Here is a 51,806-nt window from a genome sequence, read left to right as displayed (position 1 = left end):
TCTCTGGGCTCTGGGATAAAAACTTGCAAGGCCAATATTGGAGCAGGACTACAGTTAATGACTTGTCTCAAAGCCTTTGTGTCTGCGTAACTGCCACCGAGAGCTTTGATATGTGTCACTGGCCCTGAGATTCCCAGGCATACAAAAACTTCACATAATCAAGTTGGTAATTACCAAAAAGTTATTACATTTTACTGTGGATGACTTGCATCCACACTTGTAGTTTTGCATGTACTCAAACTATTCACCAACATGCACAGTCATTGTACCCAAACACAATTCCAAGTGCAACAGTGTTTAGCTATCACTAGTAACTTCAATGTCATTAATATGCAGCTTGCATTGATTGCTTAATTGTCAGTACACTCTGTGCCCTTTAGCTGCACTGCTCTCCAATGCCGCAATAACTGCTCTTTAAGACCTTAACCTCCACAAATGAGAAGTTGCGGTACTGAATACTGAGTCAATTCCCTGCTGAAATGTGACACATCAACAAGCTCTCTCTCAACTCAGTAAGAGAGACTTACAAAGCCGAGTCCCAATGGAGCTCTGTTGCACATAGAGGCGGTCTTCCTTGAATCCATGATTAAACAAGTTGCCTGTGTCTTGGAAATATCGCAGTAGGCTATTTTACAACAGGTTGACGTTGAACGTTCTGGCGAGAGTGATTGCGTTTGACATAGGTGTTACTAAAAGCACCTTGTGTTGTTTTTGTTATTCTTCAGAAGTCCCTACAGATGTTTCGTTATTGACTTGTGCTCTAGGCACCAGGCAGTAGCAGAGGTCCATTCGCTGTGACTGTGAGTCGGTTTGTTTTTCACAATCCAGTCATTCAAGCATCGAATCTGAACTGTATGCGATTAAGGTTAAATGCAGAGTAAATACCAAATCAACACTACCGTTTTTTTTACTTTTGATTTGTAACACACACAGTTGTAAGAGAAATGGTTCCCTAGCAGCAAGTCTTCAGCTTGTCTGCTGAAAGCATATGCACCAGGAACAGATGTTGATGTTGATTCAGTTGTTTGAGGAGCAGCACATGCCAGCCAGGTCAAACCTCATTTCACAGATTGATCATTAATGTAATCTTTTCATCTTATATATCCCACTAGTAGATAACTTGGAATTAGGGTCAACACATGGAATTATCATGGTAAGAATGTAGATCATTACCTCTTTAAGGAATACCTAGGATAGGATAAAGTAATCCTTCTCACCCCCCCCTTAAAAGACCTAGATGCACTATTGTAAAGTGGCTGTTCCACTGGATGTCATAAAGTGAAAGCACCAATTTGTAAGTCGCTCTGGATAAGAGCGTCTGCTAAATGACTTAAATGTAAATGTAATTATGCAGTTCTAGAAAACGACAACCTAAAACAATTGGAAATTAATATTTGGCTGATAAGTATCTAATAAACATTTCACTGCCTTGTTTGGAATTCAAAGGTTGATTGAAAATTAATGGAAGATAAAGGTTGATTAATGTATTATGCCGCAATAATAGTTGGTAAAGACAAAGTGGGATAATTGATCATATATTCATGGTGTAGGTGGCTGCTTGGTTGGACCCATCATTGGTAGGTAGTCCGAGATAGATGAATGAATCATTATTGAGATTGGGCACATTCTCCCCTTCCCAAGACGAGCACCAAAAGTCTAAGCATTTAATTAAGAGACGAGCAACCTTCTGCATCGCCTTTTGGGGAACAAGTCCAAGGCTTACCCCCAGTTGTTCTCTTGCCTCTCAGTAATTCAGTACCTGCAGGCACTATTCCAAACGTAGATCCTGTTTTAAAACCGTCCAACCATTTCATCTTACTCTTCAGTGGATGCTCCTTAGAGGAGGAACGGGAGGACCATCCTCCTCAATGAATTTCATAAAAATCGAAATAGTGAAAAGAAAAAAAAACACTTTTAGATAAAACTATACTAAATACAGATTCACTTAACCAAATAATTGATTAAAACACAATGTTCTGCCTCAGCAGCACTCTGTAGGGTAGCACCATGTTTAGCCGGAGGACAGCAAGCTTCTGTCCTCCTCTGGGTACATTGACTTCAATACAAAACCTAGGAGGCTCATGGTTCTCACCCCCCATAGCCTTACACTGTAGTTATGACAGCTTCCTGTGTATGTCCTCCAACCTATCAGAGCTCTTGCAGCATGAACTGACATGTTCTCCACCCAATCAAAGGATTAGAGAATGAATCTAGTACTGAAAGCATTAGTTACAGCTAGTTAGCACTGCAGTGCATAACATGTGGTGAGTAGTTGACTCAAAGAGAGAGAAAGACAATAGTTGAACAGTTTTGAACATTCATTTCCAAAATTAAGGAAACACAACAGAGAGAGATTTGGTTGTGTTTTTTTACTTTCACATTTACTTAGCTAGCAAATACAGCTAAATAGTTTAGCCTACTCAAACACCCGCCTCAAACAGAGAGGGATGATTTGTTAGCTAGCTGGCTATGACTATTCAATACTGGAACTTCCAAGTCAAGGTAAGCTTTTGGTTTTATTCATTTATTGCCACCGGGGCCCACCGGTGTAATGGCTAAACTGCTTATGCAGCTAGCTAGTTTAGCCTACTCAAACACCCGGCTCAAACAAAGGGGCATGCTATGTTAGCTAGCTAGCTATAGCTATCCAACACTGGAACTCTTCCAAGTCAATGTAAGCTTTTGGTTTTATTAATATATTGTAACTGGGGCCGTTGGTGTAGCTGCTTAACTGTTTTCTGACTCTACACTGTACTGCATGATTGTGGCTTGTTTACTAAGTTCTAATAGTTCTAGTTGACTATGAAGTGACAATGATGTAGGCTGTGTGTAGCGGTTAGCGGTCATAATATGAAGGTTTGGCCTGGAAAGGTTTTTCCGCCTGGTCACAGACAGCGAAGGAAAAAGGAGAGAGGAGGAGAGCACATATATAGTTGCAAGAAGGAATTATATATACAATGAGCAAAGTGATCATGCTGTTTTTATGTGGCAGCTATGAAAGTGAGCTGTTTGTGTGTGATTAGGGGTGTATTCATTCCGTCGATTCTGTTGAAAACGTTTCTTAAACGGAAGCAAACGGAATGAAACAGAGATAAACATGCTTGTCCAATAGAAACTCAAATTTGCAACTGTTGGACTAATGGTTACACCCTAGATCAGATAGATGCAGGCAAGAGGGTACAAGGCGCTTCCCGGGTGGCGCAGTGGTTAAGGGCGCTGTACTGCAGCGCCAGCTGTGCCATCAGAGTCCCTGAGTTCTCGCCCAGGCTCTGTCGTAACCGGCCGCGACCGGGAGGTCCGTGGGGCGACGCACAATTGGCCTAGCGTCGCCTGGGTTAGGGAGGGCTTGGTCAGTAGGGATGACCTGGTCTCATCGCGCACCAGCGACTCCTGTTGCGGGCCGGGCGCAGTGAGCGCTAACCAAGGTTGCCAGGTACACAGTGTTTCCTCCGGCACATTGGTGCGGCTGGCTTCCGGGCTGGATGTGCGCTGTGTTAAGAAGCAGTACGGCTGGTTGGGTTGGGAGGACGCATGACTTTCAACCTTCGTCTCTCCCGAGCCCGTACGGGAGTTGTAGCGATGAGACAAGATAGTAGCTACTACAACAATTGGATACCACGAAATTGGGGAGAAAAAGGGGTAAAAAAAAATAAGAAAAAAAGAGTGTGCAAGGCGGTATTGAATGCACTTGATTACTCACAATTCTCTTTACCTGTGCACCTACATTGTAAACTTTAAATAATAGGCTAGGTTGTAGCAAACTCATGATCGGTACAGGACATTTTTTTGTGTTTTATAGTAGCCTAAACCTATTGATGTTACATTGAGCTGGGTGAATGGAATATGAATGGCAGTCCTCCAATATGCTGTAATATAAATAAGCCCGTGCTCATAAAAAAATGAATCATCCTCCCCCATCTGAAATGGCACCGACCTCTGTTTCTCTTCGAACAAGTATAAATACTTTCAACGGCTTGGAAAATCCCAGGAGAATAACATGTTGTATGAATCTTTAAAACAGAAGTGTTGAGTCTTACTCTATCCACAAAAATATGCTAAACTTAAAATGTGTCTCAGGGATTTCTTTTTTTCATTGTCTGGGAAGTTGTCTAGATGTGTTCAAAGGGATGTGGATATTATTAGATTTTTTAAGTCCCCTAGAATATCATTTATTTCGACTCTTCTCTTTGCTAAGATGGTATGTGTTACAGTCTAGGAAGGGTGATAAGGAGTCAGGAAACCAGATATGCAAAATAAAAAAGATGGAAAAGGAATAAAGGCATAGATTACCATCATTCAATTTGAATTAGTTTCTGCATATCTGCACTGCTGAAAGAAAGCCATTATAAACAGCACTGTGGTGTATGGGCACCATTTCCTTCTTTAGATCCATTACATCATTTCACTTTATTGTATACTTTGGCTATTTACCAGCATTCAAAAAAATAAGTTCCTAATGATCAAGTAAACAATTCATTTCTGTTCTTCTCCCAGGAGACCAAACATACAGTCTGTCAATATGATCCAAAGTCTGTCCGAAAGTCTGAATTGTCCTGCCAGTCACATCCATCCCCTTCTGTCTCATCACTTCTGGAGCCCTCCCTTAGCGCCATTAGAGTCCTTTGAGAGATCTTTGGCCAGTTAAAGCCAGCAACTAGTGTCTGCCAAAGTCCCCTTAGGAGAATGTTATAGACAGTCTGCCAGACTCGTGTTGTGAGATGGAGGACCTCGAGGGAGAAAGGGAGTGCTTTCCCTGTGTGTGAGTCATAGCCCCGTCACTGTCAGAGGGGTAAAGAGAAGGCATGCCTTGTTTGGAACTAAACTCAGAATTCAGTGAGAGCCTCCATGTTAGAGCCTCTCGGGTCATCAGCTTGTCAAGACACAATATCGTCAAGGAGGATTCTGACACGTAAACAACCAGAGATTTGGGAACCCTTTGGGCAGTAACTGGTGAAACAACAATAAACAAAGTATCTGTGAAGAATACTGTGTAGGAATTTGAATATTTTTAGCTTAGTTGCTTGGTTTCATAGAAAATTGACAGATTGACAGATTTTATTTGCAATGGGACAGTAACTTATTGTCAACTATGTTTCATCTGTTTCCAACGGAACCTTGCCTTTACTGTGGTGTATTGATTTTACACTTGATTTTACATTCATGGTGATATAATATTAATGCTAGGTTGGCTGTCAGGTTAATATACCACCTATCCATCCTTTGAAAATATATTTTCATACAACAGCATAGCCATATGTTTTACTGCTGATTTATCTTCAGATAATGTCACTTTATCAATCACACTTGAGTATTCACTGTCTTTATCATTTGCATCATGTTAGGAAACAGGGCAGAAAGAAGTTCCATTCTGTAGTTCAGACACTAGAGGCTGTGGGTGGGAATTTCATACAGGTTTCCTGGTATTTTGCCATATGAATAATTGATTCATAATTATAGTCACCTAAAACAGAACTTTCAATTCACTCTCCTCTCTGGTATGACTTCTCATGTGATTTAATATGGTAGGCTGAAAAGAAAGTGAAATGGACCAAGGACATTGACATTCCAATTTCCAGTCTCCTACCCAGTCTGTCTCCTACCCAGTCTGTCTCCTACCCAGTCTGTCTCCTACCAAATCTGTCTCTTACCCAGTCTGTCTCCTACCCAGTCTGTCTCCTACCCAGTCTGTCTCCTACCCAGTCTGTCTCTTACCCAGTCTGTCTCTTACCCAGTCTGTCTCTTACCCAGTCTACCCAGTCTGTCTCTACCCAGTCTGTCTCTTACCCAGTCTGTCTTACCCAGTCTGTCTCCTACCAAGTCTGTCTCCTACCAAGTCTGTCTCCTACCCAGTCTGTCTCTTACCCAGTCTGTCTCCTACCAAGTCTGTCTCCTACCCAGTCTGTCTCCTACCAAGTCTGTCTCTTACCCAGTCTGTCTCCTACCAAGTCTGTCTCCTACCAAGTCTGTCTCCTACCCAGTCTGTCTCCTACCCAGTCTGTCTCCTACCCAGTCTGTCTCCTACCAAATCTGTCTCCTACCCAGTCTGTCTCCTACCAAGTCTGTCTCCTACCCAGTCTGTCTCCTACCCAGTCTGTCTCTTACCCAGTCTGTCTCCTACCAAGTCTGTCTCCTACCCAGTCTGTCTCCTACCAAGTCTGTCTCTTACCCAGTCTGTCTCCTACCAAGTCTGTCTCCTACCCAGTCTGTCTCCTACCCAGTCTGTCTCCTACCCAGTCTGTCTCCTACCAAATCTGTCTCCTACCAAGTCTGTCTCCTACCAAGTCTGTCTCCTACCAAGTCTGTCTCCTACCCAGTCTGTCTCCTACCCAGTCTGTCTCCTACCAAATCTGTCTCCTACCAAGTCTGTCTCCTACCCAGTCTGTCTCCTTTTCCATCACTGTAAGGTTTACTGAACATTGGGATGTTTCGTAACAGAAGTGGGATGATAAACTGAAAACTATCGACACCGACCATACCGATTACTTATCGCAGGCATTTTGCTGATGTAGTTTATTACAACAAGTAGCCTATACGAGAGAAATGTGAAGTTTGAAATGAAATATGTTTGCTACTATGGGTGGTTGTGAACGGGACCCATACAACCATCAAACCAGTAGTAGTAGTTTAAAGGATTTATTTTTATTTTTACGGTGGTGCACATTGTTATGAACGTATCGTACTATTTATCGTTATTGCATCAATTCAGGCAGTTTATTGCGATACGGATTTTGTCCATATCACCCAGCGCTATCTCTTAATGATGTCTGCCACTGTTCGGTATAAAAAGTTGTCCTGTCTTCACATGCTGGGATTTGAGTCCCAGGGAACCAGAGCTCCTTACGTCTGTCTGAAGGGAGGGCCACCATCTGTCCTGTTGGGTTTAAACCCTATTGATACAGCCACAACACTAATGGTGTTGTCACAGAAAGCAGCTGGAAGATTCATATTCAAACTCATTAGAAAGCAGCTACACAATTCGGTATAATTTCCACATTTCTGTCACATTCTAGTAACTTCCCTGAGTAGATTTTGAGACCATCTTATATGAATGTATATATCACCTATTGGCTCACAACATAACACATGGTTTCCAAACTGTGGGGCGCGCCCGCAAGGGGTTGCGCAAGGGGTCGGCAGGGGTGGCGCGGGGTCCCCCCCACAAAATCACAATAATATATATATATATATATATATATATTGTTTTTTTTTGTTCAGGAACTCAGTCCGGCTTTAAACGTACTCTTGAAAGTTGTAATAGTAGAATGCACAATGTGCAATTTCAAAATTGGGTAGTGCATCATCAGTTCCTCTTGTCATGCTAGTCAATGGCATACCTTAGAGAGCTATTTATAACTTGTCGGAATTGTCCAGGTCAACTAGCCCATGTCAGCTAACGTTTTTTTATTTGTTTTTTTAGCCCATACATATTGTTGTCATTTTTTTGTCACTCAAATAACACAGGAAAACATATTAGACATGGCAAAATGTATAGAATTGCAAGCAAATCTGCTTTAGAAACGGCAAAGTTTTCTTTGCACCCCATGACAAAATGTGTAGAATTTCAGGAAATAAGCTTGGAACCTGCAAAATTCTCTCCACCAACAAGAGGGGTGTGAACAGTTTGTGTCATAAACAGTGCTTGTGCCCATAGAAATAGATGTGGCGTGTGAACGCTTGCGCGGCGTGGGAGACTTGTACACACTAGAGCTTAAAACATTACAATACTCATGTCTGTTCCCTTAAAAGTTACAGTATCCGTACGGTAGGTATGAAAACAACATTTGACAAGGATATTACGTTTGTGTTTGTTTATTGGACAACATGCATCCAGACATCATGTTTATAAATGTATATTTGATGTGGTGACGGGTACATATGTGCAGTTACAGTGCATAGGATGAGATTACTGATGCTGAAAGAATGCCTTGGAAAGTTCAACCAAAGGCAACAACAGACAGTGCGAGGACACTTGGAGGTTCACATGAGAGGTCATTTCTATACACCATGTCCATACAGTATACAGTATATTGCGTTAGTTTTTATTTGCAAGACATTTGTTTCTGATAAGAAATACATTTGTTTGCAAGTTATGTTTCTATCAAGAATATTCGATCCCTAAAACATGTTATTCTGAAATGATTGATATGTGCATTTCCCCCCGCGTTTGGCACAAAGTATCAGAGCTGCACTATGTTTGACTTGATGAAAATCAGTCACATATAGAGAACAAAACTGCTTCATATGACAACACATTGAGGGATATGAAAAAACATACATTAACATATCTCTCCTCATAAATGCAATGTAACATCGGTCATATACAATATCATTGCTTTGCTATTTTTGTATGTATTGTCTATTACATTGGCTATTTCACATTTGCGCAAATGCATATAATGACAAATAGTTATTTCTCATATATGAACAGATAACCGAGCAACATTTTGTCACCCTCATCAAGGTAGACTATTGAAAGCCCTGTTCTTTTTCATTATTTGATATACTATTTTCTGGTATAATACAGACTTGATTCAGCTTGTGATAAAAAGAGCAAGATAATATATATAGCATTTCATTAAAATGATAGTTAAATTCTTCATATATGATAAGGAGACAACATAGATTTCTAAAAAAAGAAATATGACAAAAGAGCAAAATGTCAAATTTAAGTACATGGCAATTAGCAGGTTACTAAATGTGTTAGAATGATGTTTCAGTAAACCTGGGAATCATACATAAGAACCCTCATTTAAAAAAGAAAAGTATTTGTTTGCATTCTTGATCTTTGATATAAAGTATCTCTTCTTCTATAAAGAAAATAGAACCATGTAAAAATCTAAACAATAGCTTAATGTTGTTTTTGGTGGACCATGTCAAAAGCCAAACAAAAAATATGTTTAAATGTCCTTTGAAACTGTCTCCACATTCACAGAATAGAAATATTTACACAAAACGTTAATCTACGGTGTACTTTTTTGCAATAATTACTATCATTTGCATAATCATTTCAATAAATACATCTGACTTTGAAGGTAAACACCACAGAGGAAGTACACAAATCATACTACGTGGTATTATTTACATGTACATGTGCTGTGTGTTTAGAAGGAGAATTGGGGTGAGCCAGCAATCGGAACAGTGACTCAAGAGATAGAGATTGGCAGATGCATCTCAGGTTTGCTGATGATAACTATTCTTATCTGTGTCTACGAAATTCCCCAAATGATATCTCTAAATTCCCCAAATGATATCTCCACATCTCTAAATTCCCCAAATGATATCTCCACATCTCTAAATTCCTTCTCTGCAACAGGTAGGATACTTTCTTTAGAAACTGCCGTTGGTACTGCAGAGTTATGTTGTGTATGTACTGTGCATGTTCTTTATGTGCTGTTGAATACAAATGTATGTAGGGGAAAAAATGCCGTTGGCTACGTGCTTTGCAAGGGCAGGCTGTAATGCTACGTGATATACACTAGTAATGTCGATATGTTTCAGACAACATGGTTAGCAATAGAGCACAGACACTGCAGCTTTACTCATTTATCTCATAGGAAATAGAAGGCTAATAAATTACCTTGTGAATGGTATAGGGCAACATTATGGTGAGTCGAATCAAAGAGATTGTATAATTGCTTAGTATTTGTTCTTTCTTTTTGTGTATGATACAGTGTGTTTGGTGGTAACCTTCAGAACATCTGAAACTAATGGTGAAGGGCAAACAAGACATTTTGTTCCTCAGGTTCCTGGCCTCTGTCCATTAGTTCAGTTGACAGTTTTGGTATCAGGGTGTTCAGTCTGTGTTTTGGCTCTAAATGGATCTCAGGACAGAATGGTCATTAAATATATGTCTCTGAAAAAAATGACATGTTATTTTGGTTCCTATCTATCAGTTCAATTTGTCTATGCTTAGTCACTGGGTTGAGTGTGAAAGGATAACAAAGGAAACAACCCTTCTGGTAGTGGAGGACGGGGCTTTCTACTTCATACCTCTACGAAGCATCTGGTTAGCTGCAATAAGCATTACGCTGATGATAAATGCAAAGGCGAAGGCACAAATCAGGCTCTTCCGCACACATGTGTGCTTCTGTTGTGTTGGGCTGGCTGTGAAGATAGAGAGAAGGTCAGAGAGAGTTATATACTGTATATGTAGATAGAGAGAACGTCAGAGCGAGAAAACGCCAGAGACAGATGAAGTCAGAAGTTTACATACACCTTAGCCAAATACATTTAAACACCGTTTTTTTTAATATACAAATGCTGACATTTAATCCTAGTAAAAATGCCCTGTCTTAGGTCAGTTAGGATCACCACTTTATTTTAAGAATGTGAAATCTCAGAATAATAGTAGAGAATGATTAATTTCAGCTTTTATTTCTTTCATCACATTATCAGTGGGTCTGAAGTTTACATACACTCAATTAGTATTTGGTAGCATTGCCTTTGCATTGTTTAACTTGGGTCAAACGATTCGGGTAGCCTTCTACAAGCTTCCCACAATAAGTTGGGTGAATTTTGTCCCATTCCTCCTGACAGAGTGTCACGTTCTGACCTTAGTTCCTTTGTTTTGTCTTTGTTTTAGCATGGTCAGGGCGTGAGTTGGGGTGGGCAGTCTGTTTGTTTTTCTATGTTGGTTTTTGAGTTTGGCCTGGTATGGTTCTAAATCAGAGGCAGGTGTCGTTAGTTGTCTCTGATTGAGAATCATACTTAGATAGCCTTTTTCCACCTGGGTTTTGTGGGTGTTTGTTTTCAGTCTTTGTGTGTCTGCACCAGACTGAACTGTTTCGGTTGTTTCTTTGTTGTTTTGTTATTCAGTTTGGATTATTATTAAAAATCATGAACACTTACCACGCTGCATCTTGGTCCTCACCTTCTTCCACGACGACAGCCGTTACAGAAACACCCACCACCAAAGGACCAAGCAGCGTGGTACAGGCAGCAGCAGCAGGAGCAGCGCTATAAGGAGGAATGGACATGGGAGGACATTCTGGACGGCAAGGGTTGCTATACATGGGCGGAGATCCTGGCTGGAAGGGATCGCCTCCCATGGGAACAGATGGAGGCAGCCAGGAGAGCGGAGGCAGTAGGTAAAGGGAGCCAGCGCTTTGAGGGAACACGGCTGGAAAGGAAGCCCGAGAGGCAGCTGACAATCGTTGTCCCTGATTGAGAACCATATTTATGTAGCCTGTTTTCTATTGTGTTTCGTGTGTGATGGTTTTCTGTTTTCTGTTGTGTGTCTGCACCAGCCAGAACTGTTTTTGGTCGTTTCTCTTTGTTATTTTGTTATTTCCGTGTTCATTTAATAAATATGGACAAATACCACGCTGCACCTTGGACCTCAACTTCTTCCACCGACGACGACCGTTACACAGAGCTGGTGTAACTGAGCCAGGTTTGTAGGCCTCCTTGCTCGCACACGCTTTTTCAGTTCTGCCCACATTTTCAATAGGATGGAGGTCAGGGCTTTGTGATGGCAACTCCAATACCTTGCCTTTGTTGTCCTTAAGCCATTTTGCCACAAATTTGGAAGTATGCTTGGGGTCATTGTTCATTTGGAAGATCCATTTGCGACCAAGCTTTAACTTCCTGACTGATGTCTTGAGATGTTGCTTCAATATATCCACATAATTTCCTACCTCATCATGATGCCATCTATCTTGTGAAGGGCACCAGACCCTCTTGCAGCAAACACCCCCACAACATGATGCTGCCACCCCCGTGCTTCACAGTTGAGATGGTGTTCTTCGGCTTGCAAGCCTCCCCCATTAACCTCCAAACATAACGATGGTCATTATGGCCAAACAGTTATATTTGTGATTCAAAGACCAGAAGACATTTATCCAAAAAGTACAATCTTTGTCCCCTTGTGCAGTTGCAAACTGTAGTCTGGCTTATTTATGGCAGTTTTGGAGCAGTGGCTTCTTCCTTGCTGAGTGGCTTTTCAGGTTATGTTGATATAGGACTCGTTTTACTCTGGATATCAAGCAAAGAGGCATTGAGTTTGAAGGTAGGCCTTGAAATACATCCACAAGTACACCTCCAATTGACTCAAATGATGTTAGCCTATCAGAAGCTTCTTGAGCCATGACATCATTTTCTGTGTGTGTGTGTGTGTGTGTGTGTGTGTGTGTGTGTGTGTGTATATATATATATACAGTTGAAGTCGGAAGTTTACATACTTAGGTTGGAGTCATAAAAACTTATTTTTCAAAAACTCCACAAATTTCTTGTTAACAAACTATAGTTTTGGCAAGTCGGTTAGGACATCTACTTTGTGCATGACACAAGTCATTTTTCCAACAATTGTTTAAAGACAGATTATTTCACTTATAATTCACTGTATCACAATTCCAGTGGGTCAGTAGTTTACGTACACTAAGTTGACTGTGCCTTTAAACAGCTTGGACAATTCCAGAAAATGATGTCATGGCTTTAGAAGCTTCTTAGGCTAATTGACATCATTTGAGTCAATTGGAATTGTACCTGTGAATTTATTTCAAGGCCTACCTTCATACTCAGTGCCTCTTTGCTTGACATCATGGGAAAATCAAAATAAATCAGCCAAGACTTCAGAAAAACAATTGTCGAGCTCCACAAGTCTGGTTCGTCCTTGGGAGCAATTTCCTAACGCCTGAAGGTACCACTTTCATCTGTACAAACAATAGTACGCATGTATAAACACCATGGGACCAAGCAGCCGTCATACTGCTCAGGAAGGAGACTCATTCTGTCTCCTAGAGATGAACGTACTTTGGTGTGAAAAGTGCAAATCAATCCCAGGACAATAGCAAAGGACCTTATGAAGATGCTGGAGGAAACAGGTACCAAAGTATCTATATCCACAGTAAAACGAGTCCTATATCGAAGAAGCCACTGCTCCAAAACCACCATAAAAAAGCCAGACTACGGTTTGCATCTGCACATAGGGAGGCTTGCAAACCGAAGAACAGCATCCCAACCGTGAAGCACGGGCGTGGCAGCATCATGTTGTGGGTGTGCTTTGCTGCAAGAGGGTCTGGTGCCCTTCACAAAATAGATGGCATCATGATGAGGAAGGAAATTATGTGGATATATTGAAGCAACATCTCAAAGACATCAGTCAGGAAGTTAAAGCTTGGGCGCAAATGGATCTTCCAAATGGACAATGACCCCAAGCATACTTCCAAAGTTGTGGCAAAATGGCTTAAGGACAACAAAGGCAAGGTATTGGAGTTGCCATCACAAAGCCCTGACCTCAATCCTATTGAAAATGTGTGGGCAGAACTGAAAAAGCATGTGCGAGCAAGGAGGCCTACAAACCTGACTCAGTTACACCAGCTCTGTCAGGAGGAATGGGCCAAAATTCACACAACTTATTGTGGAAGGCTAACTGAAATATTTGACCCAAGTTAAACAATGTAAAGGCAATGCTACCAAATACTAATTGAGTGTATGTAGAAACTTCTGACCCACTGGGAATGTGATGAAAGAAATAAAAGCTGAAATAAATCATTCTCTCTGCTATTATTCTGACATTTCACATTCTTAAAATAAAATGGTAAACCTAATTGACCTAAGACAGAGAATTTCTACTAGGATTAAATGTCAGGAATTGTGAAAAACTGAGTTTAAATGTATTTGGCTAAGGTGTATGTAGACTTCTGACTTCAACTGTAAGAGCAGCACAGCATTTGTTTATGGAAGTTTGTCCTGTCATTATCAGAGACTAAAAGATCAACACTAACCCTGATCGTTTGGTCAACTGTAAGCCGATCAAAACACAACGAAGGGACAACCTACACCGGTCACACTTATTGATAGTGGTTGAAACCTCTTACTGTCAATGTCCACTTGGCACGCTTGACTGTCCAGGTGGCTCTCTTCGGTCATGATGATGTTCTCAATGTCTTTCATGGTGAGGTGGTCACAGAAGGTGTCATACAGTAGCCTCTTCAGCTCATCCACTGTCAGCTTCGACATGTCACACTGGGGGACACAGTACCAGACACAAACACTTCGGCACAGGTATCTGTCTGCATATCAATGTTTGAGCAAGGTTACACAGAGGAGCATTTCTATGTAAGACAATTAGAGGTGGTGCAAAGGTTTCTATCCCATCCCATCACCGACACAGTTGTGGTGAATACATTTCCATTAATGGATTATGTTATATCAAATTTCACACATTTCATTTGGAAAAACATACATTTTGATTAGCCTGGAACTTTTTTAGATGTGAATTCTTTGTGCTGCTATAACGTTTAAAATCACGAACAGCCTCCTGACTATTATGACATCCAATGTAATGATCCATTCATCACAGTGATGAAGAATTTAAACGACAAAGCAACTAATAAAGTGTTTGTTTTAATTGTTTGAACATGGCTCTGGAATAGACTCTCTCTCATGAATAAATTGAATAGAAATTTGAATCTCTGGGGAACGCTTGCAACGGCAATTAGGAATATAATACGTGATGTCATAACCACAGTGGAATTGCCCTCTCTTTAATGATTATTTAGCTCCTATCATGTTTTTATGGTAATTTTAATTAGACTGACTGTGGTTTATAATCACAAAAGCTTTGAAAGCCCTCAGGAAAATCATCTCACTCCAATGAGGAAATATTAAGCCATAATTAGCTCTGATAAAGAAAGAGGAGAAGGAGGTAGATGGGTGGGGTGATAGTAGATACCTTCCAAAATACTGAGTCAAAGTCCGCCCCATGGAACTTATCAGGCATCCCAGCAGCAATAAGTTTAGGTCCAAGCAGTGCAACAAATTCCTCGAAGTCAACCTGGCCATCACCTGCAGGGATAGGAGTGTGGATATTTAGTCAATATGTCGGTCAGTCAGACACTTTTACACATGTAATGGAGCAAAGGCATTATCTTGAATGATCTCAGTGAACAGCATTTAAAATTGTGTGTGTTTGTGATTCACCATCCATGTCCAGCCTTTGGATAATAATCTCCAGCTCCACCTCATTGGGCATGTATCCCAGTGACCGCATAGCCACCCCCAACTCCTGCTTTGAGATATATCCGTTTCCATCTCGGTCAAACACCTTGAAGGCCTCACGGATCTCTGTGGAGAAATGAAGGAACAAAACTCAGATAGGAGGATTGACACTAGTCTGATGTACTAATGCACTGATAATGGGAAGTTCAGATTTCCCCACCACCCAACATAGCTGTTCTGACCTTTCAAACTACCCACAGATAACTGTTAATAAGGCTCAGACTTAGAGTAAGGTGGCTTTAGGTTCATATCTTATTGCAGCTAGTTGGCTGATATTTTTATTGCTCAGCTGAATTTGTAGAGCTTTAAATCTCTGAGTGTGTATTTGCATCAAACAGCAGAGAGACAGGAAGTTTTGCATATTTGATGCCAACTGTACCTTTTTCACTTCAAACAGAATACTTTAGCACATGATGAGAGGCTACAAGCCTATTAGCAGTAGCTAGGGGGTTTGGAATAGTTTCCATACCAGATCTTAGAGGAAATAAACAAAATCCTCATCAAAATTGTAAAGGGCTTGATAAGTTTGTTTAGATCAGGTGTGAAATATCCTTGACCTGGAGTTTACCTAGATACAGTACATCACTATTGAGAAATGTGTGCATAAGAAGATCCACAAATAAAGGCTGAGCCAATAACACAATAGAAACATCTATGTACAGTGTGTGCAAATGTAGAAGACTAGGGAGGTAGGCAATAAATAGACCATGGAGGCAAAATAATTACAATTTAGCTGTAAGGGGTGCCTAACTGGTGGCAGGGAAGTCAGACACAGGAGAGCAGAACTAGGTAATAGCTGGAGCAGTTTAATTCCAAAACCAACGGCATCAAGAAAATAACAAGATGGGTACCCGACGTGCACCAGTCAACATGTGCACAAGCACTTACAACAAACAATACCACACAAAGACATGGGGAGAACAGAGGGTTAAATACACAACTCGTAATGAGGGAATGAAAACCAGGTGTTTGGGAAAACAAGATAAAACAAATGGAAAATGAAAAATGGATCGGCGATGGCTAGAAGACCGGTGACGTTGACCGCCGAACACCGCCCGAACAAGGAGAGGAACCAACTTCGGCAGAAGTTGTGACATTAGCATTAACACTGGAGTGATAGATGTGCAGATGATGATGTGCAAGTAGAGATACTGGGTGCAAAAGAGCAAGAGGGTAAGTAATAATATGTGGATGAGGTAGTTGGGTGTGCTATTTACAGATTGGCTGTGTACAGGTACAGTGATCGCTAAGCTGCTCTGACAGCTGATGCTTAAAGTTAGAAAAGTTTTGAGAATGACACAAATATTAATTTCCACAAGGTTTGCTGCTTCAGTGTCTTTAGATATTTTTCACAAGTGTCAAAGGCTTTTATTGACAATTACATGAAGTTGATGCAAAGAGTCAATATTTGCAGTGTTGACCCTTCTTTTGCAAGACCTCTGCAATCCGCCCTGGCATGCTGTCAATTAACTTCTGGGCCACATCCTGACTGATGGCAGCCCATTCTTGCAAAGTCAATGCTTGGAGTCAGAATTTGTGGGTTTTTGTTTGTCCACCCGCCCCTTGAGGATTGACCACAAGTTCTCAATGGGATTAAGGTCTGGGGAGTTTCCTGGCCATGGACCCAAAATATCGATGTTTTGTTCCCCGAGCCACTTAGTTATCACTTTTGCCTTATGGCAAGGTTCTCCATCATGCTGGAAAAGGCATTGTTCGTCACCAAACTGTTCCTGGATGGTTGGGAGAAGTTGCTCTCGGAGGATGTGTTGGTACCATTCTTTATTCATGGCTGTGTTCTTAGGCAAAATTGTGAGTGAGCCCTCTCCCTTGGCTGAGAAGCAACCCTACACATGAATGGTCTCAGGATGCTTTACTGTTGGTATGATACAGGACTGATGGTAGCGCTCACCTTGTCTTCTCCGGACAAGCTTTTTTCTGGATGCCCCAAACAATCGGAAAGGGGATTCATCAGAGAAAACTACTTTACCCCAGTCCTCAGCAGTCCAATCCCTGTACCTTTTGCAGAATATCAGTCTGTCCCTGATGTTTTTCCTGGAGAGAAGTGGCTTCTTTGCTGCCCTTCTTGACACCAGGCCATCCTCCAAAAGTCTTCACCTCACTGTGCATGCAGATGCACTCACACCTGCCTGCTGCCATTCCTGAGCAAGCTCTGTACTGGTGGTGCCCCGATTCCGCAGCTGAATCAACTTTAGGAGACGGTCCTGGCGCTTGCTGGACTTTCTTGGGCGCCCTGAAGCCTTCTTCACAACTCTCCTTGAAGTTCTTGATGATCCAATAAATGGTTGGTTTAGGTGCAATCTTACTGGCAGCAATATCCTTGCCTTGCCTTTTTGTGCAAACTAATGCTGATGGTGCGTGTTTCCTTGCAGGTAACCATGATTGACAGAGGAAGAACAATGATTCCAAGCACCACCCTCCTTTGAAGCTTCCAGTCTGTTATTCAAACTCAATCAGCATGACTTAGTGATCTCCAGCCTTATCCTCGTCAACACTCACACCTGTGTTAACGAGAGAATCACTGATATTATGTCAACTGGTCCTTTTGTGGCAGGGCTGAAATGCAGTGGAAATGTTTTTTTGTTCATTTGCAGGGCAAAGAAGGACTTTGTAATGAATTGCAATTCATCTGATCACTCTTCATAACATTCTGGAGTATATGCCATCACACAAACTGAGGCAGCAGACTTTGTGAAAATTAATATTTGTGTCATTCTCAAAACATTTGGCCACGACTGTACATCCAGTTTGCTGAGTAGAGTGTTGGAAGTTATTTTGTAAATGACATCGCCGAAGTCAAGTATGGGTAGGATAGTCAGTTTTATGAGGGTATGTTTGGCATTATGAATGAAGGAGGCTTTGTTGTGAAATAGGAAGCAGATTCTAGATTTAATTTTGGATTGGAGATGCTTGATGGGACTCTGGAAGAAAAGTTTACAGTCTAACCAGACACCTAGGTATTTGTAGTTGTCCACATACTGTATTCTAGGTCAGAACCGTCCAGAGAAGTGATGCTAGTCGGGCAGGAGGGTGCGGGCAGCATTCGGTTGAAGAGCAATGCACATAGTTTTACTAGCATTTCAAAGCAGTTGGAGGCCACAGAAGGAGTGTTGTATGGCATTGAAGCTCGTTTGGAAGTTTGTTAGCACAGTGTACAAAGAAGGGCCAGATGTATACAGAACGATGTCGTCTGCGTAGAGGTGGATCAGAGAATCTCCAGCAGCAAGAGCGACATCGTTGATATATACAGAGAAAAGAATCGTCCCGAGAATTTAACCCCCATAGAGACTGCCAGAGGTCCGGAAAACATGCCCTCCGATTTGACACACTGAACTCTATCTGAGAAGTAGTTGGTGAACCAGGCGAGGCAATTATGCATACATCAAATCAAATCAAATCAAATGTATTTATAAAGCCCTTCTTACATCAGCTGATATCTCAAAGTACTGTACAGAAACCCAGCCTAAAACCCCAAATAGCAAGCAATGCAGGTATAGAAGTACGGTGTAGAAGGTGTAGAAGCATACATTCATATCAGATTTCAGCACACCAAACTTCAACAATACTGTGCTCAAATGAGGTATACAAATTAAATCAAAACGCTGTACTAAATCTGTACACAATCCATGCAAATTGTACATAGGCTGTTTTCCCTCAACTTGTGCCAATTTAAATCCACATTTGTTGGCAAATAAGCCTTCTAGTCCAAAATAGGTTTTAAATATTGCAGTTACTTAATTTAACAAGACTCAACGGGTTTGAAAACGACTAACTGCAAAGTGGAGCATGTGTTTCGAGGAACTGGATTCTATATTCCCCTGCTGAATGCATAATCCAGGTTATTTAGACAGTAGCCCAATTGTATGTTTACTGTGAAACAATGAGCAACTGAGTGGCCATAGGCCATTTATATTTAGTGAGCTGAGACAAAGTCCGAAGGATTTGGCTTGTGGGATCAATCATCAAATACCTCCACAGCATCCATTATAAAACATGCATGGGGTCTGATTTACAATATAGTGAAGTAATTAGACACCACAAACTCAGTTCCATTTGACAGGAGAATGGTAATAGTAATAGCATGCAAACACATTAGTCGAGACTCCCATTACTTTAGTTGTGATGAATACTTTGAGCACTTGCATTCATGTGTTAACCTTCTGTTAAATGTTTGCAATTGATAAAAGGCATATCGGAACCTATTTTGTGTACTGAGGACTGAAAAGAAATGTGTCTGTGTATCCCTAACCATAGGCAGAGCGCCAACTATTCTGCGGACAGGGTCAGACTGAATTTACTGCTCTGGGACACAACAGCAGGATCAAGACAAATCACACGTTACAATTACAGTGAGTGCTTTTATAGCAAACTGTTATGCTTCCCAGAAAGCACATCAAAGGAAAACTATGATTAATGATTTTTATAATAGTCAAATCAATGAGTAAGTTGTTTTGATAGCTTTTGTTCAGTTTTCACATCCTATGTATGATGGCGATTAATATGCCATTGCCAAGGTTATCTTTTTCCGTATACTCTTAGAAAGAAATGTACTATCTACAACCTAAAATGGTTCTTTGACTGTCCCCATAGGAGAACCCTTTGAAGAACAGTTTTTGGTTCCAGGTGTAACCGGTGTGAAATGGCTAGCTAGTTAGTGGGGTGCGCGCTAATAGCGTTTCAATTGGTTACTTCACTCGCTCTGAGGCCTTTAAGTAGTTGTTTCCCTTGCTCTCCAAGGGCCATGGATTTTGTGGAGCGATAGGTAACAATGCTTTGAGGGTGTCAGTTGTTGATGTATGCAGAGGGTTGCTGGTTTGAATCAAGGTAGTGGTGAGGAGAGAGATGGAAGCAAACTGTTACACAGAGCCCTTTTGGGTCTGGGTAGAGCCCTTTTGGGTCTGGGTAGAAGTCTTTTGGGTTCCATGTAAAACCCTTTCACAGAGAATTCTTCATGAAACCCTAAAGAGTTCTACCTGGAACCAAAAAGGGTTCTACCTGGAACCAAAAACAGTTCAACCTGAGCCTGAACCCTTTTTGGTTCCAGGTAGAACTCCTTTGGGTTCGATGTAAAACCCTTTCCACAGAGAATTCTACATGAAACCCCAAAAAGTTCTACCTGGAACTAAAAACAGTTCCACCTGGAACCAAAAAGGGTTATTCTATGGGGACAGCCGAGTGTACCAAGTAGTGGTATGGATTTCTCTACTCTTGGCTGTATAAGGAAGGTTGATACAAATACCAGGGCCTCATTGTAATAAACAGTTTGTGATAATAATGAGGTTTTCACCACATACAATGATAGAGATAGGCGGTTAAAACAATAAAAGGAGTGGCTCAATAGCTTGCGTTGACAGTCCTTTGCCAATAAAATCATTGTTTAGTGTGTTCTCTTGGAAGCAGACAGCTAGGCTGATGTTTGTTTATTTTTCATCTCCCTCCTGTGTGGCTTTGTTTGTTGGCTCTGTTTGATCTGCTGTCAGGTTATCACCTTTGTCTTTCCTTCATCATCTCACTGAAAGAGAGATCCCCCCCTCCTCCTCCTCCCTCACAAGTCTCACATAACCCTATTTGGGATTTCAAGTCTTTGCATCAGTCAGACTGACATCCCATGAGCTCTAACAGAGAGATGGGGTCACATCGCCCTGGCCATCAGACATCATTCAGCCCTGCTCAATGCCTCACAACAATAATAGCAACCAATGTCCTACTTCCACCTGACCAATGGGTGTGATTGAACAATTGTCTCATAGCTCATATAGTGCCAACTCTTGTTGTCATTTACTGTTGAGATATGATGCCATCAGAATGACAAATGCAACACCCCTTGGAGTGTTGTGGCTGTAGAGACAGTCACCAGTGACTGACTGTTATGTGGGCAGCAATAAATCACTTATTTTTGTTTGTACTTCTTTACTATTTCAGCACAGCCCCACTTATATACACATATCTTGATATGTTCATTGACAAATACTGAGGTATGATTTTGCTAGCCAGTGACCTTGGCTCTTTGTCAGATATGATTAGAAATGAGTTATTAATGAGTGAGAGAGGTTAAGGGTCATAGATTCTTGACTAGGACCATCTTGGAAAATGAGTTTGTAATTTTGATTTGTCTTAGTTCTTCATTAAATGTCAAGGGTATGGCCACCGCATTGGTCCTGTTCCAAGAAGAGTTACACTTGAACGCCTTTTAGGTTCCTTAGCATATCCTGATTTAATTTCAAAACGTATTTTTTTGCAAAGTTAGTTCCAAAGTTAGCTTAAGCTGTAGAGGTATTGAGTTAAAGTCATGGTCTGTTGCTTCAAGAACGTAAAATGACAAAGTCTAGCTTGCTGCCTGCGCCTGTCCATTTTTTTCAAAGTCATTGCACAGCTGCAGATCATTGACTGGAGTTGAAGTCTCATGTCGTCTACAATTATTAATGCTCACAGTACAAGACTGATCTTTGGAATTGCTGACATTCCTGAGCAGTGACAGCACTATGAATACGCACCAAGCCACATTCCATTATTGTAGAATTAATTTACATTCTAAGTCAATTCCTCCATTTCCACCTGGAAGTCACTTAAAAAAAGATTCCAATCTAGATGTGTATTAAAATCTTCTCGATCAATCTGCTCTTTATTGAATAGAGCAGAAATAAACTATTTCTGGTGTAGCAAGCCCAGAAAGGGGATCTCGACAGGGGTCTGTCTGCGCCGTTGCCCTTGAAAAACAAGATAATCTCTGAGCCTGAGCTCTAGTCTTCCCCAGTGCCTCAGGACCATTGGTTCTCTCTCTGAGGAGGACAGTTTTTTCTGCTCATCTGTCTCACTCGGCTTGTAGCTCTTGCATGGGCGATATAGCTGTATTCTGCACTGTCCCTAATGCTTTCCCAACCGATGACTAACGACAATGAAACCAAAATGGGAAAAAAATAGCTAGACTGTGTGGAGCCAACTGACTGATAATGGTGTTTATATGGTCGTCAAATATTTAAAAGCCTCTTTGGTTGTGCATACATCTATCAAAGATTAAATTACTTTATTCACAGCCATCTCACTGTATTTGCTGAAGCTGGTGTCAGATATATTTTTTATAGAGACCTCCCACTGTGCACAAGCTGGTTGAATCAACATTTTTCAACATAGTTTGTCAAGTATTGTGACGTGTAATCTACGTGAAAAATACATAGGATTTGTAAAAAGTAATCAATTGTTGTTTTTGAGGGTGACATTTCATCATGGCAACCATATTTCAACACAGACATACTTTATATAGAATATGTTTGTCACACCCTGATTTGTTTCACTTGTCCTTGTGCTTGTCTCCACCCCCTCAGGTGTCGCCCATTTTCCCCATTATCCCCTGGGTACTTATACCTGTGTTCTCTGTTTGTCTGTTGCCAGTTTGTTTTGTTTCGTCAAGACTACCAGGCTTTTTACCTCTGTTCCTAATCATTGATTGTTCCTGGTTTTCCCGGTTTTGACCTTTTCTGCCCGCCCTGACCCTGAGCCTGCCTGACATCCTGTACCTTTGCCCCACTACTCTGGATTACCAACCCCTGCCTGCCTTGACCTGTCATTTGCCTGCCCCCTTTGCTGTAATAAACATTGTTACTTCAACACAGTCTACATTTGGGTCTTACCTGAAACGTGATCATGTTGAATTATTTGTACCTTTAAAATAAGATCAGATCTTCAACTTTAAATCCACTATGAAAAAATATTTTTTTAAATAGGCTGGGTGGGCAGCACCTTCTACTGGAGAATTGATCTACAGTGCCTTGCAAAAGTATTCACCCCACTTGGCATTTTTCCTATTTTGTTGCATTTCAACCTGTAATTTAAATGTAGATTTATTTGGATTTAATGTAATGGACATACACAAAATAGTCAAAATTGGTGAAGTGACATGAAAAAAAATGGTTTAATTTGTTTATTTTTTTTTATTGAAAAGTGGTGCGTGCATATGTATTCACCCAATTTGCTATGAAACCTACCTAAATAAGATCTGGTGCCACTAATTACCTTCAAAAGTCATATAATTAGTTAAATAAAGATATGATCTGTCACATGATCTCAGTACATACAGTGGGGCAAAAAAGTATTTAGTCAGCCAACAATTGTGCAAGTTCTTCCACTTAAAAATATGAGAGAGGCCTGTAATTTACATCATAGGTACACTTCAACTATGACAGACAAAATGAGAAAAAAAATCCAGAAAATCACATTGTAGGATTTTTAATGAATTTATTTGCAAATTATGGTGGAAAATAAGTATTTGGTCAATAACAAAAGTTTATCTCAATACTTGGTTATATACCCTTTGTTGGCAATGACAGAGGTCAAACGTTTTCTGTAAGTATTCACAAGGTTTTCACACACTGTTGCTGGTATTTTGGCCCATTCCTCCATGCAGATCTCCTCTAGAGCAGTGATGGTTTGGGGCTGTTGCTGGGCAACACGGACTTTCAACTCCCTCCAAAGATTTTCTATGGGGTTGAGATCTGGAAACTGGCTAGGCCACTCCAGAACCTTGAAATGCTTCTTACGAAGCCACTCCTTCATTGCCCGGGCAGTGTGTTTGGGATCATTGTCATGCTGAAAGACCCAGCCACATTTCATCTTCAATGCCCTTGCTGATGGAAGGAGGTTTTCACTCAAAATCTCACGATACATGGCCCCATTCATTCTATCCTTTACACGGATCAGTCGTCCTGGTCCCTTTGCAGAAAAACAGCCCCAAAGCATGATGTTTCCACCCCCATGCTTCACAGTAGGTATGGTGTTCTTTGGATGCAACTCAGCATTATTTGCCCTCCAAACACGACGAGTTGAGTTTTGACCAAAAGGTTCTATTTTGGTTTCATCTGACCATATGACATTCTCCCAATCTTCTTCTGGATCATCCAAATGCTCTCTAGCAAACTTCAGACGGGCCTGGACATGTACTGGCTTAAGCAGGGGGACACGTCTGGCACTGCAGGATTTGAGTCCCTGGCGGCGTAGTGTGTTACTGATGGTATGCTTTATTACTTTGCTCCCAGCTCTCTGCAGGTCATTCACTAGGTCCCCCCGTGTGGTTCTGGGATTTTTGCTCACCGTTCTTGTGATCATTTTGACCCCATGGGGTGAGATCTTGTGTGGAGCCCCAGATCGAGGGAGATTATCAGTGGTCTTATATGTCTTCCATTTCCTAATAATTGCTCCCACAGTTGATTTCTTCAAACCAAGCTGCTTACCTATTACAGATTCAGTCTTCCCAGCCTGGTGCAGGTCTACAATTTTGTTTCTGGTGTCCTTTGACAGCTCTTTGGTCTTGGCCATAGTGGAGTTTGGAGTGTGACTGTTTGAGGTTGTGGACAGGTGTCTTTTATACTGATAACAAGTTCAAACAGGTGCCATTAATACAGGTAACGAGGGGAGGACAGAGGAGCCTCTTAAAGAAGAAGTTACAGGTCTGTGAGAGCCAGAAATCTTGCTTGTTTGTAGGTGAACAAATACTTATTTTCCACCATAATTTGCAAATAAATTCATGAACAATCCTACAATGTGATTTTCTAGATTTTTTCTAATTTTGTCTGTCATAGTTGAAGTGTACCTATGATGAAAATTACAGGCCTCTCTCATCTTTTTAAGTGGGAGAACTTGCACAATTGGTGGCTGACTAAATACTTTTTTGCCCCACTGTATACACCTGTTCTGAAAGGCCCCAGAGCCTGCAACACCACTAAACAAGGGGCACCACCAAGCAAGCAGCACCATGAAGACCAAGGAGCTCTCCAAACAGGTCAGGGACAAAGTTGTGGAGAAGTACAGATCAGGGTTGGGTTATTAAAAATATCTGAAACTTTGACCATCCCACGGTGCCCCATTATTAAAAATTTGAAAAAATATGTCACCACAACAAACCTGCCAAGAGAAGGCCGCCCACCAAAACTCATGGACCAGGCAAGGAGGGCATTAATTAGAGAGGCAACAAAGAGACAAAGATAAAACTGAGGGAGCTGCAAAGCTCCACAGCTGAGATTGGAGTATCTGTCCATAGGACCACTTTAAGCCGTACACTCCACAGAGCTGGGCTTTACGGAAGAGTGGCCAGAAAAAAGTCATTGCTTAAAGAAAAAAATAAGCAAACACGTTTGGTGTTCACCAAAAGGCATGTGGGAGTCTCCCCAAACATATGGAAGAAGGTACTCTGGTTAGATGAGACTAAAATGGCTTTTTTGGCCATCATGCAAAACGCTATGTCTAGCGCAAACCCATCACCTCTCATCACCCCGAGGATACCATCCCCAAGGTGAAGCATGGTGGTGGCAGCATCATGCTGTGGGGGTGTTTTTATCGACAGGGACTGGGAAACTGGTCAGAATTGAAGGAATGATGGATGGCACTAAATACAGGGAAATTCTTGAGGGAAAACTGTTTCAGTCTTCAAGAGATTTGAGACTGGGACAGAGGTTCACCTTCCAGCAGGACAATGACCCTAAGCATATTGCTAAAACAACACTTGAGTGTTTTAAGGGGAAACATTTAAATGTCTTGGAATGGCCTAGTCAAAGCCCAGACTTCAATCCAATTGAGAATCTGTGGCTGAATAGTTATGCACACTCAAGTCTTCTGTTTTTTTGTCTTATTTCTTGTTTGTTTCACAATAAATAAATTAAAAATGCTTCTTCAAAGTCGTAGGTATGTTGTGTAAATCAAATGATACAAACCCCCCCAAAAATAATTTTTAATTCCATGTTGTAAGGCAGCAAAATAGGAAAAATGCCCAGGGGGTGAATACTTTCACAAGCCACTATATCTACAGCTACCATTTAGTCTCCCATCCAGGGTTTTATCCAAGAACAGCCTTGCTTATTTGTCACTGTCTATTACCAATGTGCTATTGTGAGAATAATTATTGAGAGATCTCCACTCCAACTAAATAGATTCACTGTTGCTATCAAAGTCATTCCAAAGGGTAGGTTTAACATAATAAATGAAATGTGACCGACCATACTTTCTCACTCATACAGTATATCATCAATGATGCTGTTTAGGCCTATATAGCTATTGCAGTCATCCACAGCTATTCAGCTAAATTCAACCCAGAATTCACAAAAAAATAGACAATTCAATAGGCCTAGGGTTTCAAGCTCTGGTTGATTTCAGATTCAAATAAAAGTTAAAGAATGGGATTAAGCCAGTGACTCAGATGGAACTATCCAAGCAGTAGATACATCTCCTTTAAATGTTGATATTTGGTTATCAACCAAACACAATTTGGAGTTATCAACCAAACACAATTCAATCCTACTTTTGTAATACAGTAAATAGCCTAAAGTTAAGGCTATCTTGCAAACTAATTTAACATTCAACCTTAAAATGAGTAACACATCCATGGCCACATTTTGAGGTTACTGTAACTTAAAATGTCTTACGTAATCTTATAAAGCGTGTGAGTAAGGGCCTTAATACAGCTGTGTGCATGTTTAAGATACCATGCATTGGTCATCACAGCTCTGGAGAGATTTTCACAATTGCTGTAATAATCTGCCCAGAATCTCGAACGGCATTGATCACATGTAATCTCAACTGCAATCCAGGTCATTTGGTTCTGATATTAGATTAAGCACAGTGATAACACATTAAACTGTTGTATAATTAAACAAAATAGCTGACATTGTTTTCCCATTTGAACTTTACTGTGCTTTTAATTTGTTGAAAGTGCAGTGATTGACATTTGGGTTACGACTAACCTAAAAACCAGACATTGTTTTTCCATTGGAATTTGGTTGTGCTTTTAGATGGTTGAAAACATAGTGACAACACATTGGTAATTCAACTAACTTTTGGCTCTTTCTGAGTGGGTGAATATAGGTTGTAATCTCATTGAATAACGTCTCAACCAAATATTACCCAATTATCAATGTTGAAATGACATGGTGTGCCCAGTGGGCTGCTCATCCATTTCATGAGACTTCATTCAACAGGCTTTTCTTTTTATGATAATACAGCTGAACTCGCACTGTGACATTGGTTCTGCATTCAGTGAGGCTGCATCTGAGAGAGAGAGAGAAGAGCCCTCCTCTTCAAATAGCTTACTGTAAGCCTAGAGCGCGTCAACAAATGATCACAATCTCCATTCCATCTCTGTTATGACTAATCCCGGGTTATCTCGTCAGGGTTACAGATACTACAAGAGACTGAGCTTCTTCTGATGTGCCATGGGAATTGCAGTACAAGCTGTCTGCTGAGATATAGCAGAGCTGAGCTCTTCACAGTGGTGGTGAGGTAAGGTGAGGAAACCACCTCATAGTTCGCAGTATTCTGGGACCCTGCAAATGAGAGGAAAAGCCTCAATGGTACTAATTTAAACTGCTGGTGAGTCCATTGGGACACTACTGCTTACCATATGTCAACATTTGGCATAGGATTCCCCATTCTGGGAATTACCCAGCTACATACAGTAAGTGATCAGGGTAACAGTGTTTGATGAGAACAGCACTATATACTACAGTGTTATAGTTTGTTCAAACAATGCCATGCCATTTTGTTCTATAGCACTTAGAACAGCTTGTAAATATTGCTCAATATAATGCTGATGATTCTTTCTATTACAGATGGAAGATCTTAATTTGATCACTCTTTTGTTACTGAGAGTTTTCCTGCAGATGAGCTTTGTTATTTACATAAATTCACTAACACATGGTTATATTAACAGTTTCACACTTTTCATGTAGCCTCATTTTGACCAGCTAATAGTTTAACCACCGATCAAGCAACATTATGGACTAAACGTTCAAATCCTGTTGCTGCAGGATTATTTTGCTGTTGACAATACTGGTCAAATTAAGATCCTACACCTGTATGTATGCACTCTATTATATCCTGATTAGAGTCCAGTGTGTTTCAACTGTGTGTTTGGTACTGTGTGGGAATCAGCTGATGGGGGACTAGAGGTTTGTGGGTCTCTGTCAAATGTTAACATTGTATCAAATATAGTAGTAGACTAATCGATTTGCAGGTTTACAGATAGTAGAGACAGAAGCCTCCCTCTCCTTTATATGAGGTGCTTACTGCAACCTCTTCCCATTTGTAACCATGCATGAAGATAGCTTTTGCATACAAAGTGGAAAATGATCTGAGCCCTACTCCAATGTCTGGTGTCTGGGGGATTCTCTGACATGCTGTGATCTATAAATAAGGTTTGCAGGCTCCGTCAGTTGTGCGTTGACAAACAGGAAGAGGGGTGGGGAGAGACCGAGACCTGGGTCCTCATTCTAAGGAAGTCAGTGCTGTGTGGGCGAACCACCAGTCTTATCTAGCTCGGCAGACATGTTCAAGTGCCACAACTGGCAGTTAAAAACACTTTCCTGACTATGCAATAGTTGTCAAGGTACACTTGAATTAACTATGCAGCCTGATTATTTTGAGGAGTTGACTCTTGTTTGTAGGGACTAGGGATTGGGGAGAATAATAAAAAAGTGCAATTCTCTTAAATCCCTATTCCCGTTTGTTTTCACTGATGTTGAATATAGGTGCACCTCCCCACTACATATTTAAAAATGTATTTTCATTTTTAAATGCATTATTTTGGTAAATGTTTTTTTGTCATATAACAACTATAATAATTTTAATTTTGGTGAGAAAATGTAAATGCCACAATTATCATATTAACACATTGCTGTGTTATCTTCAAGGAGCACGCAGGTTTTCATATTGGAACTTGCACAGTGCAGTATTACAGTGTAATCAGTCACAGCAGCCAGCCAGCCACCCAGCCAAAAACACAAGCCAATTATTTCAGGAAAAAAATACAATTGGCTCCTGTGCAAATTTAATCAAGTCTTTCCCCTCATAATCAGCCTGTCCCTTTTCCACCCCCCTGTCTGAATTTGGACAGCTCACTGTGCCTGTTACATTGGATGATCCTCAATGAGTAAACAGCAGTCAAATGGCTTCCTCAATAAGTTAATGATTTGCTGCAGAGCTCTGCCTGCTGCACTGTCCTTTGGCTGGCACTCCACCTGCAACATATGGCATCTTGGGCATTTTTGTTTTGATCTAATTCTATGAGTTGGGCCCCGTCATGGTTGGTCTTTTGATTAGAGTCTCAGTCCCCCAACAGCTAGTTTTTTCTCCATGCCAAATAAGTTGCTCAAAGCAACGATGGAATTTTAGGGCGAGACAGCTTGGCCAGATCTGGGGCCAGGGCGACCAACTAACAGCAGAAATAGGAATTTCATTATTCTTTGAGAAAGACTCAGCCATATCTGATCTGACTGTCATCTCTATTTTACTTCTTGTTGACTTTGCTCAAAAAACACTAGCCTTTAAACAGATTTTGATTGGGGTGTTACAACAACAAAACTCCACTCTCAACTTTCACGAAATGTATGAAAACACATTCTATTTCATGCAGGGCCTCGTTTGTGCCCGAGGCCATCCGCATGGTTAATAGGAACATTAAGGAAGTCTGATGGACTATTCTAGAGATAGTTTAGCCCTACAATTAATTAAGAACTGTGAATACCATTAACTTTAAGTTTCTTAAATTGCACTATGCACCCTGAACTGATGCCTTAATAAGTGTTTCTATTGATTTTTTAGCTCGGAAGAAATTACCCCTTGGGGAATAATAAAGTTGTGTTGTGTTGTATTGTATGTGTATCTCATCATTGCTAGAACCACCAAACTGCCCTTTCAGACAGGAAGAATGCTACTATATTCAGTCAGAGTTTTGTTTTTTTACCCAATGCCAGACAGAGGATCTCTTAAATGATCCCTCTGCTGAGATGCAGCTGGACATCAAAGGCCAGGGAGATTTTGTTACCATGTGAACTTTAGAATCTGTCTTTTTAAAATGAAAACATCCCCTATGAATTTAACTACACAGCCCATTCTTCCTGGAGTAGTAAATGAATCATAGTCTCGAGTTGTGATATATGATTAATCTCGTAACCCAGGACCAAATCTACTGTGGAAGACTAGGTTCTATATGACCCTAAACCCATAGGTTCTCTATGGTTTGCAACCTCTGTCAACAAAACTAACGTGAACTAGAACAATAATGCATCAATGTCAATCAATCCCTAACTAAAGATTTGTATTATACTGTTGATTGTTTTAATATCTATGTATTTAGTTCACAAATCTCCACCATGAGCCATTTGTTTTCAGAATTCACCATGTAGCTTTTTTCATTATCATCTGGTGCTTCCAGGTAGCATTAAATCCTCCCTGCCCCATGTCACATTCTGCAGTCAATCATCAATGACCTTCAGAAAAGCAGCCAATGTCATGAATACATTCACTTCTTATTGGCTGCTGTGAGTCACACACATCATCATCAGCAGTCATCACAGATTGTGAGTTCCAATGCCATACCATGCAACACATACGGACTGAAAGGCACACAATGTCCTCTACTTCAGGGTCACGTCCCGCTGGATTGTACTTCAACAACTGTTCTTTTCTTAAAGTGTGAAAAGGTTCATAATTGCCAAGTGTTTTTTTTCTTCCATTTGAATTGTAAGTACTTTGTTCTCTATGATTCAGATCTGGAAAAGACAGACATACATACACAGGTTATATTCTGGAGTGTCGGCTCGTCTTTGCTACTTTATGTTCTCTCAGGAAATGCCGGTGGAATTGTTAGTTTTTTATCCAGTTACACTTGGTGATATCATATGTCCCTTCCCTGCAGCACCAATGCATTAATTATAAGTCATAACTTGAATTGAATTACCTCAGAAAAGTTATTAGAGTAGGCAGATAGATACACTCTGTGGATGCTGGGTGGCCTCCAAAGGAAATACTGTAACTTGGAGTGGGAAATAGACAGGGGCTTCAATAAATAATGTGTTTATCTGATTAATGGAGTTAATTGAGTGATTGCTGTTGAAATATATAATATCTGTAACATACACATGCTTACTCACAGGCAGTCTGAATCAATAATGTTTTGCAAGATACCGAAGATTGATCAAATCATTAATATTGAGTGAAAGCTATTCCATGTACTGCTAGACATAACAAAGATTTGGAAGATGTGGGTCCAACAAGTTTTCTGTGAAACAGGAGTGTATAGAGTCACTATAAGTATCATTATGTGGGTGTACTTGGCATTTGGGTCCTTTGCCTTTACAACCATGAAGAACACATTAAAATGACAAATAGTTACACATCATTTAGAGTTGCAAAGGTTTGGGAACCTTCCGGTAAATTTCCGGAATTTTTCTATGTGAAGTGAAGCCCGGGAATTTAGCTTAAATTCATCAAAAAAGTTAGCTTATAACAGTGAACCTTTTTTTGTGGGATACACGTAATTCAATTGTAGGTCTTATGATATATTTTGGTTAATCTATCCCCAATTCAATGGAATTGCAACTCTCTGCATGTGCAGTGCACTCTTACATCACATGTGCAGTGCACTCTTCCATCACATGTACAGCTGATTCTCAGGGGTACATGTAAGAGACATTTCACTGCAGAGGACATTTCCCTGCAGCTAATGTAGAAGGAAAACCTTTGTACATTTGCAAATATTGTGCCAAATCATATGTGAAGAATGCAACAAAGATGCAGCATCATCTGGCCAAGTGCATAAAGTTCCCTCAGCGCTCACAACAAGCAACCTCTGACAAAGTCCCTCTACTTCTATTCGAGGTGAAAATTATGAATCAGACACCTTATCGATAGCAACAGCTCATGGTCCTCCTGGAATCAGAAGTTTTTTTTTGACTCAATGGAGTAACGTAGTCAGAGAAATGCTGATGAATGTCTTGCTCGAGCTGTGTATGCAACTTGTTCACCGCTGATGCTCACGTGCAATGTGTATTGAAAGAGATTTCTGAATGTCCATCGCTCAGCATACACCCCTCCAACCAGACATACTTTATCTACTAATTTGCTGGATGCAGAGTTCAACAGAGTTCAAGTGAAGGTCAAGCAAATCATAGCGAAAGCAGACTGTATTGCTGTCATCGCTAATTAACTACATCATCTCCACTCAACTAGTATTCTACAAAAGCACAGACACAAGGGACAACAGACGCACTGGTCTCTACATTGCACATGAGCTGAAGGCAGTCATCAATGACCTTGGACCATAGAAGCTATTTGCACTGGTGACAGACAATGCCACGAACATGAAGGCTGCTTGGTCTAAAGTGGAGGAGTCATACCCTCACATCACACCCATTGGCTGTGCTGCTCATGCATTGAATATGCTCCTTATGGACATCATGGCACTGAAAACAATGGATACACTCTACAAGAGAGCCAATGAAATGGTTAGGTATGTGAAGGGTTGTCAAGTTATAGCAGCAATCTACCTCACCAAGCAAAGTGAGAAGAATAAGAGCACCACATTGAAGCTGCCCAGCAACACCCGTTGGGGTGGTGTTGTCATCATGTTTGACAGTCTCCTGGGGGGGAAGGAGTCTCTCCAAGAAATGGCTATATCACAGTCTGCCGATATGGACAGCCCCATCAAGAGGATCCTCCTGGATGATGTATTTTGAGAGAGAGTGGTAAGCAGCCTGAAACTCCTGGAACTTATAGCAATAGCCATTGCACTGTTTGAGGGAGACAATGCCATCCTGTCTGATGTTAAGACTCTGCTTGCAGATGTAAGAGAATAAATCCCTACTGCCCTGCCCACTTCAATGTTGCTCCAAGCAGAGGAAACTGCAGTTCTGAAATACATCAAAAAGCGTGAAGACTTCTGCCTGGAGCCCATACACGCCGCAGCAGACATGTTGGACCAAGTATGCTGGCAAGAACATCCTGTCTGGTGCAGAGATCAACAAGGTCTATGGTGTCATCACTACCATTTCTCGCCGCCTTGGCCTGGATGAGGGCAAGGTTCTTGGCAGTCTGGTGAAGTACACTTCCAAGCAAGGGCTTTGGGATTTTTTACATTTCTATCGGAGGAATTGAATCATTTGCAATTATGTCTACTTATGATAAGGTAAAAGGTTTATGTTTCTGTCTCCATATGATATGGTAAATATATCCAATGCAAAAAACATCTACATTGAAATGGTATTAATATTAATTTGCATATATTCCTGTTAATTCCCAAGGAAAGTTTCCACCTCTGAATATTCCCCAAAATGTGCAACCCTACATGTCATACATAATTGTATTTGTTATATTGAATGGTGTGTCAATGATAAAACATCATACAAGTTCTTTATATTGCAAAACATTATGTTTATGCATTGTTTAAGGTACTTAGGCTAAGCTAATTGGCTTCTTCCAGTTGTGACATGTTTTGGGGGTTTAGAGATATCTATTATTTTGAATGCTAGAAAGTGAACAAAAGTATGTAATATATTGTATAGAGCAATAAAAACAAAGAAGGCTATTAAAAGTTGTATGTCATTGGTGTTAACGCCTTAAAATTCATTCATTACAAAGATATACAAGGACCATTCAAGCAAATTTCAAACAAATATTGTCTAGCAATATTGAAGGCATACTTTCCAAGCCTGTAAGCCTTGGGATAAATCATAGTTCATCATAGCACTCATTCAGATTGGCATGCCTACACGAAAAAAATATTTAGAAAGGGGTATTCTAAAGGGTTCTTCGGGTGTCCCCATTGAAGAACCCTTTTTTCTTCCAGGTAGAACTCTTTTGATTTCCATGTAGGGATCTCCAAAATGGTTCTACCTGGAACCTTCAAACGGTTTCTCCGACCTATGGGGACAGCCAAAGAACCGTTTTAGGTTCTAGGTAGAACCTTTTGTTTTATAAATTGTTTTATGATTTTTATTTAACCTTTATTTGACTAGGCAAGCCAATTTAAGAACAAATTATTATTTACAATGACTGACTACAACGGCAAAACCCGGACGACGCTGGGCCAACTGTGCTCGCCCTATGGGACTCACAATCAAGGCCAATTGTGATAAAGCCTGGAAACGAACCAGGGTTTGTAGCACTGAGATGCAGTGCCTTAGACCGCTATGCACACATTCTCTTTGGTTTAAATGTCTTTGTAGATGGTAGAACTACATCAAAACAGACTATTAACAACAATTACAAAAACGTTGTGCTAACTGATGTCTCCCAACCACAAGTAAAATGTATCCACGTAAGTCGCTTTGGATAAAAACGTTTGGTAAATGGCATATGTTTATACCGCAATTTTAACAGCTGGGAACATGTACGTTGTCTTCTGAACAAGTGAATGAGTCAAGACAAGTATGATAGAACATACTAGGGCAATCTGCGTGCATTTAAAGTTGTAATTGCTGCTCTTGTGTGAGACCATTGTGATGTGCTAACATTTAGCCCCGTAGCTGTGGGGCGCTCTCCAGGGCGCTCTCCAGGGTGCTGAACGGTTCAGATCGAGTGACTCATTGCACCGTTAAGGCAAGGGTCATTTTCTTGACCTGGCTGTATCGATCCTCCACATGCAGAATGGATTTAGGCAAGACATGAAACAATAGATATAATAATCATGACTCACCTTCCACCTCATCCTCGGGCAGGTTAATGGGGGTCCGGTATGATAGGATATCTGGAATAGTGCAATTTCCCTTGTACATGAACCTTGTGGTTCGCACTGGCATTCGCACTGGCATTTCTGCGAGGGAAAATCTGTGTCTCGATCTTCATATAGCTCACTGTAGTTTGCTGACCGAAACTTTGCTATAGTCCACTTTGGAGAACAACATTTCGCAACCGGAAAAAAAGATCTCTGTTCAGGTTCTGTCACTTGACCGTTATTGTTTTTTGGTGTAGCCTGTGGAGAAAACAGTGTCTGAATCGAAGCTCGCGAAGTCCCGGACAAAGTGGCAGGTGTCTCTGCTTTTGTCTTCAATGCATGTAATGCCTATACATCAAGAGTGCTTGTGTAGCCTATATGTCACATCAACTTTGCATTACAATTACCGAAGGACACAAGTAGGCCTACTAGATATATTGCTGAAACTTTATTTTTGGTCGTAATTATATCTATTTTATTGTCTCAAATAAACATAGCAAGTATCTTTGTTCCATCAAAACCAACTATTTTAATCCGCACATTGCAAGATATTTTATTCCGCATATATGGGAATAAAATAATGATACAAAAATATAAACTACAACGAGATATATAAAAAAAACGTGTCAACTACAAATCCAATTCGAGAGCAGTTTAAGTCTGCGCTGGCTTTGAAATGCATGTCATTTCATATTTGTTAGACTGAAGACTTCTATTTTCTGTTTGATAGGATTAACATGAACACATATATTTTTTGTTTAAATCCTACAGGTCGTTGTTTTGTACAAGGTATGTATTGCCTTCCGTCTCCTCACACTTTCCTTTTCCGTTTCCTTTATCTTCACTTCTGGAGACCAGTCGATACAACTGTAAGTAGCCTAACTAATAGCCCCGAAAAAGCTTCTACCGGAAGCCTATTGAAGAGATGTTCGTCTGTAACGTTCTAATTGAAAATAAAACAAGACAAAAAAAACGAAATAACATCAAAACTAAGAACTAGAGTAGTCAAAATATTCAACTGTCAAGGGATTTCCTGGGCGACCCACTGCGTCTTCAGATGGATCTTTGAGGTTGATCCTCCTCGAGCCGTCTGCACTGCACACTGCGGTCTCATTTTGTTTTTCTCAGTCCTAGCTCCCCAAGCTTTTCTTTCCCCTCCAGTGATGACACCTCCTCCACCTCCCATTTCTAGGTAGACTAAATTATCTAATTGAACACAAAAGTGTCTCTCAAGGTTGACATTGATGACTGACTCGTTTTACTAGTGATGCTTGAACATGATGGTCACTGTATCTTATATTAGGGCAAGTATGTTGAATGAATAGATGGACAGTGTAATAGCCTACCCATGGAGATAGAGACATGATGTCGTTTTATATAAGAATATAGTTTTATTTCTAAAGATTTGTATATGATAACACAAATGTCCAAGGGCTGATCCCGAGTTGCAAGAGGTGAACTTCAGTTTGATTTTATTGGAGGACACCTGCTGTGGTAGGAAGGTCAAAGAAGCGCACGGTAATTCAATTTCAGCACCAAGGATAGCGCATTCTAACGTTCATACACTTACCGCACTGCCTCTGCTGCATGTCAGTCTGAAATCGAAGAAACCAAATGACCCTACCATTTCCTTTTGAAGTTCTTCAATATGTTTTCAATGAAGCATCATTTAACAAATCATGCATCACTCAAGTCTGTATCTTTATGCGCTGCTTGTTTGTTGGCTATGTGATAGGATTCTTTACATAGTTGAATGAGAATCCTGTGGTAAGGCCTCTCTATGGTTTCTTTGGCTGTTTTAGTGCTGGTTTGGCTGACAGGTCTATTCCCCTCTGGATGCTGGGGGATTGTCTCTCTCTGCTGCACCTGCGCCCCTCCCTGAGCCTCTGTCTGGGCACTGCATGGGCTCTGACAGCAGCAGGCTTTATGAAAGCTGAATAACAGGCCCCTCTCATTCCAAACCCCTTCACAGTACAATGGATATATGATGGCTCAGACCCTGAGTCATCCTCTCAAACCAAGAAAGCCAGGCACAGCTTTTTAGAAGAACAAAACAGTAGGCTACTAGAAATGTCTATAGGAACCCACCTGTAGACCTTAACATCAACATGTGTACAGTTCATATACTGAACAACAGGTAGCTAGCATTTCTTTGCTGAGATCACCATGCCACAGTTAGTGAGACTATTTTCCCCCACACTGCACAGTACGTGTCTTGTTTACAAAGGCATCCTTGCATATATGGTGAATGAGTACGTCACCTTTAAATATGTATTGATTGTTAATGTCCTGCTAGCCCTGCTAGTATAACATATAAAATAACCTGTTGTTTCTTCAATGGGCATTGCACTCCATGAGTTTGTTTGTGTCTTTGTCTCTGTGCGTGTAAACGTGCACGTGTGAGAGAGCAGGTTTAGGGCAAAAGGTGCTCCTCAACAGTGTACACATTCTTTGTCCACAGGCGGTATTAAAAGGTCAGACATCTATACAGCGTTTGACGTCCAGACTGCTTTCAGCCAACAGCCAGCATGGGTTCCTCTTTTGTTCTTGTCAAATCTTTAATGGTCTCAGACCATTTTTATAGACCCAGGGGTGACAGAGTCTGTCGATATTAACACATTTCTTTCCTTTGTTTCTTTGATTGTACTGCACAGGTGAAAAATAACGATTTGTCCCTCTTTGTAACAGTAAACCAATGAAGTAAGATCCCCTAACTTGTCAGTATCAATTTCATTACTGTCATAACTTCTTCAATAGTGTGGTGGAGGTCACAGTGAAATGTTGGAGTCACATTAAAAAGACAGACAAAATCCCATTAAAACAAACCTTTTTTGCTACTTATTTGTTTGTTTTATGGCTGTTTCAGAGCGAACATATGTTATATAAATCATTCTCCATTGGGGGAAAACCTACATTAAGAGATTTAAGACTTTATGCCTCAGCAGGGCAAAATAAGTAGAAAGGTTCTTAGTCGATCCACGAGACGAGGGATCGGATTTGATGGCTTGAAATGTTGTTGGTCTTTTGCCTAAAGCTATCAACCTCTCAAATGTCTGCACTCAGTGTTACAGATGCACTGTAGCTCCTCCTGGAAATGCTAGATAACACAGGGGAAAAGATTCCTCGTTCTCGACTAAAAAAGTTTGAACATGCGTTAAGATGTCTCATTTATTACATAAGATCATACACAACACACAATAAAATTATAAGAATTCTTAGGTAGAATGTATTGGTTGTAAGTGCGTTATTCTACTGTTCAGCACACACACATTGTCGGTGACAAGATTTATGTCAGTTGTTACCAACAAATGCTCTGGTGTGAATAACAATGGTCTACATATATTTGAGAAATAAATAAATGTGGAAATCAGCCTCTGTTGTTCTGGTAAATAGCCCATCGGTGGAGGTTGAAGAAATTCCTGTAAAATACCTTTTTGATGAGATGTTGTTGAAAACAGAAAATCAAACAATTATGATCTGTAAAACAAACAAACTAGAACAGATTTTCCTTCCATGAAAAATACAATCTGTAAAACTAACAGAGCAGAAAGAAGACCCCCAAAATCTCATCAATGGGACCTGCATTGCTACAGCTTACCATGGCCGATTCTATTGGCAATTTTGATTGCTTCTGTAATTGACTGGAGGACCCTCAATTCCAGAGTATACACTTCTCTGACAGCATGCATGTGATCAGAATGAAATCTTGCCCATTATCCAAGTAACACACTCTCAACTTCCAAGGCTTATCTATGGCAGTACATGAGTTGGTCTGCCAGTAGTCTCACAACGCTGTCATAGAAGTAACACAAATGACCACAGTACTCTAAAAACACTGTCATAGAAGTAACATAAATGACCAAAAACAGCTGTGTTTGATGTCATTTGTTGACTGGCAAAACTACCCATTTATGTTGTAACATAATCCTAATCTCCAAGTGGTTTTAATTGAGAAGATTTAATGGGCCAATCAGCAGTTGAAACAATAACAAAGTGATATTGAGGTTATACAGTGTTTGTTCACATTTACATTGTTTAGAGACATTGGAGTAAAACAAGTGTACATTTTGGGGTTCTGATGGGATACAACAGTTAAAACTCTTAGATGTAAAGTCCCCTGTTTTTGGGGACTTGTGTGATTCTGGTACAGTTTCCGATCAACATTTGCACTTATAAATCGATCTGTGGACACAGTAGATCAAAATGGCTGGTATTAAGCGATGGCCCTGGTTCCCACAGATACAATAGTATATTGTCTGAGCCTGTGTGACGTAGGATGTGAAATCCTAAATCACTTGAAGCTGGGAGGTCCCTCCTACCATTTCATTTGATATTCAGACTGTTCATCAACTCCTGGCTGAATCCTATGTCATAGCCATTGACAAAGCAGTGGTTTCATCACTGTAGGACATTCAGTGATCGATTTCTAGCCATTCATCTAAAATAATTAACAGATTCTAAACACAAAACACGTACTGATTAAAATGAGATGAAAGGCAAGTTCCTAACGAGTTCAAGAAGCCAAGCTAGAGCTCTGTGAGCCGTTAACAGCGATGGGGGAAGACGTATGATCAAGAGAGACCATTAGAAAATATGCACGTTTTCTCTAACACTAAATATACAGTACAAATATGTACAGTATTTTCCAGTTATAAGGAAGGTGAAATCTTATACTTAGTCATTTTATAATGATTATACTATATTTAGAAAGCTTATAAGTCATTTCAAGCCTTATTCATACATTGAATAGGAAATACATCATATAAAATATTTCATATTTTTATCGTATTTGTGTCCTTGATCTTGTGTCCTCAGACTAACTATTTTTATGTCCCTCTCATGATAAATAATTACATACACCACCAGTCAAAGGTTTGGACACACCTACTCTTTCAATGGTTTTTCTTTATTTTTACTATTTTCTAGATTGTAGAATGATAGTGAAGACATCAAAACTATGAAATAACAGATATGGAATCATACACCACACACCAAAAAAGTGTTAAACAAATCAAAATGTATTTTAGATTTTAGATTCTTCAAAGTAGCCATCCTTTGCCTTGATTACAGCTTTGTACACTCTTGGCATGCTCTCATCCAGCTTCACATGGAATGCTTTTCCAACAGTCTTGAAGGAGTTCCCACATATGCTGAGCACTTGTTGGCTGCTTTTACTTCACTCTGAGGTCCAACTCAAACCAAACCATCTTAATTGCGTTGGACTGGTAACCGGAAGGTTGCAAGTTCAAATCCCCGAGCTGACAAGGTACAAATCTGCCGTTCTGCCCCTGAACAGGCAGTTAACCCACTGTTCCTAGGCCGTCATTGAAAATAAGAATTTGTTCTTAACTGACTTGCCTAGTTAAATAAAGGAAAAATACAAATACAAATACAAAATTGGGTTAAGGTTGGGTGATTGTGAAGGCCAGGTCATCTGATGCAGCACTCCATCACTCTCCTTCTTGGTAAAATAGCCCTTACACAGCCTGGAGGTGTGTTGGGTCACTGTCCCGTTGAAAAACAAATGATAGTCCTACTAAGTGCAAACCAGATGGGATGGCGTATCGCTGCAGAATGCTGTGGTAGCCATGCTGGTTAAGTGTGCCTTGAATTTTAAATAAATCACAGTGTCACCAGCAAAGCACCCCCACACCATCACACCTCCTCCTCCATGCTTCACGGTGGGAACCACACATGCAGAGATCATCCGTTCACCTACTCTGTGTCTCACAAAGTCACAGCGGTTGGAACCAAAAATCTCAAATTTGGACTCATCAGACCAAAGGACAGATTTCCACCGGTCTAATTTCCAATTGCGCGTGTTTCTTGGCCCAATCAAGTCTCTTTTTCTTATTGGTGTCCTTTGGTATTGGTTTCTTTGCAGCATTTCGATCATCAATTTCTGAGGCTGGTAACTCTCATGAACTTATCCTCTGCAGCAGAGGTAACTTGGGTCTTCATTTCCCATGTCGAGAGCCAGTTTCATCATAGCGCTTGCTGGTTTTTGCGAATGCAACTTTCAAAGTTGAAATTTTCCAGATTGACTGACCTTTATGTCTTAAAGTAATGATGGACTGTCGTTTCTCTTTGCTCATATGAGCTGTTCTTGCCATAATATGGACTTGGTATTTTACTAAATAGGGCTATCTTCTGTATACCACCCCTACCTAGTCACAACGCAACTGACTCAAACGCATTAACTTTTAACAAGGCACACCTGTTAATTCAAATGTTTTCCGGATTACTACCTCATGAAGCTGGTTGAGAGAATGCCAAAAGTGTGCAAAGCTATCATTTTTTTGTTGTTTTACCTTTATTTAACTAGGCAAGTCAAATTCTTATTTACAGTGATGGCATACCATCAAGGCAAAGGGTGGCTACTTTGAATAATCTCAAATATAAAGTATATTTTGATTTGTTTAACACTGTTTTGGTTACTACATGATTCCATATGTGTTATTTTATAGTTTGGATGTCTTCACTATTATTCTACAATTTAGAAAATAGTAAAAATAAAGAAAAACCATGAATGAGTAGGTGTGTGGAAACTTTTGACTGGTACTGTAGATTACATTTTCCACAGCATTTAGTTACATTTAACTAGTTTTAAATTAAGCTCATGAGGCATTTATAAGTTATGTTCTTCAAAGATCAATGGGTACATACAAAAATCGACGTAGTTGATTGCCCCATTAAGAGACTTTGGTATTTTGTTATTTTATTTGCTTTGGTTTTTATTTATCCCTCAGTCTGGAATAAAGTATTAGGAACCTGAGAGCAGATCATCTGAATGGATGCTTCCAATATGAATTCCTGGTCGTAAAATCTAATCGTAATGCACTTTCGCATATCTATGGGGCAATAATCGTAATATTGTGGTGGGGTTGACACAAATGAATTTCCTCCTGATGATGATTTGAACTCATTTTCCTTAGTTTGATGATAGCATTAAGCAGCAGAATTAACATTCGGTAAATGAAAAGCTATGATTTCCATCACTATTGTCCCGCTTTACACAGGGAATTCTAACTCTAACTCTGTTGTTGCCTGTGTGAATGTTGTGATCATCACCAGTTTAATAACCACTTTAAGCGCCTAACCCACAGGATGTCTTGCTCTAATACTGCCAGGAAAGAATGCCAGGGGTGTTGTGTTGCTTCTGCCATGGCACACTGCATTATATCTGCCTAACGTCACCAAACAATAACATTTTGGGGTGACAAGGTGTTTCACCCGCAGTCATTGTCAAGTTGTTTGTTTTAGGTACAAAGACTTTTTTTTGCCAGGAACATAGACCTCTCAATACTGCTTAATGTAGTTTGTGGACAACATCCTGTTGACGTCACTAACTCTGTGTTTGTATCAAGCTGACATCTTACTTAATATTCTCTGTATGTTCTTGACTTGCCTAGAGTGCTTGAGAGTAATGAGGCACAATGATTTTTTTCGCATATAATTGTATATATTTAGGATTTTATTTATTTATACTTTGAAATCATTGTATTTGGTCCAACCTCCAAGTGTACTATTACCAAACCTTTCTTCCTAAAAATAACTAATGATATTTACACAGCATATCAATGAGCCTCTTTGACAACTCAGATATGCAGTGAAAATGAAATCCAGAGCTTTCAGGTCAATTCTGAAAAACCAAAGAATCAACAGCAATAGCGTTTTTATGTATTTTTCTTGCACATTCAGTTTATTCTTTAGTGTGGGAGAGTATGGGGAGAGGGACCAGTTGTCGCTGTGTAGGTTGTCACAGTGCTCATAAATAACTAATCTTGAGGGTGCTGTCAGCTTCGGAAAACTTTTGAGATGGGGACAACTTTCTGCTTTTAGTGACCAAGGAAATGTTTTTTATTGTTGTTGTTGTTGTTGTTTATGTCATTACTGTTAAACTGTCAATAAATCACACAGGCAGTCAGTTTAAACCACTGTATCAATTCTCATGCTGAGCCATGAGTATAGAGAATCTTCAGAAATATTTTGCATAAGCATTAGCTGTACATCCCACAGAGACCATCAGTCAACTGCACAAAAGTTCCCCTGCTTTGACACCAAGATTACTCAGAATAAGCTAACATGTTCATGAAGTGAAAGTGACATAAGTTCCTTATGTCTTCTTTGGAGAAGTTTTTCATGTGGAGTTCTGCACCAGTCAGACAGTCAGGAAAAAAATGGACCACATGACACAAGTAAAAAAAAAAAAAAAAAAGATTATGTAAGAAAGAGCCTTGAGGTTTTTTCTGTAGTTCTTTTAGATTGCTTCCCAGTTGAGAGATGCTCCTCTGAATAAAAATACTTCCTTTCCAAAGTTATTTTCCTATTCCCTTTTTCTGCAAAGTATTCGACATCCAAGCAGAAGAAATGGTATAGGGATGAGCCTGCGGTGGTTTGGCAGAGTGCTTCTTTTCCAGCGCAGATGTGACATGCCTCATCAGGCTCCCAAGTTATAGAGCTGATTTGTAGGAGCTGAATCAATATCAGAGACAGACGCTTTAACACCAACTCCCTTTCTTGACAATCTTCCACTTCTCAAAGAAGTTTCTCTTGGTGGAAAAAAAAAATCATTAAAACACTCAAACAGACCCTCGGCTTGAATATAAGACAGTTCGTCTTTCATCAAACGATGCTCCTCTTGAACACAACTTCAGCACAACTGCAGCCCGAAGCACAACGCAATGGGTGTCATAAGCAATAATGACAGAGCAGTGTCACAGTTTGTGGTGATGAATGCTGCAGCAGCAGAGCCTTGGGAGTCAGCCCCCAGATGAGCCTGTCATTGTTAGCTTGACTATGGTGGAATATTGACAGCATTATAGGCCTATATTCTCTAAACTATACTACCCACTGTATGTCAACTTCCCTGCTCTCCATTTGACAGCATGAGGTGCAGTAGGCATATTGATGGACGGTTCCAATCAAATGAAGATGATGGATCAAACGAATTCATGTACATGTTGACTTCAGATTATGCACTTGAAGGCCCAATTAAAACCAGTCTATTCAGAGGAGAGTTTGTCGGTGGGTGAAGGTGGAGAGCAGCCAATATGTTGATCCATCCTCTGCAGCTGTTCTATTCACTTTAGAGAGCCACTCCAGATCACATATACCACTGAATAACAAATATTGTTTGCAGGAAATCATGTCAAGAAAGGATGAAAATAAACAGTCAAAGTGTTCTTTTCCAAACCCTGTTTACTTGAGTCTCTGTGGGAGATCTGAGTTATGCTTGCTATCTGTTGTTAAAGGATGTACATGGACATTACAAGTTATGAGGGTCTAACTGAGGCATTCTCAAGAGTCACCATGTGAGTGAGTGGGCACTGTATATTACTGAAGGTGTGAGACTGACCTTATTTTCTTCCACGGCTATTGCCAGGGCCATACGGGACTCCAGCCAGGACAACTTTCTCTCTGATCTGATTACCCTGCATTAACTGTGACTGTAACTCAATCAGAGCTTGGGCCCAATGTTTGCCTGGAATACATAAACCTTTTCTACCCCTTTAGTAAAGATTGCCTATGACATTAACACATCTGTTGAGGCGTCTCTCACTGCAGGGAATAGTCTTCATTTTCATTTCCTCTCATTTACATGTGGATTTCAGCACCACAACCATGCTGAGATGTAAATGTAATTAGTGTGAAGGAAAACAAACAAATACTCATTGAGTAGTTAACCCAGAATGTTATTATTATTTACACTATTCAGCCATATGCTGCGTCAAGTATGATCAACTGGATACTGGATTGTTGGAATAATTCGTTGATGGTTGATATTTTCTTTTCTTAAAGAGAGAGAGGGAGTGAAGGCTTACTGCTGTTGCAGTTTTATCTAGGTGATTTGCAAGATTGAGTTGGACAACTAAAAAGTGGCCAAATGACATTCATGTCTCAACCTTAAGTCTGCTCTCAGAGCCAACTGTTGTTCAATTACAAGATGTCGATAGAAATGACTCCCTAAATCCATCAGTGTAAGAGGTATTAAAAACCAAATATCGCTTTTCTGTTCTCATAACAAATGAGACGGACCTCTCATTACATGTTTAATCTCTCAATATTGGCTTACATTTCTGTAGATCAACATAGCATTGGATAGGTGTTCATTCAATTCCAGTACAACAGTGAGATTACCTAAAAAATACTGCATGTGTTTTTATTCTGTTAAAGTATAAGCCGTGCCTTGACGATACACTTCCTGGACTCTGTCACTGTGTCTGATCACAGAGCTTTATCTTTTCCTGCTATGCATAAACTCAGGTAGAGAGAGAGATGTGGAGAGAGGGAGAGAGAGAGTAAGGGAGAGAACACCACTGTAGTGCAGAAGAGCCAAGGTCATTCAGATTGAGACATTACATCAGCCTCCAGAGACAGACTTGCATTAAAGATGCACTATGCAGAACTTGCTCTGCCATTTCCTGGTTGCAAACATTCGAATAGGTCGCCTCATTTCAGTTTATGTGATAAAATGAGCAAGTGTAGAGAATCATTGTACCATCTAAACTAATGTGAAATATATTTTCCATAAGCAAAAATATTGTATATTCAGCTTTTTGAAGAAAGATGAAAAAACGAAACTTAAGAACGGGAAGCATAAAAATAGTGCAAATAGAACAGATCTTAGACTTGCTTTCAATGAGAATGACAGATCTATAATAAAGATTTTATGTTAATTTGGTCAGGTCGCCCAAAGAGTTACATATTGCAGCTTTAAATAACAGTTAAGAATTAAGAATTTTAACTTGGCAGCTATGACTTACAGCTCTATTTGGCTGCTTAATTGCTGGATGAGTGTCACGCCCTGACCTTAGATATCTCTCTTTTCTATATATTTTGGTTAGGTCAGGGTGTGACTAGGGTGGGTACTCTAGTGTTGTATGTCTAGGGTGTTGTATGTCTAGGGTTGTTTTAATCTAGGGGATTTGTATTTCTATGTTGGCCTGATATGGTTCCCAATCAGAGACAGCTGTTTATCGTTGTCTCTGATTGGGGATTATATTTAGGCAGCCCTGTTTCCCACTTTCTGCTGTGAGATCTTGTCTATGTGTAGTTGCCTGGCAGCACTCGTTTGTAGAGCTTTACGTTTCGTTTTGTTATTTTGTTAGTTTGTTCAGTGTTTCATTCTATAAATAAATAAGAATTTACGCACAGCACGCTGCGCCTTGGTCCAATCCTTATAACGAACGTGACCGAAGATCCCACCAACAAAGGACCAAGCAGCGTGCCCAGGAGGAGGAAGTATCCTGGACTTGGGAAGAGATCCTGGATGGGAAGGGATCCTGGACTTGGGAGGAAATCCTGGCAGGACAGGATCGCCTTCCTTGGCGGGAGTCGCCTAGGAGCATGAGAGGACAGCAATGTCGTCGACGGAAGCCCGAGAGGCAGCCCCAAGAAAATTCTTTAGGGGGGCACACGGGTTGGTCGGCGAAGCCGAGGGGTGAGTCAGAGACTGTTGATGAGTTATTGGACAAATTGGAGGAGAGTGAACGGAGGGTAGAGTTAGAAACCTTCGAGGAACTGATGGACAAATTGGAGGAGAGTGAAGAGAGAGAGCTGTTGGTTTGGCGTAGTATGCATGGCATTCGCCCTGAGGAGCGTGTTAGCCGTCCGATGCCACCTGAGTCAGTTCCCCGCAGTTTCCCTGAGGTGCGTGTCCCCAGCCCGGTACCACCAGTGCCGGGCACCACGCATCAGACCTCCAGTGCGCCTCCACAGTCCAGTACATCCTGTGCCTCCTCCCCACATTCGCCCTGAGGTGTGTCATCAGCCCGGTACCATCAGTACCGGTGCCACACATCAGGCCTCCAGTGCGCCTTCACAGTCCAGAGCTTCCGGCGACAGTTCTCAGTCCAGAGCTTCCGGCGACAGTTCTCAGTCCAGAGCTTCCGGCGACAGTTCTCAGTCCAGAGCTTCCGGCGACAGTTCCCAGTCCAGAGCTTCCGTCGACGGTCCACAGTCCGGAACCTCCGGCGACGGTCCACTGTCCAGAACCGACGACGACGGTCCCCGGTCCGGAACCTCCAGCAACGGTCCCCGGTCCGGAACCTCCAGCAACGGTCCCCGGTCCGGGCTCTCTGGCGACGATCCCCGGTCCGGGGTTGTCGCTGATGATTCGCGGTCCGCATCCACAAAAGCGGAGGGATCATCGTAAGGAGGGGGGACTGCGTCCAGAACCAGAGCCACCCCCGAAGGTAGAAGCCAGGCGTCCGCACCTTTGGGGGGGTACTGTCACGCCCTGAACTTAGATATCTCTGTTTTCTATATATTTTGGTTAGGTCAGGGTGTGACTAGGGTGGGTACTCTTGTGTTGTATGTCTAGGGTTTTGTATGTCTGCGCCTTGGTCCGATCCTTATAACGAACGTGACAATGAGGGAAATTAGTTTTGCCTTAATATGGGGAAATAGGGCTCTCTCTCACACACACACACACACACACACACACACACACACACTTACTGGACTTGTACAATACCAAGTAGTATATATTACTATATAATAATTTAATACTATTACTATACTATGCTATATACAGTACCAGTCGAACATATAGACACACCTACTCATTCCAGGGTTTTTCTTAATTTGTACTATTTTCTACATTGTAGAAAGTAGCCACCCTTTGCCTTGATGACAGCTTTGCACACGCTTGGCATTCTCTCATTCTCTCTCTCTCTCAAATTAACAGGTGTGCCTTCTTAAAAGTTAATTTGTGGAATTTCTTTCCTTCTTAATGCGTTTGAGCCAACCAGTTGTGTTGTGACAAGGTAGGAGTTCTATACAGAAGATAGCACTAGATTATTGCAAGAACAGCTCAAATAAGCAAAGAGAAATGACAATCTTTAAGACATGAAGGTCAGTCAATGCTGTCGTGACTTGACTTTAACATCAATCTGAAGACTGCTATTTATCCAATTAAAACCTCTCTGGGATATGTGGGACAGTAGCGTCCCACTTGGCCAAAAGCCAGATAAAATACATAGCGCCAAATTCAAATAAATTCCTATAAAAATCAAACTTTCATAAAATCACACATGTAAGATACCAAATTAAAGCTACACGTGTTGTGAATCCAGCCAACATGTCAGATTTCAAAAAGGCTTTTCGGCGAAATCAAACAATGCTATTATCTGAGCATAGCACCATAGTAAACAAAAGTGAGAAAACATTTCAACCCTGCAGGTGCGACACAAAACGCAGAAATAAAAATAGAAATCATGCCTTACCTTCTTCTGTTGGCACTCCAATATGTCCCATAAACATCACAAATGGTCCTTTTCTTCGATTAATTCCGTCCATATATATCCAAAATGTCCATTTATTTGGCGCGTTTGATCCAGAAAAACACCGGTTCCAACTTGCGCAACGTGACGACAAAATATCACAAAAGTTACCTGTAAACTTTGCCAAAAGATTTCAAACTACTTTTGTAATACAACTTTAGGTATTTTTTAAAGTAAATAATCGATAAAATTGAAGACGGGATGATCTGTGTTCAATACAGGAAGAAAACAAACTCAAGCATGCTTTCTGGTCTTGCGCCTCTATCAAACAGTACACATGAAGTGACACTCGTTCAAGTTGTCCGTACTTCTTCATTACACAAAGGAATAACCTCAACCAATTTCTAAAGACTGGTGACACCCAGTGGAAGCGGTAGGAACTGCAAGCAAGTCCCTTAGAAATCCGGATTCCCAATGAAAACTCATTGAAAAGATGGTGACTTCAAAAAACCTAATCTGAATGGTTTGTCCTCGGGGTTCCGCTTGCTACATACGTTCTGTTATACTCACAGACATGATTCAAACAGTTTTAGAAACTTCAGACTGTTTTCTATCCAAATATACTAATACCATGCATATATTAGTAACAGGGCCTGAGTAGCAGCCAGTTTACCTTATTCATCCAAGCTACTCAATACTGCCCCCCAGTCCCAAAGAAGTTCAAGCATTTATTACTTGACATGAAAAATACATACTATGGCATATCTTATCTTCTGGGGATGAGTAGCAGGCAGTTGAAATTGGGCATGCTTTTCATCCAAAATTCCAAATGCTGCCCCCTATCCTAGAGAAGTTTGAACTAACTATGTTTAATTGTTACGCGATTAAATTAATCATGTAACAATTAATTCATAAGTATCTGGGGCACCACGAGAGCGGTTCTTTAAAGAGTTATCATCTCCCGAATTAAACTCTAAAAGGGCATTACCTATCACATCTATAAACAGTCAACTTATTAATCATAACCTCGTATCATATGACCATTCTGAACAGTCCTAACCTCCTTGGATCTGCAAAAACCAGAGCCTTACTTATGATTCACTACTATACAAATTTGTTTAAATATTTATTTACAAGATAATTAAATGGGAACACAAGATAAACATACACACTCTGCACTAGCTATTGACTGTAATACACTGAAAACAGGTCCCTAGCGGAATGACAACAGTATTGATGCTTTTTAAAGGAGCGATGGAGAGGTAGAGAGAGGTACAGAGACACTTAACATTGGTACATTCAGAAACCACTCTCGTCTACAGTAACCACATACTTTGAACACGAACTGCTGCCCACTGAATAAGAAATCATGAATGTTTTTACGTGAAATGCCTGGGTTTGCTGGGGGTCTCTTGGTGAACAGGGTAGCCTTGGAAAGGGGGTTGGGCCTTTTCGTGTCACACTTGTAAGGTTCTAATTGAACGAAATGGTTACAACAAGTCTTCTACTGTTATCCTTCTTTGTAGTTGTCTGGTAGCCGGGGACTTGTTGTGTAGTCCTGAACCGAACTACAGAGTTGACTTTCCTTCCATTCACTCTTGAAGAGGCTTCTTTGAAGATAGGCTAGCCAAACGTATCGATGGTTTGAGCAGAGTAACAGGATGATCCTACTTAAATTTTGCTTTCAAACAGCTAATCAGCCGTATCAATGATTGTCTGGGAGGTGAGTTTATTGTCTCCACCTTGTGTTGAGATTCAAAATTCAAACCACTTTAAACGTGCAGCTGCAGCCTCACTCTTTTCTGGTCTAATGTGTTTTTTTCTTAACCAATTATGTATATGCTCAAAAGGGGCTCCCTGTGTCAGGATTTGGCCAGGGTTGTTCCGGTTTTTGGTCACTAGATGCCCCCATTGTGCCTTTTGACCTTTTGTTTTCCCTTGATCCCCATTATTATTTGCACCTATGCCTCGTTTCCCCTGATTGTATTTAAACCCTTTGTTTTCCTCAATCCTTTGCTCTGTGTTTGTATGTTAGCACCCAGCCCTAGTACTCTGTGAACTCTTGTTGATCCCGGTGGACTCTCTTGTGGAATTCTGTTTTTTGTTCTTGTTTGTTTGTTTTTGAGTATTTTTTGAGGCTTTTTGTGCTATACCTTCCACCTTGTGGATTTACCTTTTTGTCTTGGAGGATTACCTTTGTTCTTGTGGAATTCCTTTTGAAGTTGTGGAGTTACATGTTTTCCTGAAGAACTTCATTTTTTTACTTCATTAAATACATCGTCTCAAGTACTGCTGTGTCTGCCTCATCTTCTGGGTTCTGCCAACTATTCGTGGCTCAGTTGGTTAAGTGACTGTTTCTCACTCCGGAGACCCGGGTTCGTAACCGGGTCCTGACACCCTGGCCTCACTCCAGGCAGTAACTACTCACTGTGCAAAGTTAGGTTAAAAAAAATGATCTTATAACTTCTCAATTCACATCTCTCTCTTAACAAAAACACGTTCATAATTTGTCATATTACATGCACAACACAGAGTATGGAAACTTCATATATGTAGTGTCTATACTTTCCAAGTTACAATATTTCCTGTATAACATTTTTAATAACATCACAAAATTACAAACAAAATGACATTAGTGTTCTATTTATCACCTCTGACCATTCCTCACGATTTAAGTCAGAAATATTGTTCCAGTATTCGCTTATGAACGAGTTAGAGTTTCAGCGGGAAATAGTTTGCTTTGGTGGATCTTGAGAGCGCAGATCTGAATCTTCTCCCTTGATTTACAACAGGCCGGTTGTTAACCCCCCTCTAGTTCTTTCCTTCCCGCTCTAGGGTGAGGGGGGGTCTGATTGAAGTTATTCATTGCATACCTGATTTGACCCATTTGTATTCTCGTGGACAGTCAAGACAATGCGGAACATTTCAAGAACTTTTCAAGTTTCTTCAAGTGCAGAATAGGTTCATGAGAGTTACCAGCCCCAGAAGTTGCAGCCTATACAAATTCTTCACATCTCAACATCAACTGTTCAGAGGAGACTGCGTGAATCAGGCCTTCATGGTTGAATTGCTGCAAAGAAACCACTACTAAAGGACACCACTAATAAGAAGAGACTTGATTGGGCAAAGAAACACGAGCAATGGACATTAGACCGGTGGAAATCTGTCCTTTGGTCTGATGAGTCCAAATTTGAGATATTTGGTTCCAACTGCCGTGTCTTTGTGAGATGCAGAGTAGGTGAACGGATGATGTCCGCATGTGTGGTTTGTACTGTGAAGCATGGAGGAGGAGGTGTGATGGTGTGGGGGTCCTTTACTGGTGACACTGTCTGTGATTTATTTAGAATTCAAGGCACACTTAACCAGCATGGCTACCACAGCATTTGTCAGCGATACACCATCCCATCTGGTTTGCACTTAGTGGGACTATCATTTGTTTTTAACAGGACAATGGCCCAACACACCTCCAGGCTGCGTACGGGCTATTTCACCAAGAAGTAGAGCGATGGAGTGCTGCATCAGATGACCTGGCTTCCACAATCACCCGACCTCAACCAAATTGAGATGGTTTGGGATGAGTTGGACCTCAGAGTGAAGGAAAAGCAGCCAACAATTGCTCAAAATATGTGGGAACTCCAGAATGCGAAGCTGCCATCAATGCTTTTACACCTGCATTGTTTGCTGTTTGGGGTTTTAGGCTGGGTTTCTGTACAGCACTTTGAGATATCAGCTGATGTACGAAGGGCTATATGAATAAATTTGATTTGATTTGATTTGAATGCGAAGGGTGGCTACTTTGAAGAATCTAAAATCTAAAATATATTTGGATTTGTTTAATAACACATTTTTGGTTACTACATGATTCCATATGTGTTATCTCATAGTTTTGATGTCTTCACTACAATGTATACTACCGTTCAAAAGTTTGGGGTCACTTCAAGATGTCCTTGTTTTTGAAAGAAAATATAATTTTTTGTCCATTAAAATAATGTAAAATTGATCAGAAATACAGTGTAGACATTGCAAATGTTGTAAATGACTTTTGTTATCATTTTAAAAGGTAAATTGATCATTTGAAAACCTTGTTGCAA

The 51,806-nt window shown here is 40.6% G+C and overlaps 1 protein-coding gene across 1 annotated transcript; it reads right to left on the bottom strand.

The window, feature by feature from the left end:
• Window positions 1-9,239: 9,239 nt before the first annotated feature.
• LOC115125096 (calcium-binding protein 7-like) lies at window positions 9,240-35,567 on the bottom strand. The gene is made up of 5 exons (XM_029654595.2): window positions 34,472-35,567; window positions 14,923-15,066; window positions 14,675-14,787; window positions 13,818-13,965; window positions 9,240-10,104 (listed from the first exon to the last, which is right to left on the bottom strand). Exons 1-5 carry the CDS (start codon window positions 34,584-34,586, stop codon window positions 9,980-9,982), a joined length of 645 nt encoding a protein of 214 aa, XP_029510455.1. The 5' UTR covers window positions 34,587-35,567; the 3' UTR covers window positions 9,240-9,979.
• Between the last annotated feature and the right edge of the window lie 16,239 nt (window positions 35,568-51,806).

Source organism: Oncorhynchus nerka, linkage group LG4, assembly GCF_034236695.1.
Source record: "Oncorhynchus nerka isolate Pitt River linkage group LG4, Oner_Uvic_2.0, whole genome shotgun sequence".
NCBI lineage: Eukaryota > Metazoa > Chordata > Actinopteri > Salmoniformes > Salmonidae > Oncorhynchus > Oncorhynchus nerka.
This window is presented reverse-complemented; position numbering and strand designations above follow the sequence as displayed.

What these genes read in the sequence shown, in the direction of transcription:
- LOC115125096 (XM_029654595.2), bottom strand. Translation starts at nt 34,586, where the DNA reads ATGCCAGTGCGAATGCCAGTGCGAACCACAAGGTTCATGTACAAGGGA. An exon ending in GCCCGAGGATGAGGTGGAAG is followed by an intron (nt 15,067 to 34,471) that starts GTGAGTCATGAT and finishes ATTTCTCCACAG; the next exon opens with AGATCCGTGAGGCCTTCAAG. An exon ending in CCAAAGGCTGGACATGGATG is followed by an intron (nt 14,788 to 14,922) that starts GTGAATCACAAA and finishes CTATCCCTGCAG; the next exon opens with GTGATGGCCAGGTTGACTTC.